Source organism: Amblyraja radiata, chromosome 5 (genome assembly GCF_010909765.2).
Source record: "Amblyraja radiata isolate CabotCenter1 chromosome 5, sAmbRad1.1.pri, whole genome shotgun sequence".
In the NCBI taxonomy this organism is placed as follows: Eukaryota; Metazoa; Chordata; class Chondrichthyes; order Rajiformes; family Rajidae; genus Amblyraja; species Amblyraja radiata.
Window position 1 is genome coordinate 46,596,305 of NC_045960.1, and position 72,089 is coordinate 46,668,393.

The following is a 72,089-nucleotide window of genomic DNA, read 5'->3' on the forward strand; positions in this document are numbered from 1 at the left end:
CTCCCCTCCCTCCCCTCTTCACATCCCCCCTCCCTCCCCCCACCTGTGTGTTTGGGGGTTGGTTAATATGAGTTTGATGCCGCAGCCCCCCCTCCCCCCCCCCCCCCTGCAAAACGCCGTTGGGGAAACAGACCCAACGGGTCTGCACTTGGTCTAGTTAATATATAAAACTCTCGCCCAAAATTCCGAAACGGAACTCCGTCCGGCTGTCACATTTCTTCCATTGATTCCCTGCAACTCCGAAACTGGACGCAGAATCGCCGACATCTTTTCCATTTCGGTAGAGATTTCACTTTTCTTTCTAAGTATCCGCTCCTCATTACATTCCGTCGTGTTTAAGTACACGTTTTTAATCAAATCCTAACCCCCCCCCCCCCAATATTTCAAAACTAAACTGGCTTCACACCCACAGAACCTTCACCAGCCCCAGCCCCTGCTGAGCGTTCCATCGTGTGATGTCACAATGCCCAATCTTCACATATGTCCAATCGGAATGGATTCATTTACATATGCCTATGCAGGAGCCCAAGCCAATGGTGAACGTTCCATCGTGTGATGTCACAATGCCCAATGTTCAAAGACATCGTTGCCATAGAGAGGGAGTACAGAGAAGGTTCACCAGGCTGATTCCTGTTATGTCAGAACTTTCATATGAAGAAAGACTGGATAGACTCGCCTTGTAATCGCTAGATTTTAGAAGATTGAGGGGGTATCTTATAGAGACGTTTAAAATTCTTAAGGGGTTGGACAGGCTAGATGCAGGAAGATTGTTCCGGATGTTGGGGAAGACCAGAACAAGGGGTCAAAGTTTAAGGATAAGGGGGAACGCTGAATCGCCAACATCTTTTCCATTTTGGTAGAGATTTCTCTTTTCTTTCTAAGTATCCGTTCCTCATTACATTTCGACGTGTTTAAGTGTACGTTTTTAATCAAATCCTAACCCCCCCCCCCCCCAAATATTTCAAAACTAAACTGGCTTCACACCCACAGAACCTTCACCAGCACCAGCCCCTGCTGAGCGTTCCATCGTGTGATGTCACAATGCCCAATCTTCACATATGTCCAATCGGAATGGATTCATTTACATATGCCTATGCAGGAGCCCCAGCCAATGGTGAACGTTCCATCGTGTGATGTCACAATGCCCAGTGCTCATAGACATCGTTGCCATAGTGACAGTACAGAGAGTCAGATGTGGGCCGAGGAGCCTTCAAGGACAACATGAGATGTTCCCATATTGTGTGAAAATATTTACGTCATTCACCCCTGAACCTCGATAAGAACACCACCTGCACATCTTAATTAAATTAGAGAAAAACGGAAAAGAGGTCGGGCATTTACACTTTTAAGGCTCTGTGTGTGTCGAAGCTTCGTGTGTGTGATGCCGCACCGCTAACCCCCCCACCACCCCCCCCACGCGTTGCCGAGACGGACCCGACTTCGACGACTTCAAGATACGATATTTTAAGACGGCAGGGACCCGACTTCGACGACCAAATCTCCCCTGGGGGCTACAGGTAGGGAACGGTCTTTATGCACTTTTCCAACTCTGTGTGTGGGGGTGGTTAGTGTGTGTGAGGCGCCCGCCCCCCACCCCCCCCCCCCAGTGGGGGCTACGGGTAGGGAACGGCTGCGTTGGGGGATCAGACCCAACGGGTTTGCCATTGGTCGTCGTGTTTAAGTGCACGTTTTTAATCAAATCCTAACCCACCCCCCCCCCCCCAATATTTCACAACTAAACTGGCTTCTCACCCATAGAAGCAGCACCAGCCCCAGCCCCTGGTGAACGTTCCATCGTGTGATGTCACAATGCCCAATGTTCAAATACATCGTTGCCATAGAGGGAGTACAGAGAAGGTTCACCAGACTGATTCCTGGGATGTCAGGACTTTCATATGACGAAAGACTGGATAGACTCGGCTTGTACATGCTAGAATTTAAAAGATTGAGGGGGTATCTTATAGAAACTTACAAAATTCTTAAGGGGTTGGACAGGCTAGATGCAGGAAGATTGTTCCAGATGTTGGGGAAGTCCAGAACAAGGGGTCACAGTTTAAGGATAAGGGGTAAATCTTTTAGGACCGAGATGAGAAAAACATTTTTAACACAGAGAGTGGTGAATCTCTGGAATTCACTGGCACAGAAGGTAGTTGAGGCCTGTTCATTGGCTGTATTTAAGAGGGAGTTAGATGTGGTCCTTGTGGCTAAAGGGATCAGGGGGTATGGAGAGAAGGCAGGTACAGGATACTGAGTTGGATGATCAGCCACGATCATATTGAATGGTGGTGCAGGCTCGAAGGGCCGAATGGCCTACTCCTGCACTTAATTTCAATGGTTCTATGTTTCCCTCTCCGAAACCCCTCTCCCACCCATCCCTCTCTCCCCCACCCCCCTTCCCTCTCTACGCCACCCCCTTCCTCCTACCCCTCTGTCCCTCTTCCATCACTCCCCCTACCCCTCTCCACCTCCCTCTCCACTCTTTCCCCTCTCTCCCCCACCCCTCTCCCCCTCCCTCCCTCCTTCCCTACCTCCCCATCCTCTCCCCTCCCCCACATCTCTCTCCCCATCCCCCTCTCTCACCCCCTACCCCGCTCTCCTTTCCCTCGCAAATCTGTCCCATTTCCTCCACCTCCTCTCCCCTCCCTCCCCTCTTCACATCCCCCCCCCCTCCCCCCACCTGTGTGTTTGGGGGTTGGTTAATATGAGTTTGATGCCGCAGCCCCCCCTCCCCCCCCCCCCCCTGCAAAACGCCGTTGGGGAAACAGACCCAACGGGTCTGCACTTGGTCTAGTTAATATATAAAACTCTCGCCCAAAATTCCGAAACGGAACTCCGTCCGGCTGTCACATTTCTTCCATTGATTCCCTGCAACTCCGAAACTGGACGCAGAATCGCCGACATCTTTTCCATTTCGGTAGAGATTTCACTTTTCTTTCTAAGTATCCGCTCCTCATTACATTCCGTCGTGTTTAAGTACACGTTTTTAATCAAATCCTTCCCCCCCCCCCCCAATATTTCAAAACTAAACTGGCTTCACACCCACAGAACCTTCACCAGCCCCAGCCCCTGCTGAGCGTTCCATCGTATGATGTCACAATGCCCAATCTTCACATATGTCCAATCGGAATGGATTCATTTACATATGCCTATGCAGGAGCCCAAGCCAATGGTGAACGTTCCATCGTGTGATGTCACAATGCCCAATGTTCAAAGACATCGTTGCCATAGAGAGGGAGTACAGAGAAGGTTCACCAGGCTGATTCCTGTTATGTCAGAACTTTCATATGAAGAAAGACTGGATAGACTCGCCTTGTAATCGCTAGATTTTAGAAGATTGAGGGGGTATCTTATAGAGACGTTTAAAATTCTTAAGGGGTTGGACAGGCTAGATGCAGGAAGATTGTTCCGGATGTTGGGGAAGACCAGAACAAGGGGTCAAAGTTTAAGGATAAGGGGGAACGCTGAATCGCCGACATCTTTTCCATTTTGGTAGAGATTTCTCTTTTCTTTCTAAGTATCCGTTCCTCATTACATTTCGACGTGTCTAAGTGTACGTTTTTAATCAAATCCTAACCCCCCCCCCCCCCCAATATTTCAAAACTAAACTGGCTTCACACCCACAGAACCTTCACCAGCACCAGCCCCTGCTGAGCGTTCCATCGTGTGATGTCACAATGCCCAATCTTCACATATGTCCAATCGGAATGGATTCATTTACATATGCCTATGCAGGAGCCCCAGCCAATGGTGAACGTTCCATCGTGTGATGTCACAATGCCCAGTGCTCATAGACATCGTTGCCATAGTGACAGTACAGAGAGTCAGATGTGGGCCGAGGAGCCTTCAAGACAACATGAGATGTTCCCATATTGTGTGAAAATATTTACGTCATTCACCCCTGAACCTCGATAAGAACACCACCTGCACATCTTAATTAAATTAGAGAAAAACGGAAAAGAGGTCGGGCATTTACACTTTTAAGGCTCTGTGTGTGTCGAAGCTTCGTGTGTGTGATGCCGCACCGCTAACCCCCCCACCACCCCCCCCACGCGTTGCCGAGACGGACCCGACTTCGACGACTTCAAGATACGATATTTTAAGACGGCAGGGACCCGACTTCGACGACCAAATCTCCCCTGGGGGCTACAGGTAGGGAACGGTCTTTATGCACTTTTCCAACTCTGTGTGTGGGGGTGGTTAGTGTGTGTGAGGCGCCCGCCCCCCACCCCCCCCCCAGGGGGGGCTACGGGTAGGGAACGGCTGCGTTGGGGGATCAGACCCAACGGGTTTGCCATTGGTCGTCGTGTTTAAGTGCACGTTTTTAATCAAATCCTAACCCACCCCCCCCCCCCCCAATATTTCACAACTAAACTGGCTTCTCACCCATAGAAGCAGCACCAGCCCCAGCCCCTGGTGAACGTTCCATCGTGTGATGTCACAATGCCCAATGTTCAAATACATCGTTGCCATAGAGGGAGTACAGAGAAGGTTCACCAGACTGATTCCTGGGATGTCAGGACTTTCATATGATGAAAGACTGGATAGACTCGGCTTGTACATGCTAGAATTTAAAAGATTGAGGGGGTATCTTATAGAAACTTACAAAATTCTTAAGGGGTTGGACAGGCTAGATGCAGGAAGATTGTTCCAGATGTTGGGGAAGTCCAGAACAAGGGGTCACAGTTTAAGGATAAGGGGTAAATCTTTTAGGACCGAGATGAGAAAAACATTTTTAACACAGAGAGTGGTGAATCTCTGGAATTCACTGGCACAGAAGGTAGTTGAGGCCTGTTCATTGGCTGTATTTAAGAGGGAGTTAGATGTGGTCCTTGTGGCTAAAGGGATCAGGGGGTATGGAGAGAAGGCAGGTACAGGATACTGAGTTGGATGATCAGCCACGATCATATTGAATGGTGGTGCAGGCTCGAAGGTCCGAATGGCCTACTCCTGCACTTAATTTCAATGGTTCTATGTTTCCCTCTCCGAAACCCCTCTCCCACCCATCCCTCTCTCCCCCACCCCCCTTCCCTCTCTACGCCACCCCCTTCCTCCTACCCCTCTGTCCCTCTTCCATCACTCCCCCTACCCCTCTCCACCTCCCTCTCCACTCTTTCCCCTCTCTCCCCCACCCCTCTCCCCCTCCCTCCCTCCTTCCCTACCTCCCCATCCTCCCCCTCCACCACATCTATCTCCCCATCCCCCTCTCTCACCCCCTACCCCGCTCTCCTTTCCCTCCCAAATCTGTCCCATTTCCTCCACCTCCTCTCCCCTCCCTCCCCTCTTCACATCCCCCCTCCCTCCCCCCACCTGTGTGTTTGGGGGTTGGTTAATATGAGTTTGATGCCGCAGCCCCCCCTCCCCCCCCCCCCCCCCTGCAAAACGCCGTTGGGGAAACAGACCCAACGGGTCTGCACTTGGTCTAGTAACCTTTAAATGTCTTGCTCAGGTAAACTTTTCAAAATTGTGGAAATGGAATGACACATGTAGTTGGATGCAGTGGAACTGTGTTGTTGCTAATTAATTTCCCTGCTAGTTTGACCTTGCCACAGACATTGTGCTCAGACTGTCTGCCCATATGGGCAGCTGCAGCTCTGATGAATCCCAGTGACCCAGTTTCAGTTGTGAGTTGCTGTCTGTGTCTGGCTGTTCCTTCTGAATTATTTTTTTCTGCATTGGTGATTTGGTGAGTTATTCACTCAGGACCTAATCTGTTTTCCCATGCCAGACCACTGTGGATACACCATCATTATATAACCAAAGTGATAAATGCTGAGCCGGATTCACCAACAGGATAGGACAAAAGTTGCTAAGTTAATTTTTAACACGTACTCAGAGGGTATTGCAAACAGGAGAAAGATGCTTTATTGACATTGAATGATTTGTTTTCAATCTACATAGACTGTAATTGCAGAATTGAACCATGGAAAGTCCACATCTATTTTGCATAATTAGGTATTGCAACAGTTTTATCCTTCATAGCATGTTATATTTTGCTGAAATCACTTTGGTGAAAATAGCTTATCATTTATTGACTTCTGGACATCTGAATATTGCATGGTAACTTCAGTACTTCTGAAATCATTGGTGTAATATAATCCAGCATGTATAATGCTGCAGTTTATTTTTTAAAGGCAATAATTAATTTATATTGTGATAATGTTTGAACATAAGTTCATAAGTTATAGAAGCAGAATTAGGCCATTTGGCTCATCAAGTCTACTCTGTCATTCAATTATGACTGATCTATCTTTCCCTCTCAACCCCGTTCGCCTGCCTTCTCCCCATAACCCCTAATCCTCGTACTAATCAACATAGGATAAACATTTAGGTATTTCATTCACATAGCTTGCACAGTCCCAGAAATTAAACAATAGAAATTCATGCAGATGCATTGCAACATCTTCAGGACACAATTCTCACTTCCAGAAAACATGACATAGGTTTTCATCAAGAGCTGTGGACAAGCCTGCATCCATTGGTTCAGAATGTGTAGGAAGGAACTGCAGGTGCTGGTTTACAGCAAAGATAGACACAAAATAATGGAGTAAATCAGCAGGACAGGCAGCTTCTCTGGAGAGAAGGAATGGGTGACATTTCGGGTCGGGACCCTTCTTCAGACTGAGATAGATGGGTCTCGACCCAAAACGTCACTCATTCCTTCTTTCCAGAGGTCCTTCCTGTCCCGCTGACTTACTCCAGCATGTTGTGTCTATCAATTGATTCAGAAGCCTGGTGGATTGAGGGCAGGGTGTTGTTGGAGTTGCCACCACATGTTTCATGGCCACTAGCGCTATAGAAGACACTGAAGTTGGTGTTATGCTTACATAAATCTTCCTTCGCACATTTTACTTCTCCCTCACAGGGCAGCACAATGGCGCAGCAGTATTGCTGTTGGAGCACCAGAGACCCAGGTTCGATCCTGACTAGGGGTCATAGATACCTAGATACATAGACAATAGGTGCAGGTCAGGACTAGGCCAGCACCGCCATTCAATGTGATCATGGCTGATCATTCACAATCAGTACCCCGTTCCGGCCTTCTCCCCATACCCCTTGATTCCGCCAGCCCTAAGAGCTCTATCTAACTCTCTTTTGAATGCATCCAGTGAATCGGCATCCCTGCCTTCTGAGGCAGAGATTCCCACAAATTCATAACTCTATGTGTGACAAAGTGTTTCCTCATCTCATTTCTAAATGGCCTACCCCTTATTCTTAAACTGTGGTTCCTGGTTCTGGACTCCCTCAACATCGGGAACATGTTTCCTGCATCTAGCGTGTCCAATCTCTTAATAATTTTATCTGTTTCTATAGGATATCCTCTCATCCTTCTAAATTCCAATGAATACCAGCCCAGTCGCTCCATTCTTTCATCATATGACAGTCCCGACATCCCGGGGATTAGCCTCGTGAACCTACGCTGCACTCCCATAATAGCAAGAATGGCTTACCTCAATGTCCCATCTGTACAGAGTTTGTATGCTCCCCCTATGACCCATGTGGATTTTCTCTGAGTGCTCCAGTTTCCTCGCACACTCCAACAACGTACAGGTTTCCAGGTTAATCGGCTTTGGGAACATTTGTAAATTGTCCCTAATGTGTGGCATAATGTTAGTGTACGGGGTGATCGATGGTCGGCACTGTCCGGGTCAGCATGGGCCGTTAGGGGCTGTTTCCGCGCTGTATCTCTAAACTAAATTCTTAAATTCATCACTTAAATTCATCACTCAACATTTTTTTGGTGTACAATATGCAGATAGTTTGAACCTGCAGTATCTGTGTTGGAATGCTCTGGTAATGCCATGGGCAAACTTCCTATCCTGGGGAATCTCCATACTTTCCCTGCTTTATGTCATTCAGCCATGAAGATCTGACTTCCCTTGAATAGAGAGGCTCTCTGACATCTATTATGTAATCTGCATTGCGATGTAGGAAATGTGACTAGAATTTGGCAGAGACATTCTGGTACAGGGGCGCAGCTCGGTTCAATTCTAAGCTCGGGTGTTATTTGTGTGGAGATTGCATGTTTTTCTTGTGAGCTCATGTGTATCCTCTGGTTTCTTCCCTGACCAGTGGGTCGGTAGCTTAATTGGCCATTGTAAATTGTTTTGAGAGTGTAGGAGAGAGGTAGAATCAGGGGAGGGGGAAGTGAGTGTGAAGTTTATTTATTTAGCGAATGCAAAGTCCTTTAGCCAAGCAGTTGCCTCTTGATCTGCTGTATGAAGGGTGACAAGTCCTCCTTTGAGTCTTTGTTGAGGGCATGCTTCAATGATGTGTTGCATTGTTTGCTGCTCTCCACAATCACACCGTGGGGTTGGGCTGCTGCCCCATTTGTGAAGGCTGGCCAAGCAGGGGCCATGTCCAGTCCTGAATAGCAAAGAAGATCAAAGCCATTGATGGTGTAACGGCCCGCTTCCTCTGTGCCCAACGTGAGTCTCTTGGAGACAGATGACGTCGATGGAGTGTTGGTGGGCGAGGACTTCGATGAGGCGTTGCTTGGCTGCAGAGAGGCCTTCAACATTCAGTTGTAGTATTCGGAGAGCAGGTCCAACTGCTAGGTGCTCTTGAGGCTGGTCGTTGTTGCTGCTTTCGGCTTTGGGATAATGACTAGGATTCTTTGACTTGGCTCTCAGGCGTCGTCTTGTAGAATTTAGTCTGCTGGGAGGATCATTGGCTTCCCCAGGCAAGCCTGGGTACTGACGGGGGCGCGACGAGAACGCTGATCCATTGCCCCCGTTACGATGAAAATGTATGGAGAATTAAATGTGGGGTTGTTAAGGTGGAATAGGTGAGCCGAGGGGTCTGTTTCCATGTTCTATCTCTCAGTGACTCGATGACTTTGTGACATAGAGGTTCAGTCCCACCGTATCCCTGCCAGCCATCAAAAAGGCAGCTCTGGCCTTGCTGAACAGTTAAGATACAGGTGAAGTGTGTGGTAGACCCAGCCAACAATCTCCTTGGTGAATATGCGCCTGGTCCAACATATTATTATAGAAGATGCTCGAAGAATACCCTGATGAGTAGGCCCATCTGTTCCCAGTGCTAGTCCTCTTCCTACTGTGTCATAGAAACATAGAAACATAGAAAATAGGTGCAGGAGTAGGCCATTCGGCCCTTCGAGCCAGCACTGCCATTCAATATGATCATGGCTGATCATCCAAAAGCAGTGTCCCGTTCCTGTTCCCTCCCCATATCCCTTGATTCCGTTAGCCCTAATAGCTAAATCGAATTATCCACTGTCCTCTGTAGCAGAGAATAGTAAGATTAAACGAGAACTTACCAGTTTGAAGTTTGATCTTGATTTTATGAGGAGTTACGATGAGCGATTACGTGAAGAAGGGCCGTCCGTCTGCGTGCGTGTCAATCTTCAAAGCAGCGGTGTTAAATCACAGATAAAAAGAAGACCTGAGAATAGTAAGATTGTGAAGAAACTAGAAATTCCATATGACCTTGATAATATGAGGTTGGGAGCGGTGGGCACGTAATCGCTCATCGTAACTCCTCATAAAATCAAGATCAAACTTCAAACTGGTAAGTTCTCGTTTAATCTTACTATTTTACTTCGGAGTCACGTGAGTGACTACGTGAAGATTTCAAAGCTCTGTGATTTTACGCCGGTTACGAATCCAGGCGTCACACACTGAATGGATTGACCATGGATGCGTGTAATCATTAAAGCATTCAGACATTACGTAGTAAATTTACAAGTAAAGACACTGATGCTTTAAATGAAAGAAAAGTTAAAAAAAAATAGTTACCCCTCCCAACCTTGGGGGGGAAACTAAGGGACAGAACGTAAAAATGGTACGTGCAAACACCCCCAGTATGGGTTTGTTATAAAACCGGAGGACCGTTATTTCATTCGTCCATCCTGCAGCCACTAGGATGTCGTCAAGGGGCACGTCCATAGCTCTTGCTGCCGACGTAGATGCAGCCCTGGTGGAGTGAGATTTAACCATATAAATGTTTACTCCTGCTACCGCCATTACCTCTTTTGACCATCTGGAGATGGTTTGAGTTGACACCTTTTGGTGTGTTTTTTTTATAGCTGATGAGGACCGATTGTTCTGAGCCTCTGAGGTTCTCCGTAACTCTCAGATAGTGGTGTTAGTATGTTACCACCCACACAACCGTTGGTCCTCTGGATATGCCAAGAACTGGATGTCCATCCCTGGCATTCCTGGCCTGCTCTGTTTTATCAGGTTCCTGATTAGGAATGTTATGTTGTTCATATTGGTGGTCATGTAGCCCAACCGTAGCTTTTGCAGTGTCTGGACTCTTTGTCAGCATACCACCTTCAGGGTTAGTTATAGGTGGTCCCCACTGTCAAAGTAGGGTTAGTACCACGCTCACATCCCATGTGTCTGTGTACCTTGGCCTTGGAGATCTTAAATTGTAAATTCCCTTCATGAATTTTGTTGTAAAGTGGTGTGTTCCTATCGAACCGTGCCCTGCTTCCGGCATCAGATAGGAGGAGAGTGCGCCTCTGGCACTATAGATTGCACTATAACTTTGTTTATAGTTATAGTACAGAGTTGATAGGACATCCGTTATCCGAACTGTGTTGTATTTGTTCGGACAGTCCTATGCCTTGAAATGGCCTCCTCAGAATCTGCAGACCAACAAGTTATACGTTCATGTAGTGGATGATTGCTCCCTGTAACTGGGTTCACTAGGAGGTACCTGCTCTTGGGTACAGCCATAACTGGCTGGACTATAATTCCCAAAATGTTTGGGGACCAGGCTTGAGTAGGCCAATCTGGCACTACCAATATGCCTGTGGCATAGTCTTGCTTGATTTTTGTCAAGCATCGGTTTGTGGGACAAATTGGCGGAAAGCATACATAAACATTCCTCCCCAATTGAGGGAGAAAGCATCCACTGCCTTGCTCCTGGATCCAGCTCGCAGGACACATATCTGGGTAACTAATGGTTTAGTCTAGATGCAAAACGGATCAACATCTGGTATGCCAAATCGTGTAGTTATTTCGTTAAATACTGTCTGATTCAACATCCATTCTGTGTTGTTATTAAACATTCGTGATCCAGCATCTGTCACCGTGTTATATCTACCTCGTAGATTTCCCAAATATTCCTCTCGATACACCAGTGCCCAATGAGGTTCGACAATCTGTCGTAAGATACAGATTTTACACTACCCTTGTTAATGGATATATGCCACCGCAGTGGTGTTATCAATCTGAATTTGAACAAGCACCGGTTGCATATCGCTACAGAGAACCTTGAGTCCATATTGTGCCCCCAACAATTCTGGGTAATTGATTCCATGTGTTGGGGAATTACAGACTCCTGCTCATTCCATCTGCCCCCACAGCTTTAGACTGTGTTGGTGGCTCCCCATCCTTAGCCGCTTGCATAGGTCTGAAGAACCCTCGATGGCTTTCGAGCAAAATTTCCCTTGAGCTGTCTCCCATTCGTTATCCACCATAGTTATTCAACAATGGCCTCTGCTGGCAATCCATAGTTTGCCAATTCGGCCTGCATGTAATCTGAGTGTTCGTTCCTTTGCTCGCTGTAAATTCTGGTAATGCAAAGGCCCGTGCCGTACTGCTGGGAATGCAGCTACTATTTGCCAATTACAATCGCTGTTTGCCTGATAGATAGCTAGTATTTGACTATCAGGTCATAGCAGGCTTGATTAATATTGTTGTTTGCCCCTAGGCAAAGTCACCAACATATTTACTGTTTTTGATAGTAAATTCTAGGTAATCAATTACCCTTGTAGGTGTCAATTTTGATTTAACTGGATGGATGAGGTAACCAATTCTTTCAAACAGGGTTTTGGTTTGCTTTGGTTTTTTATGACTGACCCACAAGGCTTTTCATCTCCCTCGAATATTTTGGTTGTGTCTATGTAGGATAGTAGGTGGGTCATGGCACATAACCGTGGTTCTGGCGGGTAAGCCCGGAATTCCACGACTGGATTAGGTGTTCCTGGTCTGCTCTGTTTGATCAGTCCCTGGATAACGACAGAGATCTGGTCTGGAACTGTGAGCATGCTGTCCATTCGCAATAGGTGTAGTGACTGGACCCTCTGTGCAGATACAAGTGCCATCAACATGAGTGTTTTGAGCATAGATTGTTCTAGGTTGAGGGATCTGGCTGGTGGCTATCCCCTGAGGTATGTCAGGACCACACTGACATCCCATATATGGGTGTACCTTGGTCTAGGGGGTTAGTTGTAAATACCCTTCATTAGTTTGACCACCAGCGGGTGGGACCCCATGGCCTGTTGTCCTGGAGCTGGTTTTAAATAGACAGGCTGGGCACTTCTAGCTGTGTTGATGGCTCTGTAGCTGAGTCCTTCATTGTGGTGAAGGTTTGCCAGGAATTCCAGTACGTTGGTAACTGTAGCGGTTGAGTAGGTGGTCCCTGTATCCAAGCAGTACTTCTCCCATTTGTTTGATGCTGGACAAGTGCTGTTTTTAGTGGATGTTCGGAGGGATGCTGACATGGTGTCGACGGTTTGTTCTGATAATCCCAGCCCCAGAAGTGGTTTGTGCAGAATCTGCAACCCAGGATTTTGATTTGTTCATGGCACGGGTGGCTTGTGCCCAACACTGGGTGTTAATAACTCTGGGTCACTGGGGAATACCATCGGAGTTTCAACAACCATGTCATGGGGTATTGGGAACCATGGCTGTGTAGGCCAGTCGGGTACTATCAAAATACCTGAAGCAGAGTCCATTTGTATTGTACGTAGTCCCCAACTGATGAGGCAGAAGGGAGGAAATGCATAGAAGAAGAATTTTCCCAATCCAGCGCGAACGCATCTACCGCTGCTGCCTCAGGGTCTGGTTCCCAAGTGACATACATAGGTATCTGGTGATTTAGCCTTGATGCAAATAAATCAATATCTGGCGTGCCATATTGCTTGATAACTTTTGCAAATTTTTGGGGGTTTAACATCCATTCGATGTTGTCATTAAATTTACATGACCTGGTGTCTGCCACTGTATTTAGCTTACCTGGCAGGTAAGTTGCTGATAGCCAAATATGTCTTTCGACACACCATTGCCAAATTGTGTTGACCAACTTGTCGCATGATACCGATTTTATGCCGCCTATATGGTTAATGTAGGCCACCACCGTAGTATTATCTATTTGTAACCGTACATGCAAGTGATGCATATTTGTGCATATGCTTTTAAACCATAAAAGTCACCCAACATCTCTAGATAATTAATGCCCAGTGTAAGTGGTAACGACGACTCTGGATTAGTTCATCTACTACTTGTGCTGGATATAGAGTTAGTTGCTCCCCAGCCTTGAGCACTGGCATCTGTTTGGATAACTAACGTAGGGTTAGTGATGATAATAGGGCTGAAACTATGCCAAACGTTTTTTGCCCACCACTGTAGTTATGATATTGCTTCAGTGGGTAACTTTATGACACGATCATAATGACCTGTGTCTCGTTTTGGTGCCTGTACCTTTGCTCTTTGTAAGTTTTGACAGTGCAAAGGTCGGAATCATTAAATTGTTGCATGATTGTGCCAATTCAACTGTTTTGTCACTTGGCAATGTTACAGTCACGTAGACTGAATTAATTGTGAAGCCCAAGTAGTCCATGATTGTGGATGGCTTCAACTTAGATTTATCTGGATGTAAGACAATCCCAGGGTTTCGAATAACTGTTTGGTAGCTGATACAGCTAACATAGTCAATTCCATGGTCTTGCCTATTATTTAAGATATCCAATCCAATCCAACTTTATTTGTTAAGCACTTTAAAACAACCAATGTTGACCAAAGTGCTGTACAGAAGAATAAACAAGACATCATAAACAGACAACATAACAGCAAAGTGCTTTACATAAATTAAATAATAAGTTCCATTACAAACCATAGAAAAAGGTTAAAAAAAAAATGAATAAAATGGACACAACACATTTTAGAGTTCAACACAAACGTCCCCCCACAGCAGAATCAAAACTTTCCACTGTGGGGAAAGGCACCAGAAAGTTGTCCTCTTCCTCTGTCAAACACCCGAGGTCGGGGCCCATTTGTGGCCTTGCAGCCAGTCCGATGATTTTCAGAGCCCTCTTGCCGTGAAGATGGAACTTCGGCGTCGGGTGAAACATTCCTCAGCGGCTTGGAGAAGTCTGGAGCGGCTGCCTCCTCCCTGGGGACCGGGGCACTCGTAGTCCTCAGGCCGCGCCGGTTGTAGCTCCGACCCCGGCAAACACGAAACCTGGCTCTGCGGCGCTCCAAATCCAGCGCCGCCCGCGGCCGGACGCCCGCAGCCCCAGCTCCGCGATGTTGGGATCGACAGCCACAGCGTTCCGGAGCTTACCGCACGGCGACCCGGTAAGGCATCGCCCGCTCCCTGTTGGTATCCCAGCGCTGCACCACCACCGCCGAAGCTGTAGTCCCGGCCGGTCCTGACAGGAAATGCCGCTCCATTCTCGATGGTAGGCCGCGAGGACGGGGTGAAGAAGCAGCTTGGAGGAATGCTGCCTCTCCGACCAGGTAGGGGACTAAGACATAAAGTTTCCCCCTTCCCCACCCCCACCCCCCCACATAGAAGACCTCCACTAACATTTTTTAACAGGACTTAAAATAAAATAAAATAAAAAAGGAGTAGAGACGGACTGCGGGCAGGCAGCCATACACAGACGGCACCCACTCCCACACATCCGTGATCCCCTCATCAAGATATGCCATGACAATATGTTTTTGTCTTCTGAATATTGTCAGAGCTGGTTTTGGTATCTTGGTGAATAATCTTTGGCTGATGTGAACCCATTGGGTAACGCTTTAAATTGCCATAGCTGCCCCATCCAGGTAAATTTCAGGTATCTGCGATGATCCTTGTGAATGGTACTAAATAGTAAACATCTTTAAGATCAATGCTTGCCATGAAGTATCCTTTGGAAATTAGTTGTTTGGCAGTAACAACTGTTTCCATTTTGAAATGTATATACTTAACAAACATATTTAATGAAGTTAAGTCAATGCTGATGCGACATACACCATCTTTTTTGGGTTTAGTGAATATATTTGATACGAATTCCAAGGGTTCAGGCTTTCCCATGATACCCTTTGTAATTAGTCTCACCAGTTCAGCTTGTCCCTCTCGTTTCTCTAACGGAGAGGGAAAATACCCTCTGGGGTGAATGTTGAACTGGTGGCAATTTTTCTAGTATGAATTGTATTTTATATCCACTAATGCCATTGAGTATATACTGATCACTCGTGATAGACTCCCGTGCTTCTTAAAACAGGTGTAATTTCCCCCCTGTTAGTATTAAGCCCCTATTTTCTATATGCTGGTAGGAACCAGACCCACCTACCTCCATGGTTATGGGTATTGTTCTGTTTCCTGCCGGTCCAACGAGTCTTGCACGTCGTTTGACGTGGCGGTGATGTTGGGGGGTGGCGCATTTTCCATGGGGTCCGCTATGGGCCCTGGTCTAAAGAAGACTTCCGGGGGTAGAATGCGGACCCCGAGCTTTACACCAGTCCCATATGGTAGACGTCGACTGATGGACGCGATGGGGTGCTGCTGCTTAGGAATTATTGTTTTTGGTTTGCTCGTCCCGGGCCTGCCCTCATGAGACCGAAAGTTTTTTAAAGCCTCGTCCATATCCTTCATATGCTTTGTGAGGTTTTTGCCAAAGAGCAGTGGGTCTGGCTCTGTGGCTGGGGTATGCACAACCCCACAAATTTAAGATTTTATGGCAGGTTTTATGATTTGTTTACGAAGGTTGTGGTCTTCTCCGTATTTGTCCACGGAACGAGCAAACGATGTGATGGCTGACGTCAAGAGCCTGAGGATCCGCTGCAGTTTTCTAAGGCCTTATTGACCACCTCTCCTGTAGGGGCCTGTTGGAGAGGTGGTTAATGCTGGCCGCTGGTTTGGCCTTTAACGGCCTCCTGCACGTGGGGTTGCCACGTAGCGGTCCACCACGCCTAGCAGCTCTTCCTGTTCCTGCACCCCTTGCATACTCCCGAGATCTTCAGCCATCGTCCCCTCTTCTTGACCAGCCCAGTCCTGGTCACCAAAGCTACCCTCGGGTAAGGAGGAAGCAATGGACAGTGCAGAAAGCACTGTGGAGGGAGTGCCTGAACTCCCCCTGCGTGAGCGCCCCTCACGAAGCGCGTCTCGCTGGAGCTCCTGCTCCAGGAGCCGCTCCAAGCGGCTCATGCGGCTGTCTCTCCCCCGGGCGGGTGGAGAGACGTCCCCGTCCGACAAGTCGGAAGCCACCGGCCGGACGCCTCTTCCATGGCTTTACTTCCAGCCCGCTGCTCAGGCGCTAGCGGGCTGGGCTCGGACGCGGTGTCGGGGAATAGCGGAGCGCCCGGTAAGCGGTCCTACTGCCTTGTTGCTGCCCCCCCCCAGATGGAACGCTCCTCCATGGAGTCGAGCGGGGAACAGGTCTTTTCAGGCGGCTGTCTTTCCCCCCGTGCGGGTGGAGAGACGTCCCCGTCCTACAAGTCGAAGCCACCGGTCGGACGCCTCTTCCGTGGCTTTACTTCCAGCGCGGTGTCGGGGAATAGCAGAGCGCCGGGTAAGCGGTCCTACCGCCTTGTTGCTGCCCCCCCCCCCAGATGGAACGCTCCTCCGTGGAGTCGAGCGGGGAACAGGTTTGTTCTAGAGCCTTTCTTCTCTGCCTGAAAGCAGAAGGCTTCCTGTGAAAGAAAAACCTGACCTCAGAGCTTACCTGACAGTCCGTTCTTTCACCCCGTAGCGGGAGCGCCTGACTCCCGATGCGCCGCTGTTGCATTGCTGAACGTAATAAAGCCGTGCATGCGTGCTCAGCGGGTTCTTCACGTAGTCACTCACGTGACTCCGAAGTAAAATTGCTGTTTCTGAAAGTCTGTACTGCACAAATGAGTTAAACCTGGATGAAGTGAGATCCTCCATCTGTCACCTGTCCTGGAAGGCAATCCTGCCCAAAATACTGGGCCTGCCTTGAAGACAATTCCGGTCCGAGTTCCAAGTCTGCTTGGAACCTATGTATGTTGTGCAGTAAAAAATAATCACATGTTGTTATCTGCTTTTTAAAACCAGATCTGAAATTCATGTTATTGTCATTTTGAACAAAAACACAAGAGTAAAATTACCAACATGTAACTGGTCCACAATCCCTTGTTTCAGTAAACCCAGACCCACCTACCTCCATGGCTACCGGTGGTCTTGTGGTAAGCCCAAAGGCCCCTGATGCGGGTTCCTTTTCTCTCCTTGATTGGGAGTAGGACTGCTAGGAAGTGTGGATTCCATGTTTCTCCTGACCTCTGCTTGGGTCTTGGTCTGAAAACCTCATCATACTGAGCCTGCCTTGTAGGACAATTCTGGCCATAATTCTGAGTCTGCCTTGAAAGACGACTCTGATCATATTTCCGTGCCCAGCTTTCAAGCTACCACCGGCTTCAGTGAACTGCTTACCCCCTATGGAGGTGTGGGTGTGTTGTCGCCTACTGATGAAGTTTGCTTGTCTTTGGTACCTTGATTGGTCCGACATCTTTTGCTTCCTTCTTCTGGTCTTACCTGAAGAGAGGATTCGGCGGCTGGTTTCTCCAAAGTCACCCTGATAGCGCTGTTCCCTTGCCGGCATTTGTGCGGATATTCTGCCAACTGCTGTCTCTAGAGGCCATATGCATGTTCTTCAGTATGTTCATACTTTAATTCGAGATCAGTTACCTACTGATCTCGAAACCAAATTTCGTTTGAACGTCATGTGAGGTTCAAATGACAAATAAATGGTATTGTATTGTATTGTAATTCGAGATCAGTTACCTACTGATCACTCACACTCCCCTCCTCTGAGAGTGAGATTTGTAGGCAACCCTGAAAACAGGTGCTGCCGCAGGCCCCTGAGGATACCTGCACTGACATGGTCCCTCCAACGGACCTAAATGAGATTCTTGCTTTGGGTCAGACTGAAACTGACCGTGAATGCTCCTCTCCTCAGAGCAGGAGACATTTGCTAGATCTCTATCCAGGGAAGCACCCAGTGGAACCTGGATGATTGCAGAAGTATTTCTTTTCTTATGTGCTTATTATTTATTTTATGTAAAGCACTTTGGTGTCAATGCAAGTTAACTTAAACAGTGCTATATAAGTAAAAAGTTACTTACTTACTTCCTTTCTTCTGCTTGTCCCTGGGAAGGTTTCCCCCCCCTGCTTTTGTACTCTGATTCAGAGTGGTTTCTTCCATATGTACTTCGCCCTCCAATGGGGAAGACATTGGGCTGCCCCAATGTGCGAGGCTCCCGGCACCGGCACTGCTGTAGGCCCCGGGCTGACACAGCTCTCTCCTTTAGAGCAGGTCATTGTTGGAGCAACTTCTCCAAAAAGTTGCTCCTATGTGGGAGAGTCGTCCTCAGACGCTCTCCGTTGAGGGAGGGTATCCCTCCCCCACCCCCCCCGGACTCATCTGAGTCAACGGGTTGTTTGACTTGCGGGTGGATTTTCCCGTACTGCAGGACCACCAACGGAGCTCCTCCTCCTGCAACAAGTCTCCTGCCGGTTCAGCTGCTGGCGCTAAATGTCGGGAAACACCGTCGCCCGCTACTGGGAATGCTGCGGTCTTCGGCAGCCGACTTCCCCGCGGACCGTCTCCTCGACATCTGGGCCCTGAAACTACAAAAAGTTTCAAGCCCGAAAGAACGCAGGTAAGTAATTCAACTTTCCTTACCTGCCCATCCTGACGAGCTGGGAGGACACAATGCCTGCCAGTCCATCGCGCGTTGCGTTCAGACGTAATGACGCGCACGCAGACGGACGGCCCTTCTTCACGTAGTCACTCACGGGACTCCGAAGTAAAATTCCACAGATTCACAACTCTCTGGGTGAAAAAGATTTTCCTCACCTCAGTCCTAAGGCTTACTCAATGTCTTACCCCTTATTCTTAAATTGTAACACCTGGTTCTGGACTCCCCTAACATGCAGTCTTATTCCAGTCATTCTTTAGGGAACGGGGGTTCCCCTTTTCGATTATAGATGAGGTTCTCACCAGGGTCTCCTCTTTTCCTGCAGCTCTGCTCTTACTCCCCATCCCCCCACTCGTAACAAGGACAGTTCCCCTTGTCCTCACCTTCCACCCTGTCAGCCGTCCAATACAACATATAATCCTCCAACATTTTTGCCACCTCCAACGGGATCCCTCCGCTGGCCACATCTTCCCATCTCCTCCCCTTTCTGCTTTCCACAGAGATTGTTCCCTCCATAACTCCCTGGTCAATTTGCCCCTTCCCATCAAACCACCCTCTCCCCGGGTACTTTCTTTTGCAACCGCAGGAAATGCTACACTTGTCGCTTTACCTCCCCCCTTGCTGTTCCAGGTGACAACTTCTCTACATCGGCGAGACCAAGCACAGGCTTGGCGATTGCTTTGCTCAACACCTCCGCTCAGTTTGCACTAACCAATCTGATCTCTCGGTGGCTCAGCACTTCAACCCCCTCCCATTCTGAATCTGACCTTTCAGTCCTGGGCCTCCTTCATTGCCAGAGTGAGTCCCAGTGCAAATTGGAGGAACAGCACCTCATATTTCGCTTGGGTAGTTTACATCCCAGTGGTATGAACATTGACTTCTCCAATTTCAGATAGTCCTTGCTTTCCCCCTCTTTTCCCTCCCTCTTCGCAGCTCTCCCACAAGCCTACTGTCTCCGCCTCTTCCTTTCTTTTTCCCGCGCCCCCCGACATCAGCCTAAAGAAGGGTCTCGACCCGAAACGTCGCCTATTCCTTCTCTGCTGCCTCACCCGCTGAGTTTCTCCAGCATTTTTGTTTACCTTCCAGTCTAGGAACACTCTTGTCCATGTTCCTGTCTAGACATAAAGGTATGTTTGTTTAAGAGGCAAGATAAGAGGTGTTTAAGAGGCTTTCAGATAGGCGCATTGAACTGCAGGGAATAGAGGTACATGGATCATGTGCAGGCAGATGAGATCAGTTTAACTTGGCATCATGTTCAGCACAAACATTGTGGGCTGAAGGGCCTGTTCCTGTGTTGTACTGTTCTAGCTTCTATGTTCATCAAAGATTCGGCCAATTCACGTTGATTCTTAATGTTCATTTGTGAATGTTTCTTCACCACTACCATATACAATTACCAATAAACCTGTAAATCATAAGTTCATATGTTCATGTGAAAGGAGTAGAATTAGGCTATTTGGCCCATCGTCTACTTCACTATTCAATCATGGCTGATCTATCTTTCCCTCCTAACCCCATCCTCCTGCCTTCTCCCTATAGCCCTTGACACTCATATTGATCAAAAATCTATCTATCTCTGCCTTTACAATATACATTGATTTGGCCTCCTCTGGCAATGAATTCCACAGATTCACCACTGTCTGACTCATGAAATTCCCCCTCATTTCCTTCCCAAAGGAACTTCCTTTAATTCTGAGGCTGTGACCTCTGGTCCTAGACTCTCCCGCTAGTGGAAACATCCTCTCCCATCCACTCTATCCAGGCCTTTCACTATTTGGTAAGTTTCAATGAGATCCCCCCTTATCCTTATAAACTCCAGCGAGTACAGGCCCAGTGCTGTCAAACAATCATATGTTCACCCACTCAGGCCTGGGATCATTTACCAGCACTCCCAAGTCCCTTTGCACCTCTGATTTCGGAATTCTCCATCCATTTAAAAAGTAGTCTACACCTTTATTTCTACTTCCAAAATTCATGACCCCACAATTTGTCACAGTTATACCACGTAAATCATTGACGATACTCTTAAATAGTGCAGTCGGTCGATTTTTACCAGTGCATGATTAGCTAATGTGTTGGCATGATCATTGTGGCCCAACTTCACAAGACTGTATCCCGTCAAGACTTACATTAGAAAATACCTGCACTGCATACACTTGGCCTTAACACACTGTTTTTTTACTTAGTAACATAAATCTTGCAAAAATGTGTTCTCCTGGTTTATATGTGAAATTGAAAGCAAATTGGCACATGCAGCAATGGTAAAATTGTGCTACCCGGGCCAATTAATTGGGCTTTGAAGTTTCAGATGAAAGTGAATACCAAATTTAATTCAATATGTTAGTCTTAGTGCCCCACAATATCTGCTGACACTGAGTTTTATTTTTGTCACTGAATTCTTAATAGTTTCCTCATGAAGTAAATTAACTGATTATTAAAAAGAATCAGTTACCTAGTTTAGTTTAGAGATACAGTGTGGAAACAAGCCTTTCAGCCCACTGAGTCTGCGCCGATCAACGATTACCCCTACACTCGTCTAAAGAAGAGTCTTGATCCGAAACGGCACCCATTCCTTCGCTCCAGAGATGCTCTGTCCCGCTGAGTTACTCCAGCATTTTTGTGTCTATCGCCATACACTAGTTCTATGTTATCTCAGTTTCACATCTGACAAACTAGGGGCAATTTACAGAAGCCAATTAACCTGCACGTCTTTGGAATGTGGGAGGAAATTGGAGCACCCAGAGAAAACTCATGTGGTCACAGGGAGAACATAAAAACTCCATACAGACAGCATCCGTGGTCAGCATCGAACCCGGTCTCTGGCACTGTAAGGTCGCAGCAATCTCTGCATGTATGAATCCATCTTTTATTGAATAAAAGCTGAGTGGATTAATTTAAGACTATCTAAATTTAGAGCCAATATTCTGCATACATAATTGCCGATGAAGTTAAATAAAAATCAATGCTGGTTATAATGTCGTAAGTACAGAGAATGAAGGAAGCTTAAAAGTGAGCATTCAATAATTGCATATTACAATAAGGCTTGGAAGGTTGCCAAATTTAGCACAGGACGTGATTTTAGATCTTTATGCCCAGAAATAGTTTCAAATCAAATTTCTGTTAGTATTTAAAGGAATATTCCAAAAAATGCCATTTCAGATGATATAACATTCACTGGGTAAAGAAAATAAGTGTGTTACAATCTCTACATAAATGTAAATAGAGGCATGGAATCTTGAGCAAATAAAACAAAGTGTTGGAGGAATTGAATAGGCCAACATTATCTGTGGAGGAGTGGACAGATGACATTTTGGGTCAGGACCCTTCTTCAGACTGATGGAGCAGAGTGGATTAAACTGGAAAAGAATGGTGGGGATGCTGCAAAGCCTGGCAAGGCAAGGCCTGCTGATGGAATGATATTTCAAGGCATGCAATGTCTCTCCTCTGTCAGGAGAACTTTACAGTTTTGCTGAGCCTGTGACCACATCTTTATAAAGACAATTCCTGCCTAATCCTTTCCATGTAGCATTCTTAATTTTTTTTCCTCGTAACCATTCCGCTAAGACATTTTTCTGGGTACCTTTGGACTTGAAAGTGCAATAATATTTTAAATAGGAAAGCACGATACAGTTTTCTGTTTCAAGTAGTTGTGCTGATTATGCACATCAGTTGTGATCTCTGTCGAATTTTGCACTGGGTTATTGGATGGGAAACTGGGACAGTCAAGCCTCAGAAATTCATGCATTGTGGAACCTGTAAAATACACCCTTGAATGTGAAATGCTTTAACTTCCCTCAGCAGAAAATTCCTCTACAAAATTCATGGGTCCCAAATTTCTGGGAAGGTTGCAGTATTATGTATATCCCTGGCAGATTCTACAATGCCACATCAACAATGTGCAATGTTGATTATAGCAGTACGATGCAAATGCATACAACAATGCCTGTTGCCTTCTTCTTAGTTAAATCCTTCCGAATAAATCAGTTCCAGTTAGAATTATCTGTAATTTGAGAATATTCCATATAATGAAAGAAGAATGCAGTCTGTTGAATCTGTAGATTGCATTTTAGTGAGAGAAAGGCCACATAAAATATTTTAGCAACCCATAATAATGCCAAATAATCGCCTGTTCACATGAACGTGCTGCATGCTTGCATTGTCATGCAATGCTCAATGAAAGCCAAATGCCATTCCCCATTGATTTTTGGATCAAATTGTTAACTCCTTGCACTTAACTGAAAACTAAAATGGCATGCAGGCAGACACATAAGCTTCCATGATAGCATTGTGATTGTAATTATATTAAAGGTGGTGAATGCTATGATTATGAACATGAGGAGAACAGCATGAAATGGCATTCTTCAGAAGATAGTCCTGAGAGTTGTTGAAGATTTTGTATTAAAATAAATCTTGATTGGATTTTTTGCACTAAAATCTAAGAATAAAGATTCTCTAAATCTTTAAAGATGTTGGGTACTTGCCACTTGCAACTTTGCAATTTTCTGCAGACTTGTTTAAGATTTAATATTACCAGACTCACTGAAATGCTGTACTTTATTTTTGCTACCAAGAACAACAAGGATGACTCCGGATGTTCAGTCAGTCAACTCAATCAAGAGTGATATCAATAGATTTCTTGGACTTTTAAGTGAACCAGAAGATATGATTATCAGTTGGAAAGTTTACTTCAGGTACAGGATTAGCCATGACCTTATTCAATGGTGGAGTGGGCTTGGATTGCTATGTGGCCTGTTCCGGCTTCTATTTCTTATGTTCTTTGTAGGTGCTTCGAAAAGCCGAATAGATCTTTCATAAATACACTGGTGTATTAACTGGGAAGTATTTCTTCACCTGCCATTTTTGACCAAATTACCTGATTCAATGTCAGAAGGTAGTACATGGCAGAAGTATGCCATTTCATTCTATTCTTGTCATATTCAATGCTTACAACCATTTATTCCACACTGCAGGAGTGAGCAATTTGTTTCATCGAGCAATTGTTTGCAGTGATATATTCCTGTTCACTGCCAAGATTTTTTTTCACTATTTGCCATGAACTGAATATACTCAGGAGTGGCACTGAACAAGTTAATCATATCTATTGATTATTGATCTAGTATTGATCAATCCATTGTCTATTGATCTGGTATTTATCTACGTCCCCTCTCTCTTCCCAACCCTTTTAAGCTGCATGTGCATGTGAACTGAAACTTTTGTACTTGATTTTATAGGATGTGTTACCACTCTGTGCAAAAGACAACAAAGTGACCTGGGTATTGTAATTTTGTTAATTGGGATTCCTCCAGGAATTCAGTGTGGGAGAGAAAGAGGAGAAATTCTGCCTTGCATGTGGAGGAATCAGCATGAAGGTAATGAATGCTTATCTTTTCATACCTATAGAAGGGAGTAGCTGTACGGGAATGAGATAAGTGTTAACTACCTTTTTTTATTGTTTGTACATTGTAAAATGTATTAATTGAGAGGTACCGCACAGACACAGAGGCCTTCAGCCTGCTGAGTCCACAATCGTCATGATTCATCAAGCATCTACTTACACTGTTCCCACCCTCATCCGCTCTATTTTCCCCATATTCCCATCAATTCACCTCAGATTGTACCACTCAGCTACATGCCAAGAGTAATCTATGGTAGCCAAGTGACCTACCACCTCAATGTTATTGGGGAGTTATAGTGGAAACAGGAGCTTTCAGAAGAAACCTGTGCAGTCACAGGGAAAATGTGCAAACTCCACACGGATGGCATCTGAGGTCAGTATTGAGCCTGCTCACTGGAGCTATGAGGCGACAACTCTACCAGCGACACCACTATGGTGATCTTGTATTTTTAGATCGTTCCAATGTTTTGGAAATGCAAATCTGTTGATTTTAGCAGTTTTAGTAGTTTAGTTTAGTTTAGTTTAGAGATAAAGCATGGAAACAGGCCCTTCAGCCCATCGAGTCCGCACCGACCAGCGATCCCGACACAATAACACAAGCCTACACACACTAGGGACAATTTACACTTATACCAAGTATACAAACCCAAGCCAATTAACCTACAAACCTGTACGTCTTTGGAGTGTGGGAGGAAACCGAAGATCTCAGAGAAAACCCACGCAGTCATGGGGAAAACGTACAAACTCCATACAGACAACACTTGTAGTCAGGATCGAACCCGGGTCTCCGGCGCTGCATGTTAAGTCTTTAGTAATTGTGAATCTTTTTTGAATCTTTTTTTCATTCCTGAAATGGTTTAGAAGCATTCATATTTTGACATAGAACATAGAACAGTATAGCACCAGAATGGGCCCTTTGACCCATAATGACTATGTCAAATATGCTGGTAGACACAAAATGCTGGATTAACTCAGCAGGACAGGCAGCATCTCTGGCGAGGAGGAAGGGGGGACATTTTGGATCGAGACCCTTCTTTAGACTGAGAGTCAGGGAGAGGAAGTCCACAGATAGGGACGGGTAAGGTGTGAAAACGACATATCAAAGCAGAGGGTAATGCCAAGTTATACTGATCAACTCTGCCTGCACGTGACACTGGATAAATCAGGGGGTGTGATTAAACCAGCTTTCAGATTCCTTTGCATTATTCCTTTGGTTGGTACCTCTTCTGCCCCGTTCATGTAATCCTATTATGGCATGGAAGGCCTTTCCATCGTGAGCGATGGTCTACTGTTTCCCAAATTCTTTTATCAAGATTGCCAGTGTTCACAGTTAATTAAGAAGTAAGTGAGAGGTACAGACAAACTCTACCACAGTATTCTTGTCACCAAATATTCTCGGGGTCATGCTTTTGCAGAGTAAAATACCTCAGATTTCTAAGCCTGCTTGGATAATTGTAGACTTGTATTTTAGTTTAGTTTAGTTCAGTTTAGTTCAGCTGTAATTTAGTTTAGTTTAGTTTCTAAACTAAATCTCGTTGCACTGACGTGCAATGACAATTAAAAAAAAAAAAAAAAAAAAAAAAAAGATATATTATTATTATTATTTAGTATAGTTTAGTTTAATTTGGAGATACAGCACAAAATACGCCCTTTGGCCTACCATTGACGATCTGTTCAAACTCGTTCTATCACATCCCACTTTCTCATCCACTCCCTACACATTTGGTGCAATTTTACCGAGGCCAATTAACCTAGAAACCCGCACATCTTTGCAATGTGGGTGGAAACCGGAGCACCAGAAGGAAACCCACGCCGTCTCAGGGAGACGTACAAACACCACATAAACAGCACCCGAGATCAGGAACAAAACAGCTGCACCATTGTGCTGCCCTAAATATGCGTTTATGACTATTTAATGGAAAACAATAATCAACCTTAAAAGTTAACTATTTTCCCTTCGCAGATGCTGTCTCAGTTGTTGAATGCTTCCAGCATTTTCTGGTTTTCCTTCTGAAGTTCTTGAATGGAGAGCAAAATTAATAAACACACTTTCACGACAAGAGCCACAAAATGCTGGAGTAATCTTACGTTTCCAAAACGTCGCCCATTCCTTCTCTCCAAAGATGCTGCCTGTCCCGCAGAGTTACTCCAGCATTTTGTGTGTATCTTAGATTTAAACCAGCATCTGCAGTTCCTTTCTCCACTATCAGAGCCATCCATAGTCTTATAGCAGGGACACAAACCCTTGGACCCACGGTGTTACGCATCCTCAACAACTAACCCTCACCGATTCTCCTGTCACCCACCTGAATGTGGGAATGTGCAGCTAATTAACCTAAACTAAACTAAACTGAACTGAACTAAACTGAACTCAGCCAGCATGTCTTTGGAACATGGGACGAAACCACAGGAAACCTATATGGTCATAGAGGGAATGTGCAACCTTAAAACAGACAGCAGCCAAGGGCATGATTAAACCCAGGACTCCGGAACCGAGAGACAGTAAGATTAACTACTACCAATGTATGTCATGAATCTGCAAATTTACTACAAAAGCTGATCACATGGAATGAGTCCTATTTTATCATGAAGTATCTTCTTTGCCTCAAGTCCTAGATGATTTACAAACTAGTAATGACAGATAACGTTATTTTGGCAGAAACGTCATAATTTGTGCTTGATTGGTATTTTTAGTTTTAATGTTTTGCTTGTTCCATGCCACTCATGATATGATCATGAAGAATTTCTTACTGTATTCTTCAACTGTTCAACAGCTGAAAGGTTTAACCTATTATCAATGATAAACAACCATGTAAGAATAATTATGACATGGACATGGTAGGATGATGAATGTCTATTACTTTGAGTTTCAAAATTGATAGCTCATCACTCACTTCCTCCCAATCTTATCCTTTGAAGTGACGGAATCAAACAACTGTGACAAGTTGCATTATAAACTGTTTTGCACAGAAAATGTTTGGTATGCACTACATTAAGTTTCTTCTTAGCACTTTAGTCAGCCTTATGTTAAAACAAAAGAAAAAACATGAGTTAGCTAAAACAGAACATATACTTGAAACACCTTCGAACCACAACAAAAACCTTCCCATCGCTACAGGAACATCTATATCCATGGTCACCTATGCAGATGTCAGGTCACAAAATTGCTGGGGAAACTCAGCGGGTGCAGCAGCATCTATGGAGCGAAGGAAATAGGCGACGTTTCGGGCCGAAACCCTTCTTCAGACTGATCTGACTCATCAGTCTGAAGAAGGGTTTCGGCCCGAAACGTCGCCTATTTCCTTCGCTCCATAGATGCTGCTGCACCAGCTGAGTTTCCCCAGCAATTTTGTGTACCTTTGATATTCCAGCATCTGCAGTTCCCTTTTGAACACAGATGTCAGGTCAGCCTTCTTAAGAGTGAATTTGTAGGAAGGAACTGCAGATGCTGGTTTACACCGAAGATAGACACAAAATGCTGGAGTAACTCAGTGGGACAGAGAGCATCTCTGAATAGAAGGAATAGGTGACATTTTAGGTCAAGACCCTGCTTCAGAAGTGGAAAGGATTGGGGATGTGCAAAGATTGGGGAGGGGGTGAGGGGAGTGGAAAGGGAGTCAGTCTACCCCATGACAGAAGGGGGAGGAGTTGTTCTGTTTGATAGCCACAGGGAAGAAGGATCTCCTATGGCGTTCTGTCCTGCATCTTGTTGCTGAAGGTACTCCTCAGGTTGACCAGTGTGTCATGGAGGGGGTTAGCTCTATTGTCCAGGAGACTGCTATTTATTGACTTTAGCTCCACCTTCAACTCCATAATTCCAAACAAACTAATCTCCAAATTCCTGTTCCTATCCTTAGCACCCCCCTCTGCAACTGGATCATAGACCAGAATCAGTGAAGATAGGTGACAAAACATCCTCTAGGATAATTCTCAATTCCTGAGCCCCACAAGAATACAGTCTTAACTACGTTCCCTATGCACTCATGATTGTGTGGCCAAATTATGCTCTCACTCCATTCACAACTTTGCAGATCACCTTGGTGGACTGGACCTCGAATATTAATGAGAAATAGTACAGGAAAGAGATAGAGAGCTTGGTGACATGGTGTCAGGACAACAACCGCTCCCTCCGTGTCAACAAGATAAAGTTATTGATTTCTAGAAATGAGGATGAATACATGCCCCAATGAACATGAATAGTGCTGGTGGAGATGGTTTAGAGCATTAAACTGCATAAATATCAAGGGCCTGATGGCAATTCTACCACGGTATTGAGAAAGGCAAGAAAGGAAATTACAGTGGTTTTGCCCAAGACCTTTGTATCCTTTTTAGCCACAGTTGAGGTCCCAGAGGATTTCATGGTTCCTATTTGAAGAAGGGAAGCAGAGATAATCCAGGAAATTTTAGGCCAGTGAACTAAATATCAGTAAGTAAGTAAGTAATTTTTTATTTTTATAGCACTTTTAAATCAAATCACGTTGAAGCCAAAGTGCTTTACAGAGAAGGAATCAGATTACCATACATCCATATAAAATAAAAATATAAAAAAAGACACAACACACTATAGAATTTAACATGTCTAATGTCTGTCTTGAAGCTGTCGTGGCACTGTAATTTCCTGTAAAGGATTATTAAAGGTATAATCAATCAATTAATCAATCAATCAACATGAACGTCCTCCCACAACAGAATCAACACTTTCCACTGTGAAGGAAGGCACTAAAAAGTCCAGTCCTCCTCCTATTAGTTCACCCGAGGTCGGGGCCTATTTGAGGCCCCGACCTCGGCCCGATGTGATAGTCCCTCTTGCCGGATGATGGAGTTTCGGCGTTGGGAGAACACTCTTCAGCGGCATTGGAATATCTGGAGCGGCCGCTTCCACCCCGGAGACTGCGGCTCCCGAAGTCCACAGGCTGCGCTGGTCGGAGCCCAGCGAGAGATCCCAGGCCCCGCGGTGTTTGAAATCAGCGCCGCCTGCAGCCACAGCTCCGCGATGTTTCCGTCGGCGGTCTTCAGCCCTCTGGAGCCCCACACGGCGACCTGGGAAAGGTATTCACCGCTCCACGACGGTGCCTCAGCGCTGTGCCACTGCCGAAGCTGTAGTCCCGGCTGGTCCCGGTTGGAAACGCCGCTCCAGTCCCGCTGGCAGGCTGCACGGAGAGGGCGAAAATGCGACTTGGAGGAAAGCCGCATCTCAGACCAGGTAGGACTGAGAAAATACAGTTTCCTCCTTCTCCCCCACCCCTCCCCCCCCCCCACATAAAAAGGCTAGACGTCCAAAATAAAAGTTTTTTAAACACTAAAAAGGGTGAAAAGACGGACTGCAGGCATAGCAGCATTACCCAATGGCGCCCTACTCCTGCACATCCGCCAGTTTCAGTGGTAGGGAAGCTATTGAAGAGGATTTTTAGGGACAGTATTTACTCTCATTTGGAAGAGAATTAGGGACAGTCAGCATAGCTTTGCCCACGGCATGACTTACTAACAATTGAATTTTTTGTGGTGGTGATGAAGGTGATTGATGAGGGTAGCAGAGTGGATATTGTCTACATGGATTTCAGTAAGGGATTTGATAAACATCCTCATGGTAGGCTGATCCAGAACGTTAATATGCGTGGGATCCACAGTGATTTGGTAGCTTGGACTCAGAATTGGCTTACCCATAGAAGAAAGAGCTAATGGCGAAAAGATATTATTCTGACTGGAGATCGACACAAAAAGCTGGAGTAACTCAGTGGGACAGGCAGTATCTCTGGAGAGAAGGAATGGCTGACATTTCAAGACCCTTCTTCAGACTACAAGAATGGTCTCAACCTGAAACTTTACCCATTTCTTCTCTCCAGAGATGCTGCCTGTCCCGTTGAGTTACTCCAGCATTTTGTGTCTATCTTCGGTTTTAACCAGCATCTGCAGTTCCTTCCTGCACATTATTCTGACTGGAATTCTGTAATCTACAATTCGATGTGTGTTAGATTTGTATGTGGCCTTGCCAGTCAGTGATTGAACCCCATGACATTGTGGTACTGGTGAAGCTAGTGTCTGTGAATTCCTTGTCTGTTAATTTTGCTGTGCGCTCTTACAGATGGGTAGGCACTGAAATGATTATTGTACCAACAAGCGAATGCAGATGCTGACATCTGAAGCACCAAACAAATAACTGGAGAAACTCAGCAATTTGAGCAGCATTTGCAGAGGAAATATATATAATCTACATTTCAAGTTAGGACCTTCACTGACACTGGTAAATGATGATTCACAGTCACGGGAGATCAGATTACCACCAGGAAGTAGGCAACATTTGTATTCACCTAGAATCATGATTCAAGTTGTATAATTAATAACTGTGAAATTATGAGAAAAAATGACGACAATCATGTGTTCTTTATTAGTGTTTAGATCGTATTGTGTGACAAGTTTTTCAATACATTCATTAGGTATGTAATTGATAATCGCATCAGTTCTCAGGTCTCCCATATATTGAGGGGATTTATGTAGAGAACAGTATACTTTTAATTTGAATTATACAGGGCCCACGCCCCATCTCCATTTCAGATCAGCTTTCTCCCAATGGATAAAAATTGCAATTAAGGAGTCATAAACTGTGCTTAATGTAGCTGTAAAAAAAACAAGCTGCAAAGGGCAAGACTTAATTGTATAGCAAATTAGCACTACAATGACAATGCTAATTGTGCAAGATTATTGCAAATTGTTTTTTTCGGCAGTCATAAGGCAATGCCCATCTTATGCAAGGAAAATCATTGTACTGGGAGTTAAAGTTGATTTGGAACTAAAGGAATTAATATCTATAATTTCCCTGCCTACACTGTACAATATAAACAGAGACGACTTTGGACTGGTAACCCTACTGGCATTGGTGCAAAAAAACAAATCAGAGCTTTCTAAACACCAAACTTGTCAACATTTAAAAAAATATATATAATTTGGCATAATGTTCCAAATAGTACTTAGTAATTTATTAATCAAGACAATTCACCATTTAACATGCAGCGGGAGAAGTACATTAGCAATGCAGGGAATGTAACATGTAGCCATGAATGAGAACCGAGGTCTCTTGGCACAGTTGTTGATTGTTTTGTGGAGGTAGAGTATTTCACATGACAGTTTTAAGAGATCTGGTCCCCAGAGTGGAATATGTGTCATCACCTTAAGAAGTGTACTTTCTCTGGAGATCACTCAGACAAACAATATATCAAAAGTACACCCTGACAGGTGCTTTATGCGCTTGCAGGGAATATCCAAGTCAGAAAGCAGTAGGTTTTAACTTCACTCTAATGTCAGAATTCAAGTCAGTCAAGAGTGTTTAATTGTCATATGTACATATGTACTGGCAGCTTAATGGACCCATTAACACAAAAACACAGACAAATATGTAATAATCAATAATACAATAAATTAGTGACAGTAAGTGGTGGAAAGGTGACGTCATAGTTTAAAGCTAAGGCAGCTAAAAATATAGCTCTCAAAGGTACAGGTTTAAATTAAATACATTAAAACTGGAGAAAATCTTATGGAGTAGAAGAGGATTGCAAGGATAGCAAGGGGAAAAGTCATGCAGGCATTAGAAAACAAGGAAAAAAACTGGATATATACTGGAAAAGTAAGCAGTTTTTTTTAATTAACTGGAAGATAATGCAGGTATAATGGTGAACAAACTTCCAGTTAAGACAGGAGTAGCAGAATGGGAGAAATGATCTAATTGGACCATGTCAGGGTATGAACAGTAATTATGAGACATTGTTTCACAACAATAAGTTGGATATCTGGGTCTAAAGACAAGAGAGAGAGGGCTATGAAAGGACCCCAACCTGAAACATCTTCTGTCCATTCATGCACAGATGCTGCCTGACCCGCTGAGATCCGCCAGCATTTAGCCCCGTTAAATTAGCCTCCATTAGCTTAACAACCAATACATTCCAGATCATAACATTTATTTCCACCCTAATTTCCATGGTATTGTTTAAAGTCATGTTATATGATATCAAGTTCATAGCTCATTAAAGGTGGGAACACTGGTAGATAGGGTGGTAAAGAAGGCGTATGGTATGCTTGCCTTCAATGCTAGGGACATTGAGTACTAGAGTCAGGAAGTTATGATGCAGCTCTATAGGGCTTTGGTTAGGCCACATTTGGAATATTGTGTGCAGTCTCGGTCACCCCATTACAAGAAAGATGTTGAAGCTTTGGAGAGGGTGCAGAGGAGGTTTAGCGGAATACTGCCTGGATTAGAGGGTTTCAGCTATAGGGAGAGGTTGGATCGACTTGGATTGTTTCCTCTGGAACTTCGGAGGTTGAGGGGAGACTTGATAAAAGGCGGTGCTGGCTCGAAGGGCTGAATGGCCTACTCCTGCACCTATTGTCTATTGTCTATATCAAATTATGAGAGGGCATAGATAGGGTAGACACTCAAACCTGTTTGCCAGGGTAGTAATGTCCAACACTAGAGGAGAAAGCTATAAGGTGAGAGGGGGAAAGTTTAATGGAGATATGCAGAGCAAGCATTTTTCATGGAGGGTGGTGGGGGCCTGGAATGTGTTGCCGGGGATGGTGGTGGAGGCATATACGATAGTGGAGTTTGAGAGGCTTTTAGATGGTTTTATGTAGGGAATAGAGGTATATGGATCATGTGTAGGCAGATGAGATCAGTTCAGCTAGACATCGTTTGGCACAAACATTGTGGGCTGAAGAGGCCATTCCTGTCCTGTACTGTACTGTTCTATGTTCTATGCATTGTTGGAGGTCAGGGTAGAAATGGGAGGGAAGAGTGTTTTAAGATGATGGCTTGCATCTGGGATGCTACCCATACATGTAAGCAGTAAGGGCTGGACAACATATTTGTATATCTTTGTTTTCCAGAATGATTCTTGAAGAGTAAACCATTTTCAATAGAGCATAACAACACTGAATGATAATCTCATTGTGGTAAACTACCATAAGTGAATGGTGCCTTCCACTTTAGAATGCATGTGCAGGTCTTCCAGAGCATATAGTGATGTAGCCAGGGATAGGTCAGAAAAATTGCATTTGAGGTCAAAGATCAACAATGAATTGCAGAGAGGACGCGTGGGCTGAATAGCCCATTACTGTTCTCATCTGTGTTGTTTTTATTTTTTATGATGTGTGATTTCAGTTATCTGGTGAGATTAAAGGTGCTGGGTTATTGTTCTTAGAGTAGAGGAGGTTAAGCTAAGATTTAATTGAAGGATTGAACATAATTAATAGTTTCAATAGATTTAAAAATAGAAAAAAAAAGATTCTACTGTCAGAGCAAAACAGGGAACACAGATGGAATGTAAAACAAAAGCAGAACATGTTGCAGACACTCCATAGATTAGGCTGCATCTGTGCAAAGAAAAACAGCTAAAATGTCATAGATAGACACAAAATGCTGGAATAACACAGCGGGTCAGGCAGCATCTCTCGAGAAAAAGGATGAATGACGTATCAGTTCGGGACCCTCTGCAGAAGGAGAGTACTGACCCAAAACGTGATCCATCCGTTTTCTGCAGAGACGCAGCCTGACCCGCTGAGTTAATCCAACATTTTGTGTCATGTTTGGTATAAACCAGCATCTGCAGTTCTTTGTTTCTACATTTTGGCTAAAATGTAATCACTGTTTCTCTTTCCACAAGTGGCATAAGATTTGCAACATTTACTGCTTTTATTTCTGATTTCAAGGAACTGCAGTTTTTTATATTGATTTAGTGTAAATGACAATAGAGCCTGAAGAAAGATTAAAAGATTTTATGTACCATAACTGTTACAATACAAAATGCATAGATTGAGAGTGGAGGCTGACTTAACAATAATTTTCAAAAATAAGTTGGACAAATACTTGTGTAGAGATGAATTTAGCAGGTTATGGGGAGGTACAGGAGTTTGGGATTAGTTATTTCAAAGTGCCAGCATAAACACTATGGGGCACGTTGTCTTCATCTGCACCATGTCATTGTCTGATTCAATCATTCCGTAAACACATGATTGACAATTAATTGTGGCATCACCGGTGATGGTCGGCATCTTGGGAGTGAGGGAATACGTAATGCTCATTAGTAACGGTAGAGTTCATGAGTGTACCAATGCCATTTTGGTTGAATGCCTTTACATCAAGTAACTTGATTTGAAACTTTTGTGGGTATGCTTTAACAGTGCTGAACTACTGTCTCCCTCTTTGATGTCCCTCAGATTTTCCTTGACTGGACTATGCTGGCTTTACCTTGCACTAAATGTTATTCCTTTAGCATATATCTATACACTGTAAATGGATTGATTGCAATCATGTATTATCTTTTCGCTGATTGGTTAGCACGCAACACAAAGCTTTTCACTGTGCCTTGGTACATGTGACAATAAACTAAACTGAACTAAACTAAACTGAACTGAACTGAAACTGAATAGAAACGTAAACTAATTAAGATAAAGTAAAGATTTATTGCAAATGATATCCTTTAATTTCATAAAAATAGTTATGGATGTAGAATCAACATTTTGTTTTGGCAACTTGAGCTCAATACAGACTGAAAACCAAATGGTATCACATAAGTGAATTGTTTGTTGATGTTTATTTGGAATCATTTGTAAACTTTTTTATTGATGGTGAGGAGTACATCAATAATCTCTGTCTCCGTTGTGGAAGAAATCTGATCTGCCAAACTACTTCATATTAACATAATCACCAATTAAAGCCCAAAACCGCCAATAAGAGCAATAGAGACATTCACAGTGAATGGCAGGTCCGCTGAGGATTGAGGAGTGCAGGTATAGATCCTTAAAAGTGGCTTCACAGGTCGATAAGGTGGTCCAGAAAACATTTAGCACACTGGCCTTGATCCGTCAGGGTATTTAGTATAAAAGTTTGGATGTGTAGGAAGGAGGGTCTCGACCCGAAACATCACCTTTTCCGTTTTTCCAGAGATGCTATAAAAGTTTGGATATTATGTTACAGTTGTACAAGACGTTGGTGAGGCCGAATTTGAAGGATTGGTCACCCTGCCATAGGAAGGACGTTGTTCAGCTGGAAAGAGTGCAGAGAAGATTTACGAGGATGCTGTCAGGACCTGAGGACCTGAGCTATAGGGATCTATAGGGAGAGGCTGGGCAAGTTAGCACTTTATTTCTTGGCGTGCAGGAGGTTGAGGGATGATCTTATAGAAGTGTATAAGATCATGAGAGAAATAGTTTGGGTAAATACACAGCCTTTTACCCAGAGTAGTAGAATCCAGAGGATATAGGTTTAAGGTGAGAGGGGAAAGATTTAATAGGAACCTGAGGAACAATTTTTTCACACAGAGGGTGGTGGGTATATGGAATGAGCTGCTAGAGGAGGTAGTTGAGGCAAGTACTGGGACAACATTTAAACAACATATGGGCGGGTATGTGGATAGGAAAGGTTTAGAGGGATATGGGCCAAATGTGGGCAGCTGACTGATATTGGCCAATGTGCCAAAAGCTTCTCCGGGCTCTGATAAAGACACAAAATGCTGGAGTAACTGAACAGGTCAGGCAGCATCTCTGGAAAACATGAATAGACAATGTTTCTGGCCAGGTCCCTTCTTCAGACTAGTGAGGCGAGAGGGAGAAAGCTGGAAGAGATGCGGTGGAAATCCAGATGGTGTGCAAGGAAGAGAAGGAAAAGGGGGCGGGGGGGGGGGGGGGGGGGGGGGGAGAGATGGAAGTGGGGGATTGTTTGTTGGCTAATTACCAAGTATTTAATTTTCATGCCTAGGTTGTAAGCTACCAAAACGGAAAATGAGATTCTGTTCCTGCAGTTTGCGTTTGGCCATACTCTGGCAATGGAGGAGGCCAGGTCAGAAAGGGCCGTATGAGAATGGTAAGAGGAGTTTAATGGTTTGCAACTGCATGGCCCTTACTCACTTTTGTAGCTGCAGTTTTTAAGTGGTTAATCTAATTGAGTTTCTAGTCAATGATGATTCTTGGATGCTGAAGATGGGAGACTGAGTTATAGGAAATATATTGAATGTTAAATCTAGGTGGTTAAAATCACTTTTGTTGGATTTGGTCATTGTTTGGAACTGCTGTGGTATGAATCTTACCTGCTGCTCATAAGCCATTCCTGAATATTGGCCACGCCTTGCTGCCTGCAGCCAGGGATTGCTTAATTTGCTGAAGAAATGCATGTAGAATAACTGTAGAAATGCATGTAAATGCATGTAAACTGAACAATCATCAATGAAAATCTCCACTGTTATTGGATTGAGAGGAAGGTTATTGAGTATTGGGCAGTACGGTGGCACAGCAATACAGTTGCTGCCTTACAGCGCTTACAGCGCCGGAGACCCGGGTTCGATCCCGACTATGGGTGCTGTCTGTACGGAGTTTGTCCATTCTCCCTGTAACCGCTTGGGTTTTATCCGAGATCTTCGGTTTCCCTCCACACACCAAAGAGGTAAATGTATGTTGGTTAATTGGCTTGGTGTATGCGTAAATTGTCCCTCGTGTGTACGGGGTGATTGTTGGCCGGTGCGGACTTGGTGGGCTATAGGGCCTGTTTCCACACGGTATCTCTAAACTAAACTAAACTAAGCAGCTGAGGATGGTTGAGCACAGGACAATGCCCTGAGGAACCTCTGCAGTAATATCATCGGGTAAGATTAATTGACCCCAACCACAATTACCTTCCTCTGTGCGAGGTAAGGCACAAACTGTTGGAATGTTTTCCTGTTGCAGCATATTGATTTCAGTTTTACCAGGATTTCATGAAGCCACACTTAGTCAAACAGTGGCTTGAAGCCAAGTGCTGTCACTTTGCCTCATTTTTGGAATTAAGCTTTTTGGTCCATATTTGGACCAAGGCTACGATGAAATTTTGAGCAGAATGGACCTGTCAAAATTCAGACCAGAATTTGGTAAGCGGATTATTGGTAATAATTGCTAAATTGATAACATGGCCAATTATACAGTTGTTCAGATGATTGAGATTAGATTGACTGGGCTATACATAGCTGCATTTGATTTGTCTTGCTTTCGGCAAACAGTACATACTTTTGCAATTTTCATTATTGTTAAATATTGTAGCTGTCAGGGTTGTATCTGTGCTGGAACTACTTAGTTGTGTATCTGTGTTCTGGATCACAAGAATCCTGTACAACAGGTAGTAAGTAGACACAAGGAACTGCTGATACTGGTTTACAAAAAAATGCACAAAGTAACTTAGTGGGTCAGGCAGCATCTCTGGATAAAATGGATCGGTAACGTTTCTGGTTAGGACCATTCTTCGGACTAATTGTAGTAGGGAGGAGAAAGCTTGCAGAGTGGTGGTGGCTGGACAAGGCCTGGCGAATGATAGAGTGTAGAAATAAGGAAAATTACAGATGCTGGTTTACCAAGGAGAGTCACAAATGCTGGAGTAACTCAGCAGTTTAGGCAGCATCCATGGAGAACATGGATAAATGATGTTTCGTGGTGGGACCCTTCTTCAGACTTCAGTCTAATGGTCGGACATAGATAAAAAGACAAATGGCTCTGAGATAAAGAGTTAAGGAGGGAAGAGGCATGAAATGTGAAAACAGAGAAAGGGATTTGGGTGAAAGTATGTTTGCTTGGTTCTATGCCCTTTGTTGCATGCTTATTTCTGCCATATATTTATAACAAAGGGAATAATACTAATTACCATTTGTTACTATAGATCACGCTTGATATGGGTTTTGATGCTGGGAAATAGACAAGAGACAAATCTTTAAGGACATGTTTCAGGTAGGTTAGATGCATTCCCACAAGAAGGAACAAAAGGACAGGCAAACAGCTCTTTGAGTTAGGGGGATTCAGAGATTAATGAAACAGATAAGGTCTGTATAATGTAAAGGGTAGTCTTTAAGCAAGAACCAGGCTATGTATTATGTTTAGGAAGGCACTGCAGATGGTGGTTTACACTGAAGAGAGACACAAAATGCTGGAGTAACTCAGCAGGGCAGGCAGCATCTATGGAAAGAAGGAATGGGGGATGTTTCGGGTCGAGACCCTTCATCAGACTGAGAGAGGGGAGAGAGAGACACAGAGATAAGGAAGGTGCAAAAACGAGACATCAAAAGAGATGGAGTTCAAGGAAAAATGTAGAATAGATCATTGGTAGCTAGGAGAAGGTGACAACAAAGCAAACAGAGATAAAGATTTTATCAGGGAGACAGTCAGACTGGTCGGAGAACTAGGAAGGGGGAGGGATAGAGAGAAGGGGAATCCAAGGGTTACTTGAAGCTAGAGAAGTCAATATTCATACCGCTGAGGTGTAAGCTGCCCAAGCAAAATATGAGGTGCTGTACCTCCAATTTGCACTGGGCCTCACGCTGACAGTGGAGGAGGACCAGGACAGCAAGGTCAGTGTGGGAATGGGAGGGGGAGAAAGTGTTGAGCAACGGGGAGATCAGATAGCTTTAGGCGTACTGAGCTGAGGTGTTCAGCTAAACGATCGCCGATATACAGGGGTCCACACCTGGGACAGCGGGTACATTAGACAAGGTTGGAGGAGGTACAAGTGAACCTGAGAAGATTGTTGGGTTCTTTGGATGTATTTGAGGGAGGAGGTATAGAGACCATTGTTGCATCTCCTGTGGTTGCAGGGGAAAGTACCTGTGGAGGGGGTAGTTTGGGTGGCAAAAGGAGAAACAGATAAGGTCTGTATAAACCTGAGACTTCTATGGCCATGTAAATTGTACAAGAGTAGTAAATTGTGGTGCATTATTCACTGGAGTAATGATGATTCATGCATAGACGCGTTGGACAAAACTGGAACATCTCTTCTGTTATATTGGCATTTACGAAGAGAATGTTGACAAAATATAGCCGGAGGCATATATGACAGAGGCAATAGATGGGATGTAGAGTAAAGGACAGGTAGTGCTACATAGATTTGCTATTTTTAAAATCCCATACTTCAGATGGTGTGCTTCCGAATGTAAGGGTGCTGAATGTGAGGTTAGCCAATTTTCTCAATATCTAAGTATCGGAGGATTGGAAAGTAGCAATTATGACACCCTGGTTCAAAAAAGGGTGTTCAAATATTCCTAATAAATACAGGGCAGCAAAGTTATCATCAGCAACACATAAGGTTCCAGTTAATATAATCAGGGGAAAGAAAAGAACAGGCACTTGGAGAGGCTTCACTTAATCAATGAGAGCTCACACAGATTTGTAAAGGGCAGATTGTGCTTGACTGACACAACTGAAAATGTTGATGAAATAATGGAGAAGATTGATGAAGGGAATGCAGTGTATTTTGATGAAGTGTACAAACAAGGCTGGTTAGCAAAATGAAGGTTAATGGATTACAATGTTCATACTCTGCCTGCAGAAATAAAGTCTTAATGTCAGAAATGTAAGAGTGGTCTTTAATGCTTGCTTTTCAAGTGGATATTGATTAGTAATATTCTCCAAGGATCTGTGCTAGGACCACTGCTTCATTTTGATCTTCCTGTTACAAAGGGGAATTTTATTCCTCGAAAATGGAGTGTATCAGATTTTCTTTCCATAACGCAAGCATGTCATCAAGTAATGCAAATTAAGAAAAAATAAATACATACAGAATAGTACACCACAGGAACAGGCCTTTTAACCCAGTATATCTGTGCCAACCATGATTCCAGGTTAAACTAATCTCCTCTGCCTGCAAGTGATCCATATCCCTCTAATACCCGCATATCCATTCAAAAGCCTCTTAAATGCCACCATCGTAACTGCCTCCACTACCTCCAGCATGTTCCAGACACTCACCACTCTCTGTGTAAAGAAACTGCCACCGCACATCTCCTTTAAATTTTGCCCCTCTCACCTTAAAGAAATGCCTACTCACGTTTTTCCGAGGAAAAAAGGTTCTGACTGTCTACCCTATTTATGCCTCTCATAATTGTATCTCCTTCTATTGGGTCTCTCTCAGCCTCCGGCACTCCAGAGAAAACAATCCAAGTTTGTCCAACTTCTCCTTATAGTTTATATCCTCCAGTCCAGGCAGCATTCTGGTAAACATCTTCAGAATTTGCCCAAAGTTTCCACATTCTTTACTAGGGTGCTCAAATTTCACACAATACTCCAAATACTACCTAATCAAAGTCCTATAAAGTTTAAACATGACTTTCAGACTCGTATACACAATGTTGTTTCTTTATTTACTTTTTTTGCAGATAATCTTCACAATAATTATTTTTATTCTATATTTCAAATTTCTGGGCAGTGATTTATCAATTCTGTAAGGGGCTTTACCATTACCTGAATGGCCATCACATAGGCACGGAGGAGGCACTTGTACATATAAATTATTTGGATTCACAGAGTTACTTTGAAGACACAGATCTTCACTGAGAAACACAGAGTAAGATTTCAAGATTCGCCAATGATACCAATCCTGGAGGGATGACAAACAGCATGGACGATATCAATCGATAAAAGCAAGACAAAGATAGTCTTGAAGAAAGTACAGACAGGTGGCAGATGGAATTAAGTACAATTAAATGAAAGGTGATGCAGTGAGTGAGATGGAGTGAGTTAATATAGACATCGGCATGAAGGACTAGCGTGGGGAGGGAAAGTTTCACATTGATCTTTGAAAATGGCAGGGCATATTCAGAGAGAAGATTTCAGAGCATCAGAGTAATGGATTTTACAAATATAAATACTGAGCACAAAAGCTAAGAAATTATGTTGGAAATTTGCAGTCTGTTAGCTTGACCTTGTGGAATCTTGAATCTATGCCTCATTGATATTGAATCCATTAGATCGTGAATGGATTGATCTTGAAGCCATTTCTAATTTTGGATTGGTGTGAAAATCCATGAGGTAGAATTGCCAGAATTGTGGAAACGTGTTAGAAATGCAGTGTGCAAACAGGTCCTTCTACCCACTGAGTCCGCACCGACCAGCAATCACTGTGCACTAGTTCTGTCCTACACACCAGGGGAAATTTACAGAAGTAAACTGGAGGACCCGGAGAAACGCACGCGGTCACAGGTACGAACTCCTGTAGTCAGCATCTGTAGTCAGGATCAAACCCAGGTCTCTGGCGCTGTAAGGCAGCAATCCTATCGCTGTGCCACTATGCTGCCCCATCAGCGATGAGGGTTTTGAGCTGCAAGGTTAGGTTGGAGAACCTGGGGTTGTTCTCTTTGGAGCAAGGCTGTTTTGGGGGAGATTTAATAGAAGTATACTAAATTATTACTGTGACATACACAGTAACACAATGACTGCTGCTCTCTCACTTGGATTTAATTTTGATCTCAGTTGTTGTGTCTTTGGAGTTTACATACTTACCACATAACCACACGGGTTACTTCCGGAAACTCCAATTTCTTCCTACGGGCCAAAGACATAACAGTTGATAGGTTACTTGGCCACTGTAAGTCACTCAGTGTAGGTGGATGGTAAAAGAATCAGTAGGAAGATAGACACGAAATTCTGGAGTAACTCAACGGGACAGGCAGCATCTCTGGAGAGAAGGAATGGGTGACATTTCAGGTCGAGACGCTTCTTCAGACAGAGAATCAGAGGAGAGGGAGACAAGGGTAAGGTGTGAAAACACAGATCAAAGAGGACGATGATCAAGAAAATGTAGAATTGCACATTGTTAGCTGAGGGGAAGGTGACAACAAGGCGTACAATCAGTAATATTTTAATCAGGAGGACAGTGGAACTAGTCGGAGAACTAGGATGGGGGAGGGACAGAGAGAGAGAGAAAGCAAGGGTTACTTGAAATTAGAGAAATCAATATTCGTACTGCTGGGTTGTAAGCTGCCCAAGCATTGGGCCTCATGGGGCTGTCCCACTGTACAAGCTAATTCAAGAGTCTCCCGAGTTTCCCCTGATTCAAACTCGGAGAATTACGGTAATAGCCGCTCGTAGGTACTCGGGGATTTCGTGGACATTTTTCAACATGTTAAAAAATCTTCACGAGCCTTCATGAGCTTACCGCGTTTCCCGAGTGCCTGCCGTTAGTGTTAGGTGTGCTAAGAGACGTCCCGAGCTCCGACGTAGCCTGCTACGTACATTGTATGTGCTTACCACGAGTTTGATTTTTTTTTAAACTAGGGAGAACTCTGAATTCGCTCGTACAGTGTAAGGCCATCAAAAAGGCCAAAAGAGACCTGATCCAAACTGGAGGATGAGACAGATGTTCAGCAGCTGTGGTGGGGCCTGAATGCAATCACCTCCTATAAGGCGAAATCAGGAGGCAGCTCTAATGTCGACAAAACATCACTCCCTGACAAGCTAAATGCGTTTTACGCACGCTTTGATAGGGAGAACACCGATGTGCCTTCCCGAGCCCACATTCGCTGTGATGGTATTTAGGTCTCAGTCACAGAGGCCGACGTCAGGAAATCCTTCAGAGGGGTGAATCCCCGAAAAGGGCCTGGACCTGATTTTATACCTGATCGTGTTCTAAAAACCTGTTCGGACCAACTGGCTGGAGTTTTTACGGACAACCTGCCAGTTTTCTTTCATAATCTATTTTCCCTTTCTTAATTAAACCCTTTTTCCTCCTCTGCTGGACTCTGAATTTCTCCCAGTCACTCTGGTAGGCTGCTTGTTCTGGCTAATTTGTATGCTTCATCTTTTGTTTTGATACTATCCCTGATTTCCCTTGTTATCCACGGATGCACTACCTTCCCTGATATATTCTTTTGCCAAACTGGGATGAACAATTGTTGTAGTTCATCCATGCAGTCTTTAAATGCCTTCCATTGCATATCCACCGTCGAATCAATTGCCAGTCTACCTTGGCCAATTCACGTCTCATACATACGCAAAGTTACCTTTCTTTAAGTTCAGAACCCTTGTTTCTGAATTAACTATGTCACTCTCCATCCTAATGAAGAACTCAACCATATTATGGTCACTCTTGCCCAAGGGGCCACGCACAACAAGACTGCTAACTAACCCTTCCTCATTACTCAATACCCAGTCTAGAATAGCCTGCTCTCTCGTTGGTTCCTCTACATGTTGGTTTAGAAAACTATCCCACATACATTCCAAGAAATCCTCTTCCTCAGCACCCCTGCCAATTTGATTCACCCAATCTATATGTAGATTGAAGTCACCCATTATAACTGTTTTACCTTTGTTGCACGCATTTCTAATTTCCTGTTTGATGCCATCCCCAACTCCACTACTACTGTTAGCAACGCTACCCCGCCTCCTTTTCCTTTCTGTCTATCCCTCCTGAATATTGAATATCCCTGGATGTTCAGCTTCCAGCCTTGGTCAATCCTGGAGCCATGTCTCCGTGATCCCAACTACATCAAATTAATTAATAACTATCTGCACATTCAACTCATCCACCTTATTACAAATGCTCCTTGCATTGAGACATAAAGCCTTCAGGCTTGTTTTTACAACACTGTTACCCCTTATACAATTATGTTGAAAAGTGGCCCTTTTTGATTTTTGCCCTGATTTTTGTCTGCCTGCCACTTTTACTTTTCACCTTGCTACCTATTGCTTCTACCCTCATTTTACACCCCTCTGTCACTCTGCTCATGCTCCCATCCCCCTGCCACAGTTTAAATCCTCCCCGACAGCACTAGCAAACACACTGTATGTAGACACACTGATCTGTTTTGTAGTCATGCCTACTATGTTCTGTTGTGCTGAAGCAAACCAAGAATTTCATTGTCCATCAAGGACACATGACAATAAACTCTCTTGAATCTTGAATCTTGAACTTGTGCAGTGGGACAGCCCCTTCACTCTGACAGTGGAGGAGGCTCAAGACAAGAAGGTCAGTGTGGGAATGGGCGGGGGAGTTAAATTGTTTAACAACCGGGAAATCAGGTAGGCCAAGCCTGTGTTTGGTCTCACCGATATATAGGAGTCCACACCTGGAACAACGGATACAGTAGATCAGTAGGAAAGTGAGTGATGATGGATTACAGAGAAATGCAGGGGAACAATAGTGAGATTGCTCCGAGATTCAGCACAAACTTATAAGGCCAAATAACTGCTTTCAAAGTTGTGAGAAATATCGCAGGTTTGGAACAAGTGAATAAAGAAAAGTTGTTTGTATGAGTTTGGAATACGAGGACCAGGGCACTCAAATTTTATGTTTTGGGCAAGAGATACAGAGAGGATAAAGTATTTTGCATAGCAAATGGTAATTCAGTGGAATTCACTGCATCTGAGAGTGATGGAATTAGAGAAGATTAATGATTTCAAAATAAATTGATTACTGTGAGCATAATAAACTTGCAGGCTGTGGGGATCGATTGAGGGAGTAAGATTACCTCTATGTTCATCAACATAGTATCAATAGGCTGAAAGATGGCCTCCTGTGCTGAAACAAAATTGAGAATCCATTGAAGGATTTTTGAGGCTCAAAAAACTGCAGGTCTACAAAAAAAAAGGCACAAGGTGCTGGAGTAACTCAGAGGATCGGAGAAAATTGTGACATTTGAGTAATTGAGTATGGAAACAAATTTCCCATGCTGACCAAGATGCCCTATCTACACTACTACCACCTATCTGTGTTTAGCCCGAATCCCGTGACACCTTTCTTATCCATGTGCCGGTCCAAATGTCTTTTAAATGTTCACATTCTCAAGTTATAGGAGTAAAATTAGGTCATTTGGCCCATCAAGTCTTGATCTCTGCCCCCTAAATGAATTTTCCTGCCTCTTCCACATAACCCTTGACACCTGTTCTAATCAAGAAGAATATCAAGAATGTTGTTATAGTACTTACCTCAACTACCATCTTGTTCCATATACCCACCATTCTCTATGTGAAAAAGTTGCCCCACAAGTTCCTGATAAATGTTTGCCCTCTCACTGGTTCTCTGGTTCTTGATTTCCTGGGTGATTAAGGGATTATGGACACTCTGGTAAAATACTATGCACTCACCCTATCTATTCCCCTCATGATCTTTTACACCTCCATCAGAATACCTTGGGTGTCAGGGGTTATTGGTAGAAAGCAGGAGAATTGGGTTATGAGGGAGAGATAGATCAGCTATGCTTGAATGGCGGAGTAGACTTGATGGACTGAATGGCCTAATTCTGCTCCGAATATATGACATGTCCTTCAGCCTCCTGCATTCCAAGGAATAAAGTCCTAGCCTCCCCAACCTTTCCCCACAGCTCGGCTCTCAAGTCCTGGCAGAATCCTGATAAATATTCCCTGCACTCTTTCCAGTTTAAGAAGGGTCAGTACCTTTTTTCAGACTGATTGTAGTAGGAGGGAGAAAGCCGGAAGAGCGGACGCCAGGACAAAGTCTGCCAAGTGATAAATGGATGGACACAAAATGCTGGAGGAACTCAGCGGGCCAGGCAGCATCTCTGGAGAAAAGGAACAGGCAACAATTTGGGTCGAGACCCTTCTGCATAGTTCCTTCCTACACAAGTGATAGATGGATAGAGGTGAGGGGGGAGGGGGGGTAGTTATTTTAGTTTAGTTTATTGCCACATGCACCGAAGTATAATGAAAAGGGGAAGTGGGGGGGGGGGGGGGGGTGATGATGAGAGCTGCTTCTCTACTGTGATGTTTACAGTTGTGTCAGCACTGGCAGTGTTCCATTGAAGATTTGCAGAATGCCATGACACACAAAGGCAGGAACTACCCTGCTCTGCCAATGGGGATCATCCCAGCCACAGTTTCATTTCCAGCACTCTGACATCCCCAAGTGTGATCCAGTCCACCTAATGTATGCAACATAGAACCGCAGAAAGGGCATGCATTTAAATAGCTCAAAATGTCCCCAGATATTTCCAAACCAATGAGGTGTAGATGCTTTCCCAAATAGAGATGTACAGCAGGTAGCAACGTGAAGCACAATCAAATAATCTGAGGCAGCAGGCAAAATAATAATGCAAATGGCAGAAATGTTCCAGTGTGAATGAGGTTTCCAGGTGTGAAAACATCCCTTCAGCTTAAACTTTGAGCCTCTGAGGAACATTAGATCAAGGTGCATACATCACTTAATTAGAGCCATACTGTGATACAGCATGGAAACAGGCCCTTCGGCCCAACTTGCCCATGCCAACCAACATGCCCCATCTACACTAATACCACCCGCCCACCCGCGCTTGACCCATAACCTTCTAAACTTATCCTATCCATGTACCTGACTAATATCTCTTACATGTTACATTAGTACCTGCAATCTACACGTGCAATATCTATGTACTGTGACACACAAGTATGTTATCATTTTGTTCTGTGTGGAGACCTATTTCCTGCAGTCTGAAGAAGGGTTTCGGCCCAAAACGTTGCCTATTTCCTTCGCTCCATAGATGCTGCTGCACCCGCTGAGTTTCTCCAGCATTTTTGTGTACCTTCTATTTCCTGCAGCAGTTGAGTTGCAGATTTTAACCCTCATACCACCTGTTGAACAGATGCCACATTCATCCCCAAATGGATCTGTTGTTTATTAAGCAACGTTTGGGTTACAGGGATCCCAATCTGATATCTTATTTTTGAATAAAGAGCGTGGGAATTTGATAGTTGAAACCTTTGTATCAGCTCAGGCGGAATTAAGTTATAATACGGCTGCATGAATATAATGCATTTTTAGCTTATGACTCATGCGGTAATTATTGCTTTCCATTTGTTTGCCTCTGCAGAACCATTAGGCGTTAATACACAAAGGACAGAGGTGTTCTTTTGCCACAGCAAACCTTTTAAATTATTTTTTGGTATGGTGTTTCACGCTAAAATCCTTTTGCACCCCTCCTTTCCAAACTTTTTTTGCTTCACTTACACATTTTCTATTGAAACAGCTCATGGCCCTATGCTGCAATCTTTTGTATTTGGTGTTTTCATATGCAAATATATTGGGTGCTATGGAAACCATTCAAAATGAAGAGGGGGTTGGAAACAAAAGGTTCGGCAGAAGAATGGTTCAGCACATATTCCCATTGAGGGAATAACAGTCAATGCTGTCGGACAAAGCTACCCTTCAGAAAGACACCTGGTGGCAATAGCCTTGAGAGAGGGACAGAGATTTATAAATAGCCAATCCTGCAAACTATACAGAACGGTTATGAGTTGTATGTTCTCAAATTTCACAATTTCACAAAATAGAATTCAGCTGAACACTCGGATCTGAATTCTGTGAATTCTGTGAATTCACTGTTTATTAAGTTGCATCATGGGGTATGGCCTTGCCTTATGACTAACATATGACAAATCTGCATGTCAACCATATTGCAGCTTTAAAGAGAAAATGCGCTATTTTCCTTTTCCTCTTTATCTTTCTTTTATCTTTCCTGCTTCACATTATGGGAACCACCACATCTTTTGAGTGATAAGGGGTCAAACTAAAAATATAGCAGAATTAATATTACTCCTGGAGTTTATTCATCGAGTATGTTGGTGCATTGAACTGATTTTGTTAAAAAAATATTATTTATTCTTTGGTCACTGTGTAACTCTATAGCACTCTGCAATACTAAACTGCTTCGAGTTCTTTGTCAGCTGTCTTTGAATAAGCTGCTGTATGCCATTAATATGGTTCAAGTTTTTTTTGTACTGAAAGAATTGCTGGAATGCTTATCCTTAATGACAATTGAAGTCGAGTAAAATTCAGTAACATTGGCTTTAAATAAATTTACTAACACTTAATTTAAAATTCAAATATTTCTTGTATGTTTATCAGTGTGCATTATATCAAAAGCATAATAAATTGAGGGTTGTTACAATCAAAAGCTTCAGGGACCCAAGCGAGTTCTTCAACCATTAAAATCGAGCGTACTTCTTACTGTACATCCAAAACTAGGTCTTCAATTACATAAAGAAAGAAAGAACTGGGTGGAGTTTTTCCTTTGGGAGGAATTGTGAAATTGCACTCAAAATGCACTTGAAATGTTGTTGGTTTCTATTAAAATTCACTTGCTTTGAAACATTTTTTGGGGGGTTTTCTGTGCCTTGGCATAATTCAACAGCTTAATATCAAATAATTGCTTCACCTTTCCTTTGAAAACGATTTCTTGATTATCTTAAGAATTGTAATAATTTACTCATGGAGATGAAAAAAAATAGATTTGTTGGGAAACCTAGGGTGTCTTTTAAAATAATTAAAAATGACTTCAAAGAAAACTGAGGATGTAGATGGAGTTAAAGCAAATAATTATGATTAATCACAATTTAAAATAATTAAATTGTAAATTAACTGGTTTCAATTGGATTAATATCAAAAATATAGATTTTTAATTACATTTAGTTTGAAATTTTAACTAATTTTCTCTTTCAATATTAAAAATAAAATAATTTAAAACAAATTATATGATTGAATGGCATCTATAGCACCTTGTTAATGAGGATTTGGGATGAATTTTGGAAGAACGTTTTTACCAAGGCTTCCTCATCTGCATAAATCAATGTTTACCAATGACCAATAAATTCCAATCTTTTTCTTCATTTTCATTCATGGGTGCGATTAACATGTTTAATAAATGAATATGTTAATTTGCCTTTGCATTTAATCAGATGAGTTAAATTGTGATTAATTAAGAGCAACAAAAATAAATGGCACTGAAGCATTTATTATTTAAATTGGTATCCTCGCATATTTTGCTATTTAAAAAAAAAATTTGAAACGTGAAACTGTGAAATTTAAAGAACCTTCTCATTCGAGCTCAATTAACAGGACCTCGTGATTTTGACCTTGGTCAGTTTTGTAGGTAATACATTATCCAGGAAAATTGATTCTTGAATTATTGTAAAAGATTGTGGAAAATAATGTGCTGATTCATCTGATTCTATCTGGATTGTTGCAGTCTCTATTGGAATCTCTATGCCAATTTATCTTTGCATGGTGCTTTAGTATAAATTCAATGGATCTCTAAAAGAAGTGCAGTTGCTGTGGTACTTAAATGCAACAGTAGATTTAGACATGTCCTAAAATTTATTAAAATGTTCAGTTAGCCGATGCATTATTTGAGGGGAAGGTTTTAGCTCAGAAAACTTAAATGCTGTAAAGAATACCACAACGATCTGTACTTCAACTAAACAAGGCCTCAATAATAATTAATTTGAAGGACCACACCTCCACCAATCAATCGCTCAATGCTACTATGTCAGTTTAGATTATGCACTAAACCTTGGAGTGAGAAATGAGCCGACTGTTAAACAACTTACTCAAAGGCACGAATACTATCAATTGAGGTGAACTGACAGGCACAGCATTTGGATCAAGTGACAAGTGCACAACTCCAATAATCTTACAATGGGATATTTACTTGAAAAATACATTTAAAAATGTCAATGTATTTTAAGGAAAATTGCTGAAAGTAGAAACATTTATTTGCTTTGCTTAGTTTCATATATTGTGACCAGTGTAAGTAAGGTTAATGATAGTATACTTCTCTAAAGAAGATTACTTCATGCACACACTGCACACCCTTGTTACTTTAGTTTGCCTTGCAGCAAAAAATGATAATGCTGGTAGGTGTTTTGTCTTTTGTCATAAAGGCATTAACTCATGGTGGACACGGTTCCAAAGCCACTTTACTCAAGTGCCTACTCTTATTTCTTGAGTGTTGGGATTGGTATTTACCAGTTTTTCATTTCACTCTAAGCCTGATCCTGTTCTTACCAAATGTTCACAGAAGTGCAGCTTGTAAAAGACAGAGGAAATTATGGATTCATTAGGACTGTACAAGAGGACATACTTGTGGGAGGTCTGACAGTATAGACCACAGAAACCATGGGGGGATAAACACAAAGTGCTGGAGTAGCTCAGTGGGTCAGCTGAGATATCCGAGATGCTGCCTGACCCACTGAGTTATTCCTGCAATTTGTGTCTATCTTGGGTATCTTTCTATGCATTTGGTGGAGTTTAAACACAGGGTGGGAAGTTCATGATTTAAATTGGTCAGTATTCAATGTTATCCCCTATATTATTGAGGTCTATAAGGTGGCACAGAGGCACAGCTGGTAGAGCTGCCGCCTCACAGCACCAGAGATCCCGTTTTAATCATGACTTTGAGTAGAGGTTCGCTTCGCTCATGTGTCAGACGACGTTCTGCCATCACTTTGCCACAACCAGTGCCACATCTGTGCGTCTGCGGAGATCGTCCACAATACATGCCTCTCCGCCACAAGTCAGTAGGTGGGCCATTGTCTGTACCTCTCCACAGTTGCACTTGTCAGAGTTCGAGAGGCACCACTTCTTCAGGTAATGGAGTTGAGGTAATGAGTGGAGTCAAGTGACAATAATCTTGAATGTCTGTGTAGAGTTTGCATGTTTCCCCTATGGCCACGTGTGTTTCCTCCCAGTATTCTGGTTTCCTCCAGGAAGTGTAAGACATTTGGTGAAGTTCAAACTCTTGGACAAGTTAAATTGCTACAAAATGTGCTGAGGTCAGCATATGTAAATTAAACAATAGATCTATTCTTTACCAATGGAGGTGATTGTGGAATATAACAAGTGCTGTTCCCCAGAGAACTGTATGGGAGGTTCAGCTTTTTCCCATTATATATATATATATATATCAATGGTACAGACGAATGAATCTAGAGATTGCAGATAAGATTCAGTTAGAAGGTACAGCAAGAAGTGTAGATGAGAGTTGAAAGTTTTAAAAGGATGTTGATGGACTATGAGTGGGAAAAACTGCAGCTGATAGAATTCTTTTTTTAAATATTTATTTTTATTAGAAGCAGTGTACAAAAGTATAAACCGCGGCATGTGGCATAGTACAGTTATTGTACAGCTTCAATTTTAATTTTTAGCTAAGATGAGAAAGAAGAAGAGAGAAAAAGCAAGAGAGAGAGAAAGTGAATGCGCAAGAATAGAGCCCCTAGACTACCAAACTGGTGTAGCCGAAGAGTGAGTAAGTAAAAGAAATAAGAAAAACGTAGAGAAATAAAAAGACAAAAACAGAAAGAAAAACAAAAAGTGATGATATGCCTGCTTCGTATCTCTCCCCACCCATCACCCAACCCATAATTCGATTTAATTCCAAAATTGTGTTGCACCAAAGGATACAAAGGATACAAAGGACATTTATTATCACATACACCAATTGGTGTAGTGAAATTTGACTTGCCATTGCAGCACACAAATAAAGATAAGACACAACATCAAGAATTTAACAGTAAACATAAAAACATCCCCCCCACAATGGTTCCCACTGTGGGGGAAGACATCAAAAGTCCAGTCCCGACCCCTTTCACCCATAGTCGGGCCTATTGAGGCCTCCGCAGTCGCTGCTAAGGCAGCCCGATGCTTCAGGCCCTCTCGCCGGATGATGAAGCTCTGGCATCAGGTGAACACTCTTAGCGGCTTGGAATGTCTGGAGCGGCCGCTTCCCCCCCGGAGACCGCGTCTCCCGAAGTCCACAGGCCGCGCTGGTCGGAGCTCCGACACTGGCGACGTCGGCGTGAGATCCCAGGCTCCGCGGTGTTTAAAAATCAGCGCCACCCGTGGTTAGAAGCTCCACAGACCGCAGCTCCGCGATGTTGGAGTCGGCGGTCACACCATACTATCTTTGTAATGAATCAATGAATGGTGTCCATGTCTTTGAAAATTGCTCTGTTTTTCTGCAAAGACAAGTCTCATATTTTCAAGATGTAGCGTCTCAGACATGTTTGTAATCCACATTTTTAGAGTAGGGGCAGATGTATTTTTCCAGAATTTCCGTATAAGTTTTTTTGCCGTTATCAGGCCATAATTAAGGAAACGTCTTTGAAATATTGATAGATCAGCATAGGCTTCTGATGTTCCGAGAATAATCAGTTCCGTGTCGGGGTTTAGTTTTGTTTTTAATGTTTTTGAGACATTTTCAAAAATTATTTTCCAAATATTATGTAGTTTTATGCAAGAGGCGAAGGAATGTGTTATAGTTGTTTCTTGAAGTAGACATTTGTCACAAATAGGAGATACATTTGGAAAGATCTTATTCAGTTTAGTCTTTGAATAGTAGAGTCTGTGCAAAGTTTTAAATTGAATTAAAGTATGTCTAACATTAATCGAACAATTGTGTATATATAAAAGATTTTCTTCCCATCTGTCTTTTGGAATTTGTAGGCCTAGTTCCTCTTCCCAGTCTCTTCTAATTGCTTCTGATGATGGGATTTCTATATTTAGAAGGGTGTTATACAAATATGATGTTAAATTGTTTGACTGAATTTCTATTCATACATTCATCTAGTATATCTGGCAGCAGAGTTTGGTAGTCATGGGTATATGTTTTCAAATAGTCTCGAATTTGAAGATATCTGAAATATTGATTACCTTTCAGGTGGTATTTCGACTGTAATTCCTGAAATGAGAGAAGAGTTCCCATCTTGTAGAGATCTCCAAGTTTAATACCAAGTCTTTCCCGATAAGTAAACATTTTATCTATAATAGATGGCTTGAACAACGGGCTATTGGTGAGAGAAGAGATACATTTCTTAGTTTAAAAGTTGATTCGTAGAGTGCTGTGAATAATCGGATTTTTATCATATAGTGTGTTCTTCAGCTTTGTTGGGGAGAGAAGAATCGCGCCTATATTAAAAGGCGAGCAATTCTCTCTCTCCATTATTAACCAGTCTACCTGTTGGTATGCGTTATCAAGCCAGTAAATTACATTTTTAATATTCGTTGCCCAATAATAGTATAAGAAGTTGGGGAGAGCCAATCCGCCCGTTCCTTTAGGTTTACATAGATGTCGTTTATGAATTCTATGTGTTTTATAATCCCAGATAAAGTTTGTAATCAGAGAATCAAGATTTTTGAAAAACAATTTAGGTAGGCATATAAATAGAATAGAATAGATATAATTCTATCTATTGAAATAAATAGAGAATTTGTGGGAGGATTTGTGGCAAGTTTGCGTTGAATAGCAAAGTATATTTTCTGGTTACCTGAACACCCAGATATTTGAATTTTTCCGTAGCAATTCCAAAAGGGAATTTTAGAAGGTGTGTTGGCTCTTGAGGTTTTATTGCCATAATTTCACTTTTGATCCAGTTTATTCTATATCCTGAAAAGGAACCGAATTCCTCTATAAGATTTAATATACTTGGAATGCTAACTTGGGAATTGGTGATATATAGTAATACATCATCTGCATATAATGATTTTTTATTTTTGGAGTATTTAGTATTATAGCCATGAATGCTCGGATGTACTCTTATACTTTCCGCTAGAGGTTCAATCACAAGGGCAAATAACAGGGGTGATAATGCACATCCCTGTCAATTGCCCCTGGATAGCTGAAATTTAGGAGAGAGTATATGGTTAGTGAGTATTCTGGCAGTCGGCTTATCATATAACAATTTTATCCATGAAATAAAATTTTCTCCCATCTGATATTTTTGCAGTACTGTGAATAGATACTTCCAATCTACTTGGTCAAATGCTTTTTCTGCATCTAATAAAATAATTGATAAGTCTTCTTCTTTAGTTCCGTGTGAGTACATTATGTTAAAAAGGCGTCTCAAATTATTAAATGAATGTCTCTTGGGTATAAACCCCGTTTGATCTGAATGTATTAATTTATTAACGCATTTACTTAATCTTCTTGCCAAAGTTTTCGCTAGTATTTTCTGATCTGTATTTAACAGGGCGATTGCTCTGTATGATCCCGGGTCTTCTAGATCTTTATCTTTTTTGGGTATAATTGTGATAGTTGATTCAGCTAGTGTTTGTGGTAATGTCTGTTCTTTAAATGCGTATGTATAAAGATTGTATAAACGCGGGGAAATTACCTCGTAAAATCTTTTATAAAATTTGTTACTAAACCCGCCTGATCCTGGTGTTTTACCGTTCTTCAGTGAATTGATTGTCTCTTCTATTTCTTTAATTGAAATCTGTGCTCCTAATTCCTCTTGTTCCAGCGAATTAAGTGTTGGGAGTTTACAGTTATCAAGAAAGTTTGTAATTTTTCTGTTTTCTGTTGATGTTTTGGATGTGTATAAATTTTGATAAAATTGGGCAAATCTTTCATTAATGTCTTTTGGAAGCGTTAACAATTCACCTTTATCTGATTTGATTTTTAGGATTGTATGGTCCTTTTCAACTTTTCTCAGGTGGAGTGCTAAAAGTTTGTATGGTTTGTTGCGAATTCGAAGTTTTCCTATTTTGTAATTTGAAATAATCTAATAACTCTTGCAGATAGAATTTGGTTTAGCTTAAATTTTAATATTGCTTATCTATAGTCGGATCTATTGCGTTTTCTAAATCGTTGTCTGATCTGTTCTTCTAATTGTTCCGTCCTATTCTTTTTATTTTGATAAGCTTGATATGAAATGATAGAACCTCTAATAAAAGCCTTTAAAGATTCCCATAATAACGAGGGCGAGATATCTGGGGTATCATTTGTCTCAAAAAAGAGTTCCATCTGTTGTTTTAAGTATTTACAACAATCTGGATTATTTAGTATTTGAGGATTAAACCTCCAGAACGATTTTTTATTAAACATTCTTCCAGTTTTAAGGAGAAGGTTAGCGGAGAATGATCGGAAATAGTACTATTGTGGTATTTAGGGTTAATTGTGAAGGGTATTAATTTAATGACCACTAGAACGTAGTCAATACGTGTATAGGTTTTATGTACTGATCCGTCAAAGGAGTATTCTCTTCCGGGTGGGTTTGCAATCCTCCACACGTCTGTTATATTTGTATTTCTTATATATGTATTTAAGAGTTCACTGGATATTGATTTTGTATTATGTCTCTTTTGTTGAGCAGATTTATCGAGGTATTGATCCAAAACACAATTGAAATCTCCCCCAATTATCAGGTTTTGCTGGGTGGACTGAAATTATATTCAAGATTTTATTTAAAAAATTGTGTGTTGTCAAAGTTAGGAGCATAAATATTTACCATGGTAAGTGGGGTGGAATATATCTCCCCAGAGACTATGACATATACCACCTCTTTGTCTGCAATGGTGTTTTTATGTTTAAATGGTATGTCGTTACGGATTATAATTGCAGTGCCTCTGGATTTGGAGAGATAGGAGGAGTGATATGTTTGACCGATCCAATTGGCCTTCAGCCTGGTCTGAGCTTGGACTTTAAGATGCGTTTCCTGCAAATATATTATGTCGGCATTGAGTGGGCAAGAATCTTACCCCTTTTAATTGGCTCGTTAGCGCCCCTAATATTCCAGCTACACAACGTAATTCCTCCAGTTTTCTTCAGAGCGTCGTCTTGCATTATTGCTTACATTGGTTCCTTTATTTCAGATAGTGCAACACAATAACTCAACCTTCTGGGTGTTGGGTGGGTGCTCCCAGTTTCTGAACTCTGAAGGTATATCCCAAAGAAAGGTGCCCTATAGAGAAAAGGCGAAAAAGGTGCTAAATAACATAAATAATATAAGAGAACAGTATGTGGGTATACTGTGTGAAACCACCAAGAGGTGGAAGAATTCATGTAATCTTCCGTAGTTGTAAATCTCATTTCACTCCACCCCTTACAAACTAATATTATAGAAGAGAAAGAACAGGCCAGAACCGCACATATGCACAGAAAAAACAACCGAGCATGTACTATAATTAATTCATCTAATAGGTTGTACTGAATAGGTATTTACTATTTAAATGTATTTAAATTAAAAGAAACCATTTTTTGCTTATTAAATCCTGTTTTAAACAGTGTCAAAGACCGTGACATTGTGAGTATATTCCTCTAAGAGGATTACATTTCTTATCGGTCTGAGTGGGTATTTACTATTTAAATACCCAATTTTAATTAACAACCTCATACTCAAATGAAAATCATCTGGCCGGAAGGGGTTAACTGAAAACTGAATCAGCGTCTTGACTGCCTGCCAGGCGTCTCAGTCTCTCTTTTACTGGCTCCTTACAAGCTCAGGCGGCTCTCTCTCGCTTTGGCCTACCAGTTTCTGGAAGCTTGCCCCCACAAATCGATTAACCATATTTTTAATATATACCGATACAATGAACATTAACTAGAGTTCATAAATCTAGAAGCTATTCAGTATTAGCTTTAAAGAGGAATGGATCGTTATTAGGTTATAACATTAGGTTTTAGGTTGAAATAAATGGCTTAGTACAATTGTTTGTATTAATGATATAATTAATTATATAATTTGTTAGTGGATTATTACATTCCGATTGGTTTAATTTGTTTTCTATGCTGCATGATTCCTGCTTCTTGAACCTTTCCTTAGTAAACACGAAGGCCTTGAATATTCTATCCGCTTACATTCCAATCTATCCAAGATAAGGGTGTCTAGACATTAGCACGTGCAAATTTGTCGGCCATCTTATCTGCAGCTTTTATATATCTTTTTACATAAAGAAACATATTCTCTCAATCTACCCCTTATGAATATATATAAAAGGTATACATTAAACACGTGGTTTAGACCACGAAATCAGTAAGGATTCACTAGTCCTGCTAATCAAACAGAGCCGTAGCATTTTACTTATCCTTTAGAGTGCTTTTTTTTAGTCTTGGGCGTATTTGAATGCGGCTTCTGGGTCAATAAAGAAATGCTCCGAGCCTTCATATGTGAACCTCAGTTTGGCGGGATACGTTACTCCGTATCTCAGGTTTGGAATACCTTTAAGAATCAAATGGGTCTTCGTAAAAAGGGCACGTTTCTTCGCCACCTCTGCTGGGTAATCTCTGAAGAATCTTATACTTTCTCCTTCGAAAATCAGGTTTTTTCGATTGTCACTTGCTTCATGATGTCTTCAAGAACTGCTGTGTCGTTAAGTTTCAGGATAATCTGTCTTGGTGGAGCTCCAATTCCTGCGTGTGCTCTCTGAACTCGATGTGCTACATCAACTTTAGGTCTCTCAGACAGATTGAATACCTGTTGAAGTAAGTTGGCAGTGAAAACCCGAGGGTCTTTTCCAGTTTCCTTCCTTTCTTTCAGAGGGAATGGAGAAGGGGGAGAGGGGGAGGTGGGTCATTCCCTCACAGTCCTGGTGCAGCGCTCCCACCCCTCCAGTCGCCGTGCCTCACGCACACAGCCTCGGCTCCACCCCTCTCTCTCCCCGGGGAGACATGGTGAAAAATACAGGGAGGGCCGGGCCGGGAGTTGGAGCAACGTTTACAAACCTCGGCCTCAGCTCACACCCGTCCACCCGGGTCCTAGCACCCGCTCCCGCCGCCGGCCCTCTCCCTCCCTTCTCTCCTTCCCTTCCCCCTTCCCTTCCATTCTTCCGTCCCTCCCTTCCCTTCTTCACTCCCTCCCTTCTCTTCTTCCCTTCCTTCTCTCCTTCCCTCCATCTTTCCTCTTTCTCCTTCCCTTCACTCCTTACCTCCCTCCCTTCTTTCTCTCCTTCCTCTCTCTCTTTTCACTTCTCTCCTTCCCTCCCTCCCTTCTTTCTCTCCTTCCCTCCCTCCCTTCTTTCACTACTTCCCTCACTCCCTTCTCTCCCTTCTCTCCCTCCCTCCCTTCCACAGACTCACCCCTCTCTGTGAGAAATCCATCAATCTCTATTTTGAATGAAGCCAATGTCTGAAGTTCCACAGCCCACCAGGGTAGAAATTCCAAAGATTCACCAACCTCGACATGAAGAAATTTCTTGTCAGTTTGAAATATCCATTCCTAATTCTGAGACTATGATCTCTGGCCCTTAATTCCTTAACCAGGAGAAATAGTTTCCCTGTATCCAGTCTGTCAAGACCTAAATATTGCAAGATTCAATGCAATCTCCTGTTGAACTTTTAAACTGTATAGAATACAGACCAAGATTACTTGATTTCCCTTCATCCAGCAAACCTACCAACATTGGAACCTGTCCACCGAATCTTTTCGGCACTCACTCTTTTGCCATTTTTAAGCAAGAAGACCTGAACAATGCATAATAGTCCAAGTTAGCTGCTATGCTCAAGAAACCAGATAGCTTTTTGCAATGGAACAATGCCTTTTCAACAGTAAGATACCAGGGCTAAAAGGTTTTAATTCATGAAGTTTGATATAAAAAATTTGGTTTGGAATGACCTGACAGGAAATAGGTAGAGAGCTATAGGGCCTGTCCCACGAGCATGCGACTGCATGGGGCAAGCGTGACCTAACGTGGTTGCTTGAGACATATACGGCCTCGCGGGGCTGGTCCCACTTCGATCGCTGGAACCGTATGGAGTTGTGCGGAGCTGGTCCCGAAAAACTGACACTGTTCAAAATTCCGCACGGCAACGGCCTGCCGGCCCGCAGCCGCATTGAGGCCGTACGCACCGCCTCGACGGGCGTACGCACTGTCTCGACGGCGTACGCAGTGTTTTGACGGCGTACGCCTAGTGCGAAATTCCCGTGGACTTCGCTCAAATTTCACGTCAACTCGTACGGGATCACTCGACCTCCGAGCGGCCCCCGCTTCCGGTTTGGTCATGCTCGCCGCATGCAGCCGCATGCTGCCGGGACAGGCTCTGTACGGGGATCACTCAACCTCCGCACAGCCCCCGCTTCCGGTTTGGTTGCGCTTGCCGCATGCAGTCGCATGCTCCTGGGACAGGCCCTTTAGTAACATGGTATCAAGACAACAACTTCTTCTACCTCAATGTCAGTAATATGAAGGAGCTAGGTTTCAACCTCAAGAAACCAGGCAGTGTACACACCCCTGTCAACATCAATGGTGCCGAAACGGAGATGATTGAACGCTTCAAGGTCCTAGCTGTAAATATCGCCAACAATTTTTGTCCTGGACCAACCAGTTTGAAGCTACAGCTAAGAAAACACAGTCACGTCTCTACTTGGAAATTTGACATCTTGGACAATTCTAACCAACTTCTACAGATGCGTTGTAGAAAGCATTCTACGGGATTCACCACAACTTGATATTGTAACAGCTCTGTCCAAGACTGCAAAAAATTGAAGAGATGTTGATGTTGCCCAGTCCATCACACAATCTGCCTCCCTCCAATGACTCCATCTACACCACTTGTCTTGGGGAAAGTAACTAACATATCCAAGGACCATTTACACCCTGATCAATCTCGCCTTTTCTCTTCCGACAGGCAGAAGATACTTGTAAGCACATATTCCCAAATTTAGGAATATCTTCTTCCCTGTTGTTCTCAGATAACTTAATACTATCACATAAGCTAAGGGCGTAGTCCTGATCTCCCAACTTACCTCATTACAGCCTTTGCAATTTTTATTAAAATCGGTGCTTTCTCTGCAGCTGTAATGCTATAATGCTCTAACACTATATTCTCCACTCTGGTATTTTACTTGTGTATGACTCTTTTACCCTCTGTGCAGTATGAATCGACTGCACTGCATGCAAACAAAGTTTTTCACTGTGTCTCGGTACACTTGCCAATAATAACCAATACCAATAAAGTGAAGTGACTGAATTAGGAAGATAGAGGCACAGGAGATTGCAAATGCTGGAATCTTGAGCTAACAAGAGATTGCTGAAGGAACTCAGCGAGTCAGGCAGCATCCGAGGAGAGAAATAGACAGTTGATGTTTGTATTGGCACCATTCTTCAGTTTGGAAAGGATAGGTTCCACAGACAGCCATTGGCAAGGTTGTAGAGCTGGAACAAAATCTGAAAATGATGGAAACTCGCAAGGTGGCACAGCAGTAAAGTTGCTGCCTTACAGCGCCAGAGACCCAGGTTCGATTCTGACTACGGGTGCTGTCTGTATTGAGTTTGTACGTTCTCCATGTGACTGCGTGGGTTTTTTGCGGGTGCTCTGTTTTCCTCCCACACCTCAAAGATGTACATGTTTGGATGTTGATGGGCTTTGGTAAAATTGTAAATTGTCCCTAATGCGTAGGATATGCTAGTGTATGGGATGTTCGCTGGTCAACGTGGGCTCGGTGGGCCCAAAGACCTGTTTCTACGCTGTATCTTTAAAGGCTAAAGTCCAAAGATCAGGCAGCTTCTGTGGAAAAAGAGCAACTCCAAAGAACTAGGATGTTGGAATCCTGCTGAATGCAGACATTCAGATCGGCCAAATAGTACTCTCAGCAACACCTTGTGAATGCATCTGATCATTCGGCAATGGGCTGCCCATCTGCTCCCTATGCTGTGTTCCAGAACAGAATTGTGCTCTGGCATAGACTGCCATGAGTTGGCACATGGACTATTTCTGCCCAGTCTGACTGCTATCCACTCATGCATCTGACTCACCACATACAGATCCACCTCAAAAATACTCTCTGCTGTTCACCAAGAACTAAGCTGCTAATTACTGATCAGATGCAGTGACACAGGGTTTTCCTAATTTAAATATGAAATCGCAGTTGCTGGTATAGTTCTGCATATTTGCATTGATAAATGAGAAAAACTATTGTCAGGTTGAGGGAAGGGGAAAAGTAAATGCTGAACATTTACATCATTTATATGTATCATAAATTTATATGTAGATATGTGAAAAGAAAGAGATTAGTTAAAACAAATGTAGGTCCCTTGCAGTCAGAAACAGGTGAGTTGATCATGGGGAACAAGGATATGGCGGACCAATTGAATAACTACTTTGGTTCCGTCTTCACTAAGGAAGACATAAATAATCTGCCGGACATAGCAGGGGACCGTGGGTCAAAGGAGTTGGAGGAATTGAGTGAAATCCAGGTTAGCCGGGAAGTGGTGTTGGGTAAATTGAATGGATTAAAGGCCGATAAATCCCCAGGGCCAGATAGGCTGCATCCCAGAGTACTTAAGGAAGTAGCTCCAGAAATAGTGGATGCATTAGTAATAATCTTTCAAAACTCTTTAGATTCTGGAGTAGTTCCTGAGGATTGGCGGGTAGCAAACGTAACCCCACTTTTTAAGAAGGGAGGGAGAGAGAAAACGGGGAATTACAGACCAGTTAGTCTAACATCGGTAGTGGGGAAACTGCTAGAGTCAGTTATTAAAGATGGGATAGCAGCACATTTGGAAAGTGGTGAAATCATTGGACAAAGTCAGCATGGATTTACAAAAGGTAAATCATGTCTGACGAATCTTATAGAATTTTTCGAGGATGTAACTAGTAGCGTGGATAGGGGAGAACCAGTGGATGTGGTGTATCTGGACTTCCAGAAGGCTTTCGACAAGGTCCCACATAAGAGATTAGTATACAAACTTAAAGCACACGGCATTGGGGGTTCAGTATTGATGTGGATAGAGAACTGGCTGGCAAACAGGAAGCAAAGAGTAGGAGTAAACGGGTCCTTTTCACAATGGCAGGCAGTAACTAGTGGGGTACCGCAAGGCTCAGTGCTGGGACCCCAGCTATTTACAATATATATTAATGATCTGGATGAGGGAATTGAAGGCAATATCTCCAAGTTTGCGGATGACACTAAGCTGGGGGGCAGGGTTAGCTGTGAGGAGACTATTATCTAAATGGTGGCCGATTAGGAAAAGGGGAGATGCAGCGAGACCTGGGTGTCATGGTACACCAGTCATTGAAAGTAGGCATGCAGGTGCAGCAGGCAGTGAAGAAAGCGAATGGTATGTTAGCTTTCATAGCAAAGGGATTTGAGTATAGGAGCAGGGAGGTTATACTGCAGTTGTACAGGGTCTTGGTGAGACCACACCTGGAGTATTGCGTACAGTTTTGGTCTCCAAATCTGAGGAAGGACATTATTGCCATAGAGGGAGTGCAGAGAAGGTTCACCAGACTGATTCCTGGGATGTCAGGACTGTCTTATGAAGAAAGACTGGATAGACTTGGTTTATACTCTCTAGAATTTAGGAGATTGAGAGGGGATCTTATAGAAACTTACAAAATTCTTAAGGGGTTGAACAGGCTAGATGCAGGAAGATTGCTCCCGATGTTGGGGAAGTCCAGGACAAGGGGTCACAGCTTAAGGATAAGGGGGAAATCCTTTAAAACTGAGATGAGAAGAACTTTTTTCACACAGAGAGTGGTTAATCTCTGGAACTCCCTGCCACAGAGGGTAGTCGAGGCCAGTTCATTGGCTATATTTAAGAGGGAGTTAGATGTGGCCCTTGTGGCTAAGGGGATCAGAGGGTATGGAGAGAAGGCAGGTACGGGATACTGAGTTGGATGATCAGCCATGATCATATTGAATGGCGGTGCAGGCTCGAAGGGCCGAATGGCCTACTCCTGCACCTAATTTCTATGTTTCTATGTTCTATGTTTCTATATCTAGGAAGGCAGAATTTATTGTTGAATGAAAGAAACAGGATGTGAAAAGAGTAGATTTGTGTGTACCATTATCAATAATGACCACTGATCCAAAACGTTGCCTGTTCATTTCCCTCCACAGATGCTGCCTGACTCACTAAATTCCTCCAGCGGTTTTTTACTCAAGATTCCAGCAACTGCAGACTCCTGTGTTTCCCTCTGTTGGCCAATGGCTCAGCAATGACCATGATCTCCGGCAAACCCCTGTAAATAATTCAGCCTATGGGTGTGGTGCGTCCACTCAAGTATAACCGTGAGCAACCTACAAAAAAGAAGAGTGTAAATGTTTGTGCTGCAGAGAGGGTGTGCTGCAGAAATAGTGTGCTGCACTGTGTGCGCGCTGCAGAGAGTGTGTTGCTGCTGCAGTGTGTGCTGCAGAGAGTGTGTATGCTGCAGAGAGGGTGCTGCAGAAAGAGTGTGCTGCACAGTGTGTGCACTGCAGAATGTGCTGCAGTGCATGCTGTAGTGTATGCTGCAGACAGTGTGTGCTGCTGAAAGTGTGAGCTGCACAGGTTGTGCACTGGAGAGAGTGGGCTACAGTGTATGATGCAGTGTGCTGCAGTGTGTGTGTGCTGCAGTGTGTGTGTGCTGCAGTGTGTGTGTGCTGCAGTGTGTGTGTGCTGCAGTGTGTGTGTGCTGCAGTGTGTGTGTGCTGCAGAGAGTGTGCGCTGCAGAGATTGTGCGCTGCAGACTGCATGTGCTACAGATTGTGTGTGCTGTAATGTGTGCTGCAGAGAGTGTGTGCTACTGAGAGTGTGCGCTGCAGAGAGTGTATGTGCTAGGTGTGTCATGGTTGAATAGCCTAAAAGATGTATGTAAGTTGTGAGATATTCAAGTGACTGTTATTGTGCAGTTGCTGGTAGATGGCATTTTTTTAGCTGTTTTCGTTAATCATGATCACACATATGAGACCAGTAGACATCTGACACTGGGACCAGGTCATTATTTTACCTTCCTGGCTATATTGTCCCACTACCACATCATCATAGTCTTGTGTGCACCTGTGTAAACTTCCTTCACTGCAGTGTCAAGGTTTATTCCAACATATCAAAATGTCAGCCTCTGGCTCAGAACTGCAAACCTACACTACTGTGCACCTCAATGAATTCTGCAGCAGCTGGATTCAGTGCATATCTCCCCTTTAAGAAATACAGGCATGGTAATAAAAAGGAACTGCAGATGCTGGTTTATATCAAAGATAGGCACAAAATGCTGGAATAACTCAGCGTATCTGGCAGCATCTTTGGAGAAAATGGATAGATAACGTTTCAGGTTGTGAGCTTTCTTCAGATTTGAAACATTACCTATCCATTTTCTCTAGAAATGCTGCCCAAACTACTGTGTTACTCCAGCATTTTGTGTCTATGATATGAATTAGCATGAATTAGTTTCAGTTGTTTCAAGGGATTCCTGACATTGCAGGTGCTTAACATCCACTAATGGGCAAAAACATTGTGGCCACTTCCTAAAGGGCTTGTCCCACTCTGCGAGGTAATTCAAGAGTTCTCCCGAGTTTCCCCTGATCCGAACTCAGAGAATTACGGTAATAGCCGCTCGCAGGTACTCGGGGCTCTCGTGGACATTTTTCAACATGTTGAAAAATTTTCACGAGTCTTCACGAGCTTATCGCATTTCCCGAGTACCTGCCGTTAGCGTTACGAGCCGCTAAGAGACGTCCCGAGCTCCGACGTACCCGCTACGTACATTCCACGTGCTTACCATGAGTTTGATTTTTTTTTTTACTCGGGAGAGCTCTTGAATTACCTCGTACAGTGGGACAGGCCCTTAAGATTCATAGGTGATGCGTGCAGGAAAGCAGTACACAATTAGCACAAGGATAAATTGGTATGAGCCCCTCAAGTAGTATCTTTCTTTTGTTGATTGTATATCTGGGCCTTTTAATTTTCACTTTAGGTGGAGACTGGATTACTTGTAATTTTCAAAATTATAACAGCTAAATTTAAATTAAACACTGATATCAATATTGATCAGAACAGGTAAATGAGATATAGATTAACCTTGATCTCATTAGAAGGCCGAGTGGTCCATTCAAGCTTATTTCCTGAATTCATCTTTTATTTGTATCGCAGGCTGGTTGCAAGGCCAATGTAATTAAATACTAGGACTATCAATGTACATGGCCTCACATGAAACATGCAAAATGATTCTGTGAAGGAAATAAAATCTGGCAGACAATTAAAAAAAAAAAAATTTAAATCCATTTGAGTTATTCTTAATTTGAAATGAATGTTTTCTCTTCTCCAAAAGGCATGTGACCATGGTAGGGAATTCTGAAAATCTGAATTTAATATTTTATTTTCCAAATATTTGTAAGTACAAAAAGTTGTATGAAAGGTTCAAAGAATAACGGACAATACAATGCAGTCGCAGGGTGTGAATGCAGTCAAGCAATTAACTGAACTCAGTCTGATGATTAGCAGTGGAAGGAAGGAACAAACAGATCATGGTTCATTCTCACAGGGTGGCAAAGTTTACAAGAAGGCTTTTGTGCACTTCCTTACAGGCCATAACAGAATGGCATTAGTAACCTTGCTCAACAATTGTCTTTCCCATCCCCCCACAAACTAACATCCCCTTTTCCAGTTTGTAAATCATATAAATCAAAATTGAATTTTAAATGTTTTTTTTTTAAAATATGGGAATAAGGCAGGTAATATAGCAGAAAAACCTGATCAACTGAAATTCTGAACTGCCTGGGAAATGGAAGAGGATATTGCTGAATGAATGCATAATTTGGTGAAAGGAAACATGATAAAGTGGCTAAGGATTAACAGTTATTGATGTTGTTTAATCAGAGGCTTTCTTGAATCACTGCATTACTGCATGGTGGTGAATGCACTTTGGTGCTTTGAATAGTAGAGATGAATCTTCCACACCAGTAACCTGTGGGTGCTCACTCTTTTGAGTAAAGTCCACACAGCAAAGCTGATCTCATTGTGTGCTTTTGGCTTGTGTTCAATCTTGAATAACGTTGGCCACTTGTAGTGGTTTGTAAGCAAAGGAGACTTTGTATTACTGGACTGATGCCAAGTAGCTCTGAAAACTGACCATGAAATGATTTGATTTATTTATTCACCACAGATATTCTATTGCTTATTTTGTAACACAACAAAAATATTCTTAATGGTCCAATATTTTTGTTGTGGATAACAAAATAAAAAAAGAGGTATAATAGCATGTAGAAATGCCATTTTTAATGTTTAATCACACAGAGGTCCAATGTGGCCTCGAACAGCCCACACAAATAAAATGTCAGAAGATCGTTTAGAAATTGGATTTTATCCAGTTTTGGTACACTGGCCTAATATAATCTGGCCTAAGATTCTTTTGGGGAACCATTGAAGATTTACAAAATTAGTAAAATTTAACTTTAAAAAAAGAAACAGTTGTGTTATTTGTAACATATGTAATATTGGGTGTGTACTGTGCCAAATAATCAACTTCTCACTGTAGTAAAAGGAATTACAGATGCTGGTTTATACCAAAGATACAGTTGATGCAAAATGCTGGAGGAACTCAATGGGTCAGGCAGAATTTCAGCAAATATTTGATAGGTGACATTTTGGGTCGGGACCTTTCTTCAGACAGTATTGCGTATGCATTGTTTTGATGTAGAACGGGCAGAAAATCTATCTCGCTGTAGAGAAAGCAATTGTGAGAAAGGCTGTTTTGCATAATTTTGGTCTTTTTCTCATCTCTACATTTAAATTCCAGCTGCCCTTCAGTGAGTAAATGAGAAAAGATGCTGAGGCTTCGTGTCAGACATGCTTGTTCATTAAACTATGAATTTTGGATGCCATACCTGAGTTGAAACTGAACACCAGGCATGATCCCTCCTAGTTTGAGTTTGAGTTTAGGTTGGGTTTGAGTTTAGTGTGTTGTCATGTGTACCGAGATACAGTGAAAAGTATTTGTTGCATGCTAATCAGTCAGCGGAAAGACTATGCATGATTACAATTAAAAAGAGTCTGAGGGTCTCCAATGAGGTAGATAGTATCTCAGAACTCTTCCGTTGTTGGTAGGATGGTTTATTTGCCTGATAACAGCTGGCAAGAAACTGTTGAAAAAGATAGTATGTAATGGAACAAAAAAAGATAACTTGGTTGCTGTGTACAAAAACTGGACACAGGGAAATCTTGCACAACATTTTGAGTAAAGCATAAAGAGTTGGAGTAATTCAGCAGGTCAGGTAGCATCTGTGGAGGTAATGAATAGGCGATGTTTCTGGAGATAAAGATAGTTACTAACAAATGCACGCAGAGCTATTATATATGCGGAAGATATTGTAGAGGCGCTAGTTGTGATCTTGACACTGAAGAAGTTTCACCAACACGTGCACATGGGAGAAAAATATGTACAGTGATCACAAGCCTCTTGAGATAGTTACTGTATTGGGAGACTTTGTTCATCTACCTAACCTGTCCAGCACTGTTGGAATATGAAAGGTTTATATGATATCTCTCTTATTTTTCAGTACCTGTGAAATGACTAATTGACCTATGTGGCACTGATTTAGTTCAGTTTAGAAAACAAGCCCTTCGGCCCACTCGCCAACCGGTGATACCCGCACACTAACATTATACTACACACACTAGGAACAATTTACAATTTAACCAAGCCAATCAGCCTATAACCTGTATGGCTTTGGAGTGTGTGAGGGAACCTGAGCTCCCGGATAAAACCCACGCACGTCACGGGGAGAAGGTACAAACTACATATAGACAGTACCTATAGTCAAGATCGAACCCGGGTCTCTGGCGCTGTAAGACAGCAACTTTACCACTGCGCCACTGTGTTGCCGATTTTAAGGCAAGAACATCCTTCCTCCGATACAGAGACTAGAACTAAACCCAAACCTCTACTTTTGTGAAGTCTGCAAACTTGGAGATGTTACATTTAGCTGACTCATATAAATCATCGATATACAGTACACTGAATTGTTGGAGTCCAAACACTGATCATTGTTCATTCCACTTGTCAATGCCTGTCAGATGTAAAAAGTCCTGTTATTCCACCTTGCTAATTCTCTATCTCTGCTGGTATTTAACACCCAATCCCATTTGTTCTCATTTTGTACACCAGCTTCTTCTGAGAAATTTTATCAAAAGCCTTCTGAAAATGCAAATACACCACATCCACCATCTGTGTAATTCCTTAAAAACTCCAGTAGATTCTTCAGTTTGACTTTCCTCACATATGTTTGTCCAATCCTGTTAATGCTTTCCAAGTGTTCTATTTTTAAATCTTTTGTAATAGACTCGAGCATTTGCCCCACCACTGAAATATGCTTGCTGGTCCTTTTTCCAATTTTCTTCTCTCTCTTCCTCCTCGTTTCACTTAGTTGCACGTTGTGTAGGTGCATTATTACAGAGGTATTGCAGTCGGATCTACTCCTGTGTACTGACTTATTTGGTGGAGAGCCCATTTAGGAGAAATAGGAGAGAAAAAGAACTGCAGATGCTGGATTATACTAAAGATAGACATAAAGTGCTGGTGCAACTCAACAGTTCAGAGAGCATCTCTGGAGAAAAACGATGGGAGCGTTTCAGATTGGGACCCTTCTTCAGCTCTCTACACAAGGGTCCCGATCTGAAACATCACCCGTCGTTTTTCTCCAGAGATGCTGCCTGACCCTTTGAGTAATGGCAACACTTTTGTGTCTATGTTTTGGAGAAATAGGACCTTCCTCTACCCAAGCTTGCACACAGCAGCACCAACATTGATGTCCCTGCTCCTTGGCAATTTGCATCCAGCATAGTACTGTTCACCCATCACCATCAATACAGGGGTCAAGGAAAGAGCGTTCACGTCGCGGCCCTGTTTCAACCAATCTTTCCACCACCACGCACAAGACGCACAAGAAACGCAAGACAGACACCATTGTGCAGATGCCGAGAAGTGTGTTCAGCTCTGGCTGAACAACTTCTAATCTTGTGTGTGGACTCGATAAGAAGAAGAAGACCATCAATACAGAATTCAACTTCTAAGTGGCATGTAGTTGCTTTAAGAGGTGACAAGCCCGTGGTCATCTTTATCCTCCTAAATGGTATGCTGTCCGTTAGTTTTACCACTTAACAAGTTTGAGTTTGCATGACGTTCATTCAGAAGTCCATTTGATTAGGCCATCTGCCGATATACTTGGGTGAACAGAATGGATGGCCCATCCATTCTCCATTAACATCCACCACATGTGAGATTCAATCACAATCACAATCACAATAATCACAGTCACAATAATACTTTATTAGCCAAGTATGTTTTGCAACATACGAGGAATTTCTTTTGCCAAGTCAGTCATACAAATAAAAAGCAATGGAACACACAAAACACATTTTAACATGAACATCCATCACAGTGACTCCTCCACGTTCCTCACTGTGATGGAGGGCAAAAAAAAGTTTAATCTCTTCCCTATGTTCTCCCGTGGTCGGGGGCCTCGAGCCCTCCGTTGACGGGATGATCTTGACTCCCGTAGCAGGCGGCGGGCCCTCCGCATTGAGTATCAGCTCCTGCATCAGGGGGGGTGGGGAGGGGTGTCAGCTCCGTGTCGGGGCTGGTCGAACCTTCCGCGACGTTGGAGCTCCCGACATCCACGGCCTCTCCCGAGACTGGGAGCTCGCGATGTGAAGTCCGGAATGCCACGGTTGGAGCGATCCCAGGCAAGGGATCAACTACAATGTAAGTCCATGCCCGCGGTGGGTCCCAAGATCAGTCCGAGGAGGCATCCAGCTCCATTGATGGCAGGCCGCAGAGTGACCGGAGAATGTGATCTGAAAATTAATTGCATCTCCGGCAAGGTAAGAAATATGTGCAGTTCTCACCCTCTCCCCACATAAAACAAACCAAAGACCATTTTATACAAACTTTTAACACGCACTAAAAATATAAAAAAGACGGAAAAACAAACAGACTGTTGGCGGGGCTGCCAAATGTGCGGTGCCCCTGGTGGTATTCAGCACCTGAATCTTCTACAACATCTGATTGTATAAGGCTCAATGTGTGAATCAGCTATCATTCTAACTTTGGATTTGTTCAATTATTTTCATGCAATTATGTATATGGTAATTATGTATATGTACGGGTAAGGAATGGAGGGTTATGGTCTGAGTGCAGGTAGATGGGACTAGGTGAGAGTAAATGTTCGGCATGGACTGGAAGGGCCGAGATGGCCTGTTTCCGTGCTGTAATTGTTATATGGTCATATGGTTATATGGTAATTGTTATCAGATCTAGAAATGGCCATCAAAATCAAATATATTTAATATTCTATTCATTTATTGATGCCAGTGTCCAATAGTTGAGCGAGAGCTGTGCTGTTGCTATTATATTGAAATATTTTCTAGTTATGACAAGAACAAAACAGAAGTGTATTTGCTCTAGTTTTCATTTCTCTTCTTGTATCTGGCTCAGTGTAAAATTTGCATTTGTTTATTATGTAGTCTCAATGTAGAGCAAACAAAATTACTTATTGTCAGTTCACCTGAAATGCACTGATGTCAGTAATATTTGTAAATAATAGTTTTAGATTAATGTTGCAAATAAGTAAAATAAACATTTGGTGAGAAAAAAGATACCAACGAATGATTTCAGCAGTTATACAACCCAATATATTTTTCCTGATGTCATTTATCACAATTGAATTTCATTTAATCACATTAGTGGATGTTCTTTCTTCAATCTCCAACAAATGTAATCACTATTGTGGCTTTCATGACATCTTTAATCCACCTCGATTTGCTTCCCACACCTTCATGATGTGCAGAGTCTGAACATCCATCTTTAAAACCTTTTTCACACTGCTTACAAAAATATGTACAAGAATTGCCCAGAGTCATAAAAACATTTTTTCCCCAATTAGAAGCAGAATTTTCTCCTTGCTTTATTTGTAGTCAGTGTATTTGAATTTATTTCTGTCCTATTTTACTAAAGTTAACAACCAAATGACATCAAAGAAATATTTACATTTGAAGAAGGGTCTTGACCCGAAACGCCACGCATTCCTTCTCTCCAGAGATGCTGCCTGTCCCACTGAGTTACTCCAGCTTTTTGTGTCTATCTTCTTTTACATTTGAATTGTGCCTTTTATGTTGCATGATGCTCCAAAGCCAATGTAATGGGTTTTTATTTAGAAATCCATTCACTTTTGTAATTCAGGAACTGAGTAGCCAATTTGTGCACAACAAAGTCCATCAGACAAAAGTGGTCTCGTAAATAATTTGTAGTTTATGATCAATGATATATATTGACTGCTTTTTAAAAATTTTTAGAGATAGATTGCGGAAACAGGCCCTTCAGCCCACCAAGTTCGTGCCGACCAGCGATCCCCTCACATTAAAACTATCCTACACACACTAGGGATAATTTACAATTATACCAAGCCAATTAACCTACAACTATGTATGTCTTTGGAGGGTAGGAGGAAACCGAAGATCCCAGATAAAACCCACACACGTGAAGAATGTACAAACCCCGTACAGTCAAGTACCCATTGTCAGGATCGAACCCGGGTCTCTGGCACTGTAAGGCAATAGCTCTACATCTGCATCACTGTGCCACCTCGTGTTGAAGTAGTTTCTTCTTCTTCTTCTTGCGTATGGCATGCACAGCCTAAAGTTGTCGGTCAACTTGTTCTATTTGATCTTGTTTGTGCACGTCGGGTTGATTGCATTAGTCGAAACAGGGTGGACCACGTGAAGGTTGCAATCTCCCACCCCAAGTAGTTTCTTGAGGTCTTTTTAATCTAACTTGGATGTCAGACAAAGGCTTGATTTTACATTCTATTTGAAAAGCAGTAATACTGACTCTACAGCATTTCCTTCAGTTAAAATATAGTTCAGATTTTGTGGACTGTAACATGAATCCACAACTATCTGACAAATATGCCATCGACTGCTTTATGGTTAAAAAATAATTGTAACACTTTAACCAAACATAAAGAAAAATATTAACTTGTGCACTGAAAATACAGTAGCACTCACTATTATCATTGTTTAGTGAATTTGTTTCCCATCTCACATCCTATACCAAGGGTGAGGAAGCGATTTGCTGAACTTGTCCCTCTTGATTAAGAGTTAGTCCATACACATAACCTACGAACAAGTTAATTTAGGCCACTGAAATGGAGAAGGTCCCATAGTTTGCTTTTGCCCGAGGCAATGTCCAAAGTGGTTTTGACCACTTGAACGGAATAGATTTTATTTTGAAGTCACGTGAGTGACTACGTGAAGAGCCCGCCAGCCCCCATGCGCGTCAATACGTCTAACGCATGGCGCGCGTGTCGGAGCAGTTCGAACTGCTCTGGCAGGTATGTCAATTATATTTCCAGCGGGCCGCTCCGATAGCGGGCCCGAAGAAGCTATGGAGGCGGCCGGGTTTTGGGCCGCCGTGGAAGCTTCATAAGGAGCTAGAGGAAAATTTTGCGGTTGGCGCCGTTCGAGCTCCGCACGCGAGCAGGCGGCCGAAATTGGAGACCGCCGTGGGGCTGGATAGGAGCTGGGAATGCGACAGCTGCCATTCGAGCTCCGCACGGGAGCAGACGGCTGAAATTGCAGGCCGCTGTGGGGCTCCATAGGAGCTGGGATGACGGCTGCCGGCAGCAGAGCTCCGAACGGGAGCAGGCAGCCAGATGTGCAGGCAGCCGTGGGGCTCCGTAAGGAGCTAGGATTTCATAAATTGCGGCAAGAGGTTTAGCAGCCGGTGAGTTAAAAATAGCCGCGACCAGGAGCTACGGCTCAGGTAAGCTCAGCTGCCATAGCACCGAGCTATGCTGCAGCAGCATATAGTTTATGCTTTATTTTTGGGCGGCTATAAATAGAGTTGGCATTAATAGCGGTTGCCACTCGGTCACGTTTGTGACTATCGTAGTCGATAACATTCAAAGGTCATGTTTAATTCTTTGGCAATATAACAATATATCTTATCATGCCAATAAAGTTTATATTAATGATAATTACAAAGGACATTTATTATCACATACCCCAATGGTGT